This window comes from Pleurodeles waltl, chromosome 11 (assembly GCF_031143425.1).
Source record: "Pleurodeles waltl isolate 20211129_DDA chromosome 11, aPleWal1.hap1.20221129, whole genome shotgun sequence".
Classification (NCBI taxonomy): Eukaryota; Metazoa; Chordata; class Amphibia; order Caudata; family Salamandridae; genus Pleurodeles; species Pleurodeles waltl.
In genome coordinates, this window is record NC_090450.1 from 47,692,236 (window position 1) to 47,764,324 (window position 72,089).

Consider the following 72,089-nt stretch of genomic DNA (forward strand, 5'->3'; position numbering starts at 1 on the left):
CAAATTCCAAGGTGGGGAAGGGACACAAGGCTAAAGGGAAGTCAGCTCAGGGCACGGAGCCCCAGGGTGAGGGACTGGTGACACCCCTTCTGCAGGACAGAACAGCAACCTGTACTATGGTGGACACCACGCAATCACCGCCACCTGCACTGCCACCTGCACGGCTACCTGCACGTCTGCTGCCTCTGATCCAGTCCCCAGCATCATCCCCAGTGGGCAGCCGTCCGAGGGTGCAGGAGACGGCCTGGTGTCTCCCTCCACAGGTGCTGACACATGCACCACCGCCAGCATGTCCGCCGCTGACACTGGCGCAACCACCGCCACCTGCCCCGCGATATACTTAGACTGTGCCACCACAGCCGACATGGACATTATCCCCAGTGGGCAGTCATCCGAGGCTGCAGGAGACGTCTGGGACCCTGCACAGCGTACATGAGGCACCACAACCAGCACTGGCAGGACCTGCAGTTGGCAGGTTGAGTCGCCGCATGGTGGAGTGTGTCTCTGCCTCCATGGAGTATCATGCTACCTGTTCCCAGGAAATCTTGTGGCTCTGACACCCAGGTGAGGAAATGGGAACTGCCACACACCATGTGAAGCACACTGGGCACTAAGCCCCCTCCAGAACCAGTAAGAAAAGCATCCACTCACCCAGTCCTTGGCAGGATGAAGCACTCTGGGCACTAAGCCCCCTCCAGAACCAGTGGAGAAAAGCATCCACTCACCCAGTCCTTGGCAGGATGAAGCACTCTGGGCACAAAGCCCCCTCCAGAACCATTGGAGAAAAGCATCCACTCACCCAGTCCTTGGCAGGATGAAGCACTCTGGGCACAAAGCCCCCTCCAGAACCAGTGGAGAAAAGCATCCACTCACCCAGTCCTTGGCAGGATGAAGCACTCTGGGCACTAAGCCCCCTCCAGAACCAGTAGAGAAAAGGATCCACTAGAGAGACTGTGGCTTTACACTCCCCAGGACCAAGCAGTGGGCAAACCACCCTCTTGAGAGACTTGTGAGACTGTGGCTTTGCACTCCCCAGACCCAAACAATGGGCAAACCACCCACTTGAGAGACTTGTGAGACTGTGGCCTTGTACTCCCCAGGACCAAACATTGGGCAAACCACCCACTTGAGAGACTTGTGAGTCTGTGGCTTTGCACTCCCGAGGACCAAAGAGTGGGCATGGAGCCCCCTCGTGGAGGAATGGCGTCGTCCCTTCACCCGGCTGAGGTGCTCCCCCCCTTGAGGTGCCTGTTTTTTTCTAGACCTGATGCCCCAGCAGTGTTCTCTCCGTTTAGAGGCAGGTATCATGTGTGGACTTCGCCCATGCATTTTGGGACCACTGGTCGACGGACAATGAATGGAACACTATCCGGACTTGTGTAGTTGCTGTACATATTTGTATATACTGATCTGTTACAGACCTGTTTCCATATCTGAATTTTGGATGATTACACAATCATTTCCTTTTGTCCTTGCGTTCTTCCAGAGGGTTACGGGGTGTATATGTAATGTTGCGGCATGTGTTAATGTGTATGGTGTTGTGAGTGAGGGTGGGGGTGGAGGTGTTGCTTGTTGCGTGTGTGTGTCACTCTCTTTTTCCTCCCCCCTCCCCTGTGTGCTAGGTGCAGTACTCACTGTTGTTGTCGCCGCCGTCTTTGCTGCTCCTGGTAGAAGAGGAGGTACACCAACATTGGTAGCACCTGTAACTCAGGCTCCATGGCGTCCTGGTTCCTCGTTGGGTGTCGAGAGGTGAGTGGTTTCCGTTCCAAGTCCTGTTTGCGCCGTGCTTTTGATGGCGTTGGTACCATCCCTGAAAAGCTGCCGGATTGGTGCCTTGTAACACACTGGGCGGTACATTGTCTTCCGCCTGTCTGTTGGCGGTTACCGCTGCGGTGTTTGTTTCTACCGCTGTGGCGGTCGGAGTGTTAAAGTGGCTCTCTGTGTTGCCGGTTTCCGCCATGGTCGTGATTCAATTTTTTTTACCGCCGGCCTGTTGACGGTATTACCGCCGCTTTAACACCGACCGCCAGGGTTGTAATGAGGGCCTAAATGTATTAATATCCATTTAAAAGACACAAGGTACATGTATTTAACTGGCTGAGCGGTCATCTGTAAAAAGAGTTTTGTGAACCTATGTGTTTTAATTTACTTAGAAAGCCATTTCTATTAAGCAGTATAACCGTGTCAGAAATGTCTAAGTCAATTTGTGGCCAAACTCCTTTCCTTAGTGTTAACCTTGTCTTTTTAAAGATATCCTGAATTTAATAAAAGTTTAGTGGGTAAATTGCAAAGATAGCTTTTTTTTTCAAAAACTGTGTTTCTGGAGGGCATGACCATCTTAATTGTGCCTTAGTTAATTAATTATGTGTTAGTAACTGTCTTTATAAGCCAATGTTCCATGTTTCTTTTCACCTGATAGCTTAGTGTCTGTGTGCAAGCTTTAAACTAAAATACCTTCTTTTTTTGGTTTGATCTGAAAAATAAGACATTGTATCTATTTTTGCACCCTTTTGTCAACATTCCCAATTATAATGGCAGACTTATCTATGTGAACTTTGGGCCATATTTATACTTTTCGACGCACAACTGCGCCAACGCAGTTGTGCGTCAAAAAATCTAACCCCGGCTAACGCCATTCTGAAGCGCCATGCGGGCGCCGTATTTATTCAATGACGTTCGCCGGCGTTAGCCGGCGGCGCTGCCTGGTGTGCGTCAAAAAAAATTACGTACACCAGGCAGCGCCGGCGTAGGGGAATATGGAGCTTGGGCGCCAAAAAATGGGGCAAGTCAGGCTGAGGCAAAATTATCGCCTCAACCCGATTTGCGCCATTTTTTTCGACTCCCAACCCCCATTGAAATGACTCCTGTCTTAGCAAAGACAGGAGTCATGCCCCCTTGCCCAATGGCCATGCCCAGGGGACTTCTGTCCCCTGGGCATGGTCATTGGGCATAGTGGCATGTAGGGGGGCACAAATCAGGCCCCCCTATGCCACAAAAAAAAAAAAAATTAATACTTACCTGAACTTACCTTATGTTCCCTGGGATGGGTCCCTCCATCCTTAGGCGTCCTCCTGGGGTGGGCAAGGGTGACAGGGGGGGGTCCCTGGGGGCATGGGAGGGCGCCTCTGGGCTCCTTCCGAGCCCACAGGTCCCTTAACGCCTGCCCTGACCAGGCGCTAAAAAACGACACAAAAGCGGCTGGACGTCATTTTTTTTGACCCGCCCACTCCCGGGCGACATTTTTGCCCGGGAGTGTAAATACGGCGCACATACCTCGGAGTCACTTTTTTAGACGGGAACGCCTACCTTGCATATCATTAACGCAAAGTAGGTGTCCACGCTAAAAAATGACGCAAACTCCATGGACTTTGGCGCTAGACGCATCTAACGCCAAAGTATAAATATGGAGTTCGTTTTGCGTCAGAATTGCGTCAAAAAAAACGACGCAATTCCGGCGCAAACAGAGTATAAATATGCCCCTTTGTACTCAGAGATTCTTCTAAAGTCATCTGCATTTGTATTAAAACATGTATCTACACTGGATATTCCAGATTTGACAATGACAGTGCCTTCTGCATAGAGTGAAATCCATGTCTAGCTATTCCATGTCTAGCTATTTCCAATAGTGCAAGAGTTTGATGTAATTTCTCAGTCTAAAGAAAATTGATATCATGATGTAAATAAAAAAGAGTGAGTGAGGGGGAATCGTTGTGTTCATCTACTCAGGATTGCCTAATATCTTCCTATATATGATAACGTAAATGTGGGCTACACTTTGACTGACTTCAATGATCCTAAAAAGGGCTGTTGCAAAGCAAACCCGACTTTTCAGAGGTAGTGCCAACTCAAATGTATTTTCATCATCTTACACTTTCGAAGAGAGAGGAAGCAGGAGACCTCCACTCAATGCTTGGAGTGACGTAGATTGCTAAAACGCTGGTTGTGCGTGTCTACTTGTTCTACAGGACTCCAGGTTACGAGGATGAATTAAATTTCCTCACGTTGACCACAATACATCACAACAGGAGACTAGTGGATTAACGTTAGAGCAAGAGGAACATTCTGAAAATAAACCACTAAAACTCTTGCTACCTTCATTACCTGTTCAATCACCCATAAAAGAGCAACTTTCTTCTAAGGAGCTATAGGAAATAATCAGTAACTGACGATACATTCAGAATTTCAAGCTGAACATTTTCCAAACCCTCTGTTACCCAACAGTATTCTGACTAAGAGACTGAAGGTTCTGTTGGAGAATACTGTCGTAGTTGGACTCTCACTCCTAGGCAAGTCTGCTGGTTTAGGGATGACAACACTTTTGTTTGCAGGCGACTAGGCCAATCCTACAACAAGTCGCAACTATTGGCCCAACCTTCCCGGGTCACAAGCAGTATCTCACCAAAAACCCAAAAAGTAAAAGGTGATTTCTGGCAGCCTTACGCATGGACTCTAGAGTGCAACATCTCAGGGGAGTCGTGGTGGAGTAGAAGTCACCCTTTTCTCACGTTAGTAATATGTCTCAATGACACACAGGCAATGAATGAGATGCAGGAAAGTTTTCAATAGGTTAATTAAAAAGCCTGCAATCTACTGTAAAATGCATGAGCTGCAATGATTAGGACAATGAACAATGCAAGAAGCAGAATTGGAAAGGTGGGTCGTGAATTTAGAGACCCCCACCATCTTGCAATAAACAGAAAATATAAAATTTCCCTAAAACCCAAGCATGGAGGACATAATTTATAACCTAATGAGAGCTAGGTGTGTTAAACCGAATCAAGTACCATGTCCATGAGAAACGCCTCCCAACCCTTGTTACCTTGGAATGAAGTCAAGGTCAGACTTCGTGGTGATACAAAGACTGAATCTACATCAAGGCGACGTGCAGTTGATGGCATCGATAGCATCTGGTAGGAATCCCTCTGATAACATAGTCTGTATGAGATGTATTTATACAGATCTTGTAGGATCCCTGACACAGGTATGTTCCCAAAACAATAGATAAGGGTCAGACTTGTGGTGGCAATTATGTAAACAATTCCCTCTAAAAGTACATTATGTTCCTGTCACACATGATGTATGGAAAGGGGCATGATGTGAATACCTAGGTGCATCACTTGACTATGACACCGATAGTGAGGCCTTAACAGAGTGGCACTGATAATGTAAAATCAAAACATATCTCTAATTATAAACATGGCAGCCATTTTAAAATAAATAATAAAATAAATAGGCTAATACAGAGCAAGATAGGTAAGTTAAAAGTCACTAGGTGTCGGGAGCACAAGCCTGCAAGCCGGAAGGCTAAGCTAAACTCCTGAGACCCATTAAAACTAAACAGGATCCACTACAATACAATAGCAAAGAGTAAATTCTCTTAAGAAACATAGTTTACTGAATATGTTCTAAGTACACCTTTCAGAGGATTCATGAGTTTGGGGATCTTTGGAGTACTCCGTAAGTGATCCTTGCTGGGTTGAGAACAATGGTATAATTTGATCTGCTTCAATTACTTAGACAAGCAGCCTTGGAAAAAGGGCAAGTCTTTTCCAAAGGATCCATCGGTACTGTAGATCCCATCAAGTATGGCATCTTGAGGGACAGAACTGAAGACTAAGGAAAGATCCAGGAAGTTGAGCATTGCAAGAGGGTGAGGAAGGATGCTTTATGGTAAGTGCTGACTACCACAACCTTCTAAAAGATCGTTCGGAGCTTCATGATATTTATTGGTGTGGTATTTTCTAGGAAAGATCAATGAGTTTTCCTCAAGAGGTTCAAACTCCCCAGATGAGTTTTATCTACTCCTAACATACTTATTGAATCGTATATGAGAATTACATTCGCATCTATTGAAAGTAAAAGCCTAAAATAGACCTATTTTGGGATACAAAATTAAATAAACAATGCCTCACGTCTTAATCAATCTAACATGATAATTTATAAACTGAATTGGTAAATATTGTGTTTTCACTTTATAGTCACAGAACTGTTGCCTGCTTACACTGATAGCATTGATTTTGCAGATGATTCTTCTCAAAGTTATTCAACCATATACTACATGAGTGAAGGTATGATCAACTGTGATTTCAGAGCAGTAACCCTGCTGTGTACTCATACAAGCTCAAGCAACAGAAAGGCATGATCAAAACATGCAAGGCTGTTTGTGGATGGGATAGAAAGAGAGAATGGAGGACCTAGAAGCAAATGTTTGCATACACATTTTCAGATGTTTTTGAAGAAGGAATTTGTGCTACTGTCCCATAACAACACACATTTTGGTACAAGAATTTCCATAATGTATATTGGCTGTGGCAAACGGCACAACATTCAGTGACGTACAGCTGTAGGACAAAGGAGGACTCCATATGTAGACATATAAGGATCACCACTGACTAATGCAAGTCCAAAATATCTACATCTGTCCTATCACCAAGACTCTGCATTAAGGGGCATGCAGTCATGATTTAGGCAAGGCCCTTTTACAATCTGTTGTTCCCCCACCATACATTGACCTTGAGGGAATCTATGGTTCTACATTGGTTATCAAATGAATGTGGATGGGGAGCAGAACCTTGACCTCAATGGCTAGGACATGGAAAACACATGCAGTTAGTGGAACTAGGAATTTGTACCTGGAAGGAGCTACATAGGTATCTGCAAATGTATCACCTGTCAAGTGAAGCTTTGAACCTGCATCAGAACTGCACCTCAAAATACTAAAAGTATGCCCAAAATACAGATTTTGTATGAAGGAAAATGATGATGTGCTGGTATCCCAATGCTGCCACCTGCAGGGAAGGCAGATCTTTGGCTAGCCAGCAGTCAAAACAGGTCAAGCAGTCAATTGATACAGTTGTATCAATGGATACGACAATGATATCCGCAGTTATTGGTGAAGTGTGAAAAGATAACAGGACCCCAGTATGATTTAGTTCCTGAAATGTCAGGTTCATGCCAAACATCCATTGTCATTGTTTCTTCTTGTGCTATAATCTATGCCAGTCTATGACTTTAAATGTCCCAGTCTGACCCATCAAAGTGATGTACTACCCCTGTATGTCCCTTTCCATTACTTTCCAGGTTCCAAAGATACCTCAAACACATGGATGGTTGGACCATAAAATCATTTAGCTGATGCTACTATGTTTTCGTACACAAAATATGTCATTGAAATCCATTCGTGAATTTAATGGAGCAACATAAACTTGATAAATGTTGATACTGTGGTTGGAGATATTTATCCAGTGACCTATTAGGGCACCATTCTGATTTCTATATGTTGGAATAGTAGAGGATCCATTCATATTACTTGTTTCCGGGTTCTAAATTGTATACACTTGGTTTGTTTTTTTGTGTACCCTAATGAAATATGTGCAGGGAGGCAATGTGGCCTAAATGGCAGAGCTTCCTACTTTGGAATTTGGGAAGCCAGATTCGAGTCTCGGTCTTGGCTCAACATTTTGTGTTTTTGGACAAATCAGTTATCCTCTCAGTAGAAGCTGGTATCCTAAATATTTGGTGGGGCAACCAACCAAACATTTAGGGTACCAGCTGCATGTAAAAATAAAAATGTACTCACCCCTTTGGCTCACCTCCTCCGGTCCTCCTCCCTCGGCGATCAGTGCAGCAATTGAATGCTGCACACCCATCTAGATGGTGCTTGCATGCTGCTGATAATGTTAGCGCTATGAGAGCAGTGCCAGGATTTGCTCAATTGGGCTGCCTTGACGCCCCAGCAGGGGGGAGCCTGTGCCTGCTCTTCACTCAGCTGAGTGGAGAGGTTCACACTGCGAAAGTCAGGCTGGCGGTCGCAAGAGAGCCGGCCAAAATGCCATGCGCAGTGTAAACTCCGGAGTGAGCATCACTCCCTTGCTGCCAGTCAGCAGCCTCGACCCCAAACACATCTGGCCGGGGAAAGTGAAAAATAAAATGGTAATAAATGCATTTTTATTGTATTTTTCACCTTTTGGCGGCGCTTGCAGCGGGGGACAGGCGAAGCTCCTCTGCCCTAAGGTAGCGGCCACCGCTGTGTCTCGGGCCCCATCCTCCCCCTCGCCCCCCCAAAAAAAATGGGTAATGCAATCTGGTGTTCGTGTAAAGCATTCTAATTCCTCAGGGCCAAAATCACAAAGTACAAAACTGCGAATAAAGGGGAAACGTGTGCACCTCACATTTGGAATCCGGGTTTGGTCGTGTGAACTCCAACTTGCAACCAAATTTGTGCTTTGAGGACGCCTCAATGAACTTGTGCATTTAGTAGAAACCATTACATACCAGATGGTGACTTTCATGGAGCTGTTCTGCTGAATTATAAATCCAATTCTCAGAGTCTCACACAGCCTCAGTCATAATTCTTTATTACTGCATCGGTATGTTTGCTCGAATGGTAATTTATAGCGAGCTTTACTGCTAATTTTATGAAATGCCATGTGGTAGTCTCTGTACACGTATTCATTACAGTTCCAGGAATTATCGATCAAAAATCCCGCTCCGTGTTGCTTAAAAGTAACGCGACTCTGTGCTGTAGGTTAGGTTTCTTCATTCAAAAAAAGGAAACACTTGAAATTGCAAAATGGCGGTGAAAAGTGAGAGTCGCGTGGAACGTGCAGACTTACTTTTGCTATATATCACACTCTCATGTTATTTAACGTTATTTTATGGTATGACGTGCATGGAACTGAAGATTGCAAGCCACGTCCTCCATTTTCATTGCGCGCTTTCATTCATTTCGAAATTCATCCACACTGCAGTGTGGACGTAAAAAACTCACATTTCACGTTTTCTGTTTTCCTATTATCGTCAATGCTTGCAGTGGGATTTAAGGATACGGTTTTCTTCCCCAGAGAACAATGCTTGCCTGCAGCCCGAGTGGTACTTCTGCCAATTCTTTAACCTATCTAGCGACCTTCAGGAGAAATAAAACGATGGGAAGATTCTCAAAGGACAGGGCATCATTAGACACAAATTTGATAGACCTATACCTGTACCATTGGCTCCTATAAGTAAATAAGTAATTCATGAATAGCCGCTGCTCCGCTGCGGAGGCGGGAATGGATCCTGCTTGGGGCTTCGTTTGATGGTCTTTACAGTAGGCCCCTAAGAGCAGCGGCCATTGTGGGAGGTCATTGTGAAGGTTGGAGAATTGGTAGGTACTTGATTGATAAGGTCTGGCTCAAGATTGCGTGAGATCAAACTAGAACTCGAGAGGGCAGCAGTAACATGGGTACCTGCATTTCAGTTTGAACTTAATGTGAGATGTCAATAAAATGGATGTGAGTAATCCTTCTGCCTTTTGACCTCATCTGAAGCTCTTCCCTATGCTCACACCCATTCATTTTAATGTTTGAGATAGATAGATAGATAGATAGATAGATAGATAGATAGATAGATAGATAGATAGATAGATAGATAGATAGATTCACTGAAAAAAAACAGTGTGTGTGTGCATGTGTGTGTATATATATATATGTATATATATATATATATATATATAACTTTTTTCAGTGATTATATATGTGGGTATGTATATACACACACATATATAATCACTGAACAAAAACAAAGGTAACAGGGACGTTAAAGTTATGAAATAAAATAAAAAATCTTTAGAAATTCACTCAAAAAACCAAAGGTCTCAGGGTCGTTATAGTTAGGTTCTGAATTTACTCGCACAAAACCTTAGAAATTTAGCAGTCAGAGTTATTTCAAGTAACTATAATTGATGCCCTAAGATAACTATAACTTGTGCCCCCCACGCACAGTTTTTCCTTCAATAAATTGACTTCTAGTGTTTCATTGAAATTTTTATTGATGGTATTAAAGTTGTCATGAGAGCTGTAATATCTGGGGTAATTATACATACATATATACATTTATGTGTGTGTACATATATATATATAATTTTTTTTTTCCACTGAAAAAAAACATAGAAATTCTTTTACCACAGCCACTAGGTAATATATATATATATGGTTACTGAAAAAAAAACAAAGGTTACAGGGATGTTATAGATAGGTTCCTGAATTTACTCATACAAAACCATAGAAATTCAGTAGTTATAGTTAGAGTTCTTTCAAGTAAATATAACTTGCGCCCTAAGGTAACTATAACTCGAGCCCTTGCAATGCACAGTTTTCTTATCAATAATGTTATTGCAAACTTTGCAGTGATATCAAAGGTGCCGTACAAGATCACATCAATGGCATAATATATGGAGTAATTAGCTGTGCATGGTGAAGGCACGAGTCATAGTTACCTTAGGGTGCCAGTTAAAGTTACTTGACAGAACTCTAACTATGACTGCTGAACTTCTATGGTTTTGTATGAATCAATTTAGAACCTAACTATAACGTCCCTGTAACCTTTGTTTTTTTCAATGAATTTCTATGTTTTTTTTTAACGTAAAGTAATTTTAATTACGATACATTATTCAAACCCCTGCTAAGCAGGGGTTGATTGCAAGGCCTGGCCTTGCAGCCAAGCCCTTATAACCACCCAACCCAGCGCCACGCATGACATGTAAATTCATAACCTATCTATGACATCCCTGTAACCTTTGTTTTTTTCAGTGAATATCTATGTTTTTTTTAACAAAAAGTAATTTTAATTACTATGCGTTATTACAACTCTGCCGTACAAGGGTTGGTTGCAAGACCTGGTATTGTAGCCAGGACTTGCAGCCAAGTCCTTATAACCACCCAACCCTTTGGCCTTGCGCAGCACAGGTTGGCCATAAGGCAGGTGTCTGTCAGTGGATGTGTGAGTGGGTGCGGGAGTGTCTGAGTGGGTCTGACAGTGGGTGTGTGAGCCTATGAGTAGGTGTGTGAGTGGGTGCCTTAGCCTCCGAGAGCATGTATGAGTGAATGAATAAGTGTATGAAATGAAATGTTTTGCAAATATCACAGGCCGTAACTCAAAATTATATTAAACCTATAATTTGCCCTTAAAACACACCAATATCACATCCCTGGGGACAGGGTACCTTCACCCTGACCACTATCGCCTCTTTCAATTGGTATTTTCACCTGGGGGAACCGTGTCCTGTGAAATAAAATGGAAGTCCCAGCTTTCTAGTCAGGTTGCGGTCAGCCAATTGCAACGCTCCTTTTCGCATGTGTAGTTGAGAAAAGTCACAAATTTCAGGAATTATTTAAGGCCAGAGATATACAAATTTATTTGCCCTTAAATATCTCCTAAGTTACTCAACGGATTTACTCCAAATAACAAAAAGCACAGGGCCATATTTATACTTTTTGACGCAAAACTGCGCTAACGCAGTTTTGCGCCAAAAAAATTAGCTCCGGCTAACGCCATTCTGAAGCGCCATGCGGGCGCCGTATTTATTGAATGGCGTTAGCCGGCGTTAGTCGACCGGCGCTGCCTGGTGTGCGTGAAAAAAAACCACGTACACCAGGCAGCGCCGGCGTAGGGAAAAATGGCGTTTGGGCGTCCAAAAATGGGGCAAGTCAGGCTGAGGCAAAAAAATCGTCTTAACCCGATTTGCGCCATTTGTTTTTAGCGCCCAGACGCCATTAACATGACTCCTGTCTTAGCAAAGACAGGAGTCATGCCCCCTTGCCCAATGGCCATGCCCAGGGGACTTCTGTCCCCTGGGCATGGTCATTGGGCATAGTGGCATGTAGGGGGGCACAAATCAGGCCCCCCTATGCCACAATTTTTTTTTTTTTTTAAACTTACCACAACTTACCTTTTCTTCCCTGGGATGGGTCCCTCCAGCCTTGGGTGTCCTCCTGGGGTGGGCAAGGGTGGCAGGGGGTGTCCCTGGGGGCTTGGGAGGGCACCTCTGGGCTCATTCTGAGCTCACAGGTCCCTTAACGCCTGCCCTGACCCAGGCGCTAAAATCCGGCACAAATGCGGGTTTTTTAGTCCCGCCCACTCCCGGGCGTCATTTTTGCCCGGGAGTATAAATCCGACGCAATAGCATCGGAGTCATTTTTTAAGACGGGAACGCCTACCTTGCATATCATTAACGCAAGGAAGGTGTTCACGCAAAAAAATGACGCTAACTCCATGAACTTTGGCGCTAGACGCGTCTAACACCAAAGTATAAATATGGAGTTAGTTTTGCGTCGAATTTGCGTCGAAAAAAACGACGCAAATTCGGCGCAAACGGAGTATAAATATGCCCCACAATGCGTACGGGCAGCTAGCTTTCTGCCACATTTGGTTTAATTCCGTCCAGTGGTTCGGTCCCCGCCTGACAGATCACCCCAAAACTTTCAGTACGAAATAAGAATCACGGGGCCACTTTATTTGGAAAATTTGTGAAAATGTGTCAAATGGTACCAAAAATATAGGCAAGTCCAAAAACTCTTTTTCTGTGAAAGCATGGTCCTAACTATAACTATCTTCTGACAACCGCCAGAAAGTAATACGGAGATATATATATATATATATATATATATATATATATATATATATATATATATACACTTGAAAAAACAAGGGTACAGGGACTTATAGTTAGGCTCACATTTTAAACACACCATACCATAGAAATTCACCAGTTATAGTTATCTCAAGAATCTATAACTCGTGCCCTAAGGTAACTATAATTCACGCCCGACCTGCGGCTAGTACCTGCGACCAACCCCTATGACTAGCCACCCCGCACTGTGCCGACATGCTTAGATTAAAGATTAAACATGTGTGTGCTTCAGTTACGTCAGTGTCAGGTTTATGAACCAAAACCTGTGTGGCACTCAGGAATGGAATGATTGAACGCGGGAGGGAATTGAACCTACATCACAGTGACCACAGGAGTGGACATCCAGGAATGAAAATACATCTGGCAGGGAACGAGAACAGGAACTGGGAAAGAAAGATGGGTGAGACAAAACACGGCTAGACACGCATTATAGGACAATGTTTATTTTAAAAGCGTGTTTTGTGTTATGTTATCTCTATATCAAAGTAAAAAAAAAATCACAAAAGACCATAAAATTACAATAAAAAAAAGTCTTTGCCGATTTAAAATTGTGAGTGGACGAATAGAATCCGATCTGACTCCTTGCATTACTGTGGTCGGAACAAAAAATGTATTTTATTAAATCATTTCAAAACCGGAAGTAACCCATAGATTGGAGAGAAGCTCTCCAATCACGATGCAATGATTGGAATGAACTCAAAGGCTTCTTCTTCCTCCAAGTGAATTTATATGTCTGGAACATGCATCTGCTAAAATAAACTGAAGATCTGGTTCTCTTCTAGAGAACTTGTCAGTAACCTCGGATTCTGCATTTTTTCTGCAGTATTCATGAAACAGTCCAATGTGAAAGAGGTTAGAGGCATATAAAGAAATTGGGCAAAGTACAAGTATTTGGTCTTGCTTTTCACTATTCCATATTTTCAAGATAAATAGATGTAGATTCTTTTTCATGGACCTGATTCAAAATCTTAATTTGACCATTAAAATCTCACAACCGGGCGCATCATCCCACTTGCTGCCTGTACACTCCCAACTGTCTATCATTAGCTTGCTATCCACTTCTTCCATTCATCTCAGGTAGGGCAGGAACTTCATCAGATTAAAACAGGCTTACCTGATGATGTCTTTCCAACATCTATTCATAGTCCTTCGTTTTGGTATTGTTTCATAAATTCACTGGAATGGTTGCACTGGGAAGTGAGATTGCCCTTCCTTTGGTAAAAAAAGAATAAATTAACACAATAGTTAAGAAAGCCTAAGTTGTAGTCCCCTTCTTGTTTTAGGGACAAGTGCAGAAAAAGTAATGGCCAAGAACTATCAACCTACCTGGAGCATGGTCGCATTTCAGATCCCTAGCCGCTAAGTTTACATCTGAGGAGGGGAAAAGAAACTGGTCTGTCGTTGTCTGGCTTTGGACAAAATCTGGATCAGTGTGGATGATGAGAATGTGGCGGTCATAATCGCTTTAGAGTTTTAGAGTTGCGTGCTGAATTTGATACCTTTTTGTACCAATTCCTTCTCTCCAGATTAGCAAGACCAGAGGTGGTGACACCTTTGCTGCCTCATTTGTGTCCTTCCTTGAATGGTACTCACACTCTGAGCTCTTACTCCACTTTCAGTCAATAAGCTACCTCATTAGGTGAGATGTTCAGCCGGACTCCTCTATCACTGATGTTCCTTAGTATCCATATCAGACTAATGACCCAACAGTTAACATTATTTGGATGCTTGGATTCATCATATACTGGACAAATAAGGATTCCTGTTCACCCTCTTTTCTGAGCAAGTGCTCGTTGGAAGTTCAGCTGTGGAGTCCATGGTGGGAAGATGAAAATAGAAGTTTTGATGATATAAACTAAAAAGAGAGTCTAGCACACAACCAGCGGCTCTTTTCCTGGAATGGTCGTGGGTTGAATAGTATGTTGGATACAGAGGGGGTTATTACAACTTTGGAGGAGGTGTTAATCCGTCCCAAAAGTGACGGTAAAGTGACGGATATACCACCAGCCGTATTACGAGTCCATTGTATCCTATGGAACTCGTAATACGGCTGGTGGTATAACCGTCACTTTACCGTCACTTTTGGGACGGATTAACACCTCCTCCAAAGTTGTAATAACCCCCAGAATGTTTAAAGAAAGTGTTAGAGGAAAACATGATTGGTGGTTTCCAGGAGACCTGGTTGTTGGAAGAAGGACACTCATTTGATAGTTTTGTTCAAGATGTTCTCCACGCCAAATCTATTAGGACAGGACGACCCTCGGGAGGCTTAATTACTTTAAATTCCACGAAGATTGCAAACGGGACAAAACAAGTTGGAACAGAATGTGGTTGGTTGCAGGAGTGCATCATTAATTTGTGTAAGAACTCTGCTTTTCTCGATCTTGTAATTGTGATGAATAGTTATGTGCTTCTGGGCGGTAACCATTATAATAAGCTTCAAGTGCAATTACTCAATGTTGATCTAAACACTATCTGTTCCAGGTGTGTGAATACCCCAGTAATAATATAGAGGGATTTCAATCTCCATTTAAATCTGTACCATGAGGAGGTTGTGCAACTGGATGCGCTGATAGCATTTAAAAACTGATGGCTATATTTCTAAAAACTTTTAGGGCATGCGAAATGAAAAGGTGTATGATAGATCGACATTTTATTTGTCTTAATGGTCATTTTGAAACAGATTCCTCAGCCGCACAAACTATCACTCTAGAAAACCGAAAATGCCCATCAGATCACATTTCATGTAAGCTTGGTATGTAACTGGATCTGTTTAATAACCTTCAGGTAGTTAATGCAAGTGCTAGTGATCTCTTGCCCTTAAGAGTTGAACTAAATCTGAAATTAGAAAGTGAAAACAGGTACTAGCTCTGTAAATTACTTAGTCAAAGTGCCTGAATACATGTATTGATCACAAACATCTTGTATTATTATCTTGGATACAGAGAACATTGAATCTGGATACTTGGTAATAGGTATAAAAGACAATGTCAATAAGTAGACTAGTAAGAAAAAAGGTTGTTGACTGTCTGAAAGGGAACCTAACTAAAAGAAATGATAAACTGAGTTAGGAGCCAGTGATACCAATTAAGGAGCAATAAGGTTGATTATTTACAAAAAATAGGTGATAAAATTGATACAAAAAAGTAATTACAGGAATTAAATAATGCAGAAATTATTGTGAAATAAAGACCAAGTACATTGCCCAGTTCATGAAAAATAATGAGCATGAAGTAGAGGAATTCTCCTCCTATAGATATCACAGTAGGACTTTCATTAATGCATTAAACTGAAAACGACATTAAGGCTGTTTAAACGTGTGGCAACCAGATAAGAAGGACCAAAGGAGACGGGTCTCCCATAAATAGTATACATGGCTAAAATATTGAATCTAGGGTCTGACGTAGACTGGGATAAGTGTAAACCAGACTGGGATAAGACAGAAAGGCTTTGCCTTAAATGTGTTCTTGGTCTCCCCAAATGTGCTCTGGATGAAGCAATAAGGTTGGAAGCTAACCTGAAATCACGGAACTGCGTAGCAATGAATCTTACTATTGTTTTTGGAACAAACAACCTCATGCCCGTACACAAAAAGTATCGAGCTAATGTATAGATTAAATTCTCAACAGTGAGCTAAGTTGGACTAGGGTAACAGGAGATTGACTGGGTGAGATTGCTAGTTAATTGAAACTAAACAACTTCAATATTGAGAACCCTTTGCTCCCATCTAAGAGGGACTTATGTGGAAGAGGGTCAGCAGAGTCCAGGGACAGGGGTCTGTGTTATATGTTCTTGAAGAGGTTAGGCCTGGGTGGAGTTTCGCTACGTGGAGCTCTGCGAAGTGCCCAAAAAACTCTGCTGCTCTACACAGAGTTCCGCAAGAGGCAGAGTGCGTACGTTCGCGCTGATCTTTAACGCCTGTTATTTGTCCTGCCCTGAAAAAGAGGTGCAAACTGCTCCCTTTTTTGCTGCTCGGGTTGATTTTCTACTCGAGTGGCAGTTACCTCAATGCGAACGGAAGATGTCTCAGCGTGAGTGGTCGCAACCATCTGCGACCGCTCGCGTTGAGATATCTCACCGGGAGGTGGTCTTGAGTAAGATTTTCCTTGCTCATGCATGCCGATTCACCATTAACGAGCGTGAGCGAGAAAAAACTTCGCTCCACTACGTGGAGTTTTTCAGAACTCCGTGCTCTAAGCGGAGTGGGAAAAACTCTGCAAACTACGCGAGCGGAGCAGAGTTCTCCGCCCACCCCTACAAGAGATCTACTGCCCATTTGAAAAAATCTTGGGAGGAGTTAGAAGTGTATTAATATTTCTGAAATTACTTAATCCCTCTATGTGCCACGCTTTCATTAAATTTAGAATAAGATTAAACCCATTATATTCCCAGCAGATCGGATTGAACACATTCCTAGAGGTTGTTGGGAACTGCAGCTGTAGTCTCATTGTGTGTGTGCGTTGTACTAGTTTGCACCTACTGTTGAATTGTCTACATTTCTTTTTTTTTGCAAAAAGGCATTTGTCTAATAAAACCCGAATTAATTAAATATGGCATTAAGGTATTAAGAGATGCAATTAGGTTTTTATTTGCTATGCAGTTGGCAGATGTGACGTGCAGTGGGTAGATTTGTATTGGTTTTCTACTAGAGAGATTTTATACTGAATTAAAAAGGGAATGTTGCTGTTATCTGTTTTTCTAATAATATATAAGAGTTAATGTATTGCTTTTTAAAAGGCTACGATCTTACTACACATATTTTACCACTGTCAAAGAAACTCTCAACTTCACGAGATCAAATGGAATCCCGTCAAACCCAGAAATTAATACGCACACACATTACGTTTTATAACAAACTTATTTATTATTAAGCATTTTTCTACTGAAACAATATGAGAAATGATTGGCATCATAATTCTTAATAACACAGGGAACCACATGTTTAGAAGGATAAACTCTAACAGCACTGCAAACATTTCATCATACTCCCCTAACCATTTTTTCCAAACCATAACTAAGTTATGATCACTTTTTATAGCTTAGTTATCTCCCAACACTTTGTGCTGAGTTACCCTGTCTCTCTGCATTCTGCTAGCAAACAGGCGATCTTCCTTATCATGTCCTGATTACCGGTATCTTGTATGCTGTTCTCATTATGGTGGTCTAGGTAGTGAGGAGGGGTTTGCTGATGCTCAGCTCCTGTGCTTGCTACACAGGACTAGGACAATATCCACAACACTGCATGTTTACTATTATGCACTTATCCAGGATCTATTGCTGTCAAACACCAGGCGATTGCCCAAGCCCAGCTGAGTTAGTGAACTGCAAATTTTGAAAAGGATATGACCACCATGTTGTCCTTTAAGTCACTGCTAGAAAGCTTCCTCCAGTGCCCACTTTATTCATTATCTCTGCCACTTGGGACTTTCTGTGGCAAAAATTACATCACTCATCTATTTCCCTTTATGTTGTACCTGTCAACTCATCTGTCAGATTCTGTGACCTCAACCAATCTCCTTCTCAGCTTTATTCCTAATACTCTCATTACTTATTGATCTATACGAATGTATAGAAATAACCTATATATAGCTGTGTAGCACAGCAGTGCTGTAGCATATTAAAGTGTTGGGAGATGATGCAATATTCTGTACATCAAGCTGGGATTTGCATCTTCGAATTAAGCAATTAGATTACTTTTCACACTTACAGTTGCATTTCCTATATTAACTTTTATTTGAGGCACAGGTGGGTGAAGTGATTTGCCTAGAATCACGGGGACTTCAGTCAACTGCTGAGGGATTAGAACCTGGGTTGCTACATTCGAAAGCAAGCAGCATGGCAGCATAGCAGGTCCTCCTTACCTTTTCTGGTACCATCACTCAGTCACATTCTCGTCTACCCGGTCCATCCTCAGCTCTTTTTACGCCTCACCTCTTTAACCTCTGCACACATTACCTGATTTAGAATCATTGTGAGACACGGTCGTGAAATTACACCAAACGAATTAAAGTGGGCTGAGCAATAAAACTCGTGAACACTGTTTGTACGTGTGAAATAAGTTTAAAAGAAATTCAGGAGCTTTGAAAAATGTAAAAGGGAACAAAAAAATGGTCTGTTATTTTGCTTGGCCTTCATGTTGCTTTAGTGGCGGTCATAGACAGATCATTTGTGAAAAATGGTGTCGATTTTCTTTCACATCTCAGTGCTAATGAGACGAAAATTGAAACTTTATTAAGATCTTAGAGTTCCAGAAGTGAAACATGCCCCCTGTTTGGCTTGCATCAAAGTTCTTGTTGGAAGCCTGACGCCTCATTAAGAAAATTCTGTTGTATGACAGTGAAGTCTAGAAACAGAACCGAATTCCCCTTCAGTAATACATTAAGTAAACGAAAGAAATGCGGCTTCTAGTCTGAAAATAGATGCTTAAGTCCACAGAAACATCTTGAGCATTGCAGGCAGAGTATATACTTAAAAAATAACTATTATAGTACAGACATTTCAGGTCCCTTCGATGCAAAAGAGTCAATCAGGCAGATCACTTCAAAGCTACAAACATCTGTTCATTAGAATTGTCAGGTTTCTGTTCCTGTGCCAAGGAAGTGAAAACGAATCACAGCGGGGAACCTACCATTTCCAGGGCTCACTTCAGTACTCCCGGTAAGTAAAGAATCACTGTGGTAGCTCCTAGAGCAGTGGTTCCCAACCTTTTCACTTCTGTGGACCCCCATTTTATCAATACTGGAGCCCGGGGACCCCCCCATTGAATCATTATTGGAACCGGGGGACCTCCACTGAGTCAATACTGATAGATGGGACCTAATATTATTACATTTTTTAAGCAGCCGCGGACCCCCTGATGAGGCTTCGCGGACCCCCAGGGGTCCCCAGCCCACAGGTTGGGAACCACTGTCCTAGAGGGCCACACACTGCTACAGTCGCCATCCTGGTTCCTCCTGTTTTGGACAAGTTGTAACAGAATCAGCAGGCGGGACAGCAACATCATAAATGGCTGAACAACATCCAATCTGAATGGCCTAAGCACAGAGAGCCTTTTGAACGTGCCTGCTCTTTTGCCAATGCTTGTTATTGATGAGGATAGATCAACTGGGTTATGGAAATCTCAAAACCGGTTCCCAGGCCACACACAGCAAAGTACATTTTTAATTGCAACAGTAAGAAAATTGATCTACATCTGCTGCATTAATGACCTCAAAGGAATACTGCAACATCTTTCAGCAGGCTAAATGCTTGTATCATTGGGACATCGTTGAGGGGGCACTTATGAAGGGTATCCTTAGGAGACCCGGTTTGGTACGTAGGTTTATGGGAGTGTTCATCAATCAATCAATCAGTATTTGTAAAGCGCAACTATTCACCCGTAAGGGTCTCAAAGTTCTGGGGGGGCGGAAGGGGAGGGGCCTCAACCACAGAGCTACATCTTGAGGTTCTTCCAGAAGATGGTGAGCGACGGGCTTTGTCTAAGGTGCAGGGGGAGGTTGTTCCAGCTCTTCGCTGCAGTGTAGGTAAAAGATCGTCTTCCTGCGGTGGTTTTGCGGATGCGAGGGACGGTGGCCAAGGCCATCTGGGCAGAGCGGAGTGATCTGATGGGGGTGTGGAAGGAGACGCGGTGGTTGAGGTAGGCTGGTCCTGTGTTGTGTAAGGCCTTGTACGTGTGGGTGAGAAACTTGAAGGTTCATGGTGATTGGCACTTCGCCCAGAGAGATTACAATGGCTACTTTATATCTAACCAGATTGGACTCCAAATAGGTTGAGGGCACGAGTATGTTATTTCTTACTGTTATGTTTTTCCATGGTAATCTAACCATTTATGAAATGAGTAACACATTATATAGGTTTTAAGGCAATTCTTATATAGCCTCAATAGCATGCAATAACATACCAAAGCATATAGACCAAATCTTAACATATTCACACATATACCTCACACACATCACATAACGCTCAACATAACATGTCAGCATAATATAATATCACATAACAGTAAATGACATGAAATATGATAACATGACCATTGTAATAAGGTACCAAGACTCAACAAAGCTGTCTTTACAAATGAGATTCGCAAGGGCCATGTACAGCAGACTGGTCACTGTTATAAGATATGTGCAGATGTTTTACATAGCTTGGCAGATCAGAGTATATATGTAGGCTAGGATGCTCTAAAACACACAATAATATTTGGTAGTTTTATTCTCTTTACTCTAATTTTATTTGCCATTGCTATTGTTTGAAATATAATCATGATTGTTTGTCTCCATTGTTTCTACAGGTTTGAACATATCCTCTTTACCATAACATTCTATTATTTATGGGCCGATTTGGTAGGTGGGGTATTTTCTCAAACAGTGTAAGCTCCTTTAGTTCCCTGATAGCCCTCTGGCAGATCTGTTGTCCTCTAAGATACTTTCTTCAGTATGAATTGCCCAACGAATGGAGTGAGGGATACCTTCCTGTTTCTCTTTTTCCACAGAACACTGGCTGCATAAGTAATTCTGGGGACATGTTTAGGTCTCAATGTATTGTTAAATGTGAAGCATGGGTTAAAATGTTGGAATGTAGGGACATGTCTAAATAGAGGTGGTATGGAATGTTGAGGGAGATGACTGGGAGTAGATGGCTGTGTCAGACTTGAACTGCATTGCTCCAAGATTCAATAAAGAGTTGTAGTTCTGCTTGTACCAGTGACTCAGTGTATTTACTACACGAATTTTGTGACAAGCTGAATCCTGGGAGAACCCGTTGTGGTTGGCTATCTGTTGATTGTAGGAGAGGTGCCCTAGAAGGTATCTCCACAACAGCAGGCTTGAAGTTCTAATGGGACTTGGTTCAGCATTCCGTGAGTCACTATATTCAGTGGAGTGAATTTTGTCTCCCGCCACAATTTTGACTGGGGTAGGGTTGTGTGGTGACATGCAGTGTATCACGGCTGTTAAATCCAACAGTCTGGCATGGTGTGAGGTAAGTGAGCCAAGACATCAGTCAACGCCACTGTGCACTAAGCAGCAGTTCCTTATCTGGCTTGATGGAATGACCTGGCCTAGCATGAGTCAACTAAGTGAGGAGACTGGTCAGTGCCACAGTGCACTCCACAACATACACACATATCCTTATTTTATTTTGTAGAAGGCGCAAGTTAGTTGCACGAAGAACTTGTCAGCGCCACCAAGCAGCACATATGTTACAGCACTATGCAGCATCACCTCATTGGATGGCTGCGCAAGGAACTTTTCAGCAACACTGTGGCTCATATGTTTCCACCCATCTCACATCACCTCAGTAAATGCAGCACATACATTGCTGCACCACAGCATTACCTCAGTGGGCGGCCATTTTAAATGAGTACAACACTGGTATTTCCACAAGAAAAGAAAATGTGTGTGGGAATATAGGAGCTACATTCCCTAATTCTCTTAAACAGCCAAAGATGGCGGTATATAGAATGACACAGTTTTTAAGGTTGGACAAAACGCCGTTACTGGAATAGAAAAAAGGATTGCTGGTGTACCCCAATAATAATTCTGCCGACAAAGTACATGGGTTAAGTTATATGTAAAACATGGACTATTCTAAATTTGTAACAACATATTTGTCAACTTTCCATCTGCGTACAAACAACACATTTGTTAAGCAGGTATCAGTGCAGCTATATTATGTTATGTGGATTTGTATGGCACACTAATCACCCATGAGGGTATCTAGGTGCAGGAGCAAGTGTGTAGGTGTTGGTGTTTGGGTGTTGGGTGGGGTTTCAGACCCTGCAGAGTAAGATGAAAAGCTTGGTCTTCATCTTCTTGCAGAATCCAAGAAGTGAAGAGGAGTTCCTGATGTTTTGGCAGATGTTATTCCAGGGTTTTAATTGGCTGTGTTTATGGATGGGGAGCCAGTGGAGCTTTCCGAGATGTGGGCGTGCCATAGGAGGTCAAGGATGAGTCTTGCTGGGGAATTCTGAATGGTCTGGAGATGGTATAGAGTTGGTTGGAGATCCCATGGTAGAGTGCATTGCCTTAGTCCAATCCGCTTGTGATGAGGGATTGCATGATATGAGTTTGGTGTTCAGGGGTAGCCATTTGAATATCCTGTGGAGCATGCAAAGAATGTGGAAGCAAGAGGAGCTGACCACAATTACCTGCACTGTCATGTTGAGCTTGTCATCCAGGATGATTCCCAAGCTTCTGGTGTGGTCGGTGGGTGTGTGAGTGGGTCCAACCTGTGATGGCCACCAGGTGTATTCCCATGGAGAGTTCTTGTTCCCAAAGGTCAGCACTTCTGTCTTGTCACAATTGAGTTTCAGGCAGTTAGATCTCATCCTGTCTGCTACATTGATCATGAGGTTGGAGAAGTTGGTTCTGTGGTGGTGGGCTTGTTGGGCAGAGCAATGATGTGTCATTGACATACGATATGATGGTGATGCCCTGGGGTCTGATGGTGTTGGTGAGCGGATTCATGTAGATGTTGAACAGGTTTGAGCTGAGCAATGAACCCTGAGGGACTCCACAGTTCATGATTCTTGGATTCCTATCTGTAGGGTGGTAGTCTGAATCGCTGTGTTCTTCCTGTGAGGAAGGAAACTGTCCATTTGAAATCTGGTGCCTATGTTGTGTTCAGCCATGGGTGTGGTTGGGACTGTGTCAAAGAATGCAGAGAGGTTGAGTAGGATGAGGGATGAGGGTTCTCCATGGTCCAATACCTGTGTGGATGTTGTCTATGGCTGCGATGAGTGCTGTTTCTGAGCTGTGGTTGTTCCAAAATCCTGATTGGGTGTGAGTCAGTAGGTTATGGTGTTCAAGGAGAATGGTGAGTTGTCAGTTGATGACCTTCTCCATCAATTTGGCTTTGTGGGGAGCAGAGAGATGGGACGGATGTTTCTCAGGTCGCATGGGTCGGCTGAAAGTATTCTGAGGAGGGTGTTCACTGATGCATGTTTCCAGTCTTCTTAGTAGGTGGCAGATTTGATGGAGGTGTTGATGATGTGGGTGAGGGTGTTGCTGATTGTAGATATGTTGGGAGTATGGGTCAGTTGAGGCTGCAGAGAGCACCGTTTTCATGATTGCTTTTGTATCTTCTTCAGTAAGAGTTTTCCATTTAGTCAGGTGTCTGTCTCACCTTGTTGCAATCAGGTTGGCCATATGATCTTTGGCATCTGATTGCTGTTCGAAGATTTTGTAGATCTTTTTTATTTGGCTGTGTAAGAAGTTTGATAAGTTGGTGCAGAGTTCCTGTGGTGAGGTTTAAGTTGGTTATGTCATTGTCGATGGTGTTTATTGGTGTTGGGTAGGTGTATTTTGAGGGCATTGAGCTAATCTGCCTTTGTTACTCTGATCCACCTCTTGCTGGGTAGATTGATGCTTGTGGGTCCATTGACCTGAGGTTTGGTGATTTGGAAGTATCTGATGGAATGGTCGGTCAATCTGAGCAGTGAGACAGAGTTGTATGTTATCCTGTTACTGGTGGCAGAAATTGGATCCAGTGTGTGTCCTGCAATGTGTGTAGGATCTGTGACACGGAGGGTGAGTCTGATGTTCTCCATGCTTTTATGGAGGGCTGTGGAGCAAGGGTCCTTTGGGTCTTCAAGGGGGAAGTTGAGGTCAGCAAGTAGTATGAATTACTTTGAGTTGATGGTGAAGGGAACAAAGAATTCTATTATGAGGTTACTGAATGTGGTTTGTGGTCCTGGTTGTAGATATGCAACCTGTTTGTATTCTGAAATGCATGTGTTCAATGAAGGTGTGTTGATGTTTGTGGATGTGGTGCATTGATGGTATTTGTGGATGGTTGCAAGTTCTCCTCCTGGCTTGTGAAGGCAGTGCTGTGGTGCATTCTTGTAGCTGATGGGATGGCTACAACAATGCCAGGCTTCTGACTTGGGGTTGAGCCAGGTTTCTGTGAGAAGGAGAAGGTGCATCATGTTGTTGCTGAGGAGATTCCAGCTCTCGAGGTATGTTTGCTGAGCAAGCAAGTGTTGAGATGCATGCATTTAAGTGGTTTTTGAGGTGTTTGCCTGACTGGGAGGTGATATTGTTGGTGCATGGATGTTTAGGCATGGGTGTAGGTGAAATGGCAGTGTGTGCATGTGAAGTGCACTACTGTGGTATGTGGTGCGGCATGGTAGAAAGCGAGTAGCGTGGTGGCTTGGGATGTGGGAGTAGAGGGTCGCTACAGTATAGCGATAGCGGCTGATCAGATCAGGGTTCCTGGCACTGTGCACTCTCCACACATGGACGGGTGCGGAGAGGCTTGCCTATGGCATGCCTTTGTTGTGCCAGTAGTGCAGTCATGTCGCAGGCACAATTATGTAGGTCCTCAGGCGGGGGGAGGAGCAGTGAGCAGGGCTAGTAGTGTGGGAAGGGAGGTGAGGAGAAGGGGAGGCAGGAAGAGGCACCAGGGGGTGCTGGGAGTGTGAGGAATGCAGTTGGAGAGAAAAGGGTGGGGAGCATAAAACAGGGAGAGCAGCAGGAGCGGCACAAAAGGCATGTGGAAATCAGCAGAGAGAGGATGACAAGTGGCACAAAAGATGTCACAGAGAGGCTGTGAATGGTGGAGTAAGGAACTAAGAGTGAGCGAGAGCAAAGAAAGAGAGTGGCAGGAAGAAGCTAAAAATGGGAGAAAGCCACAAATAATGAGAGAGCAAATAAAGGGAGTGGCACAAATACGCTAAAAACAAGGGAGCAAAGGCACAAAGAATGAGAGAGAGTGAAGGAAGAAAGTGGCACAAGAGACTAAACATTGGGGGGGAGGGGAATTGAAGAGGCACTAAGAGGATGGAATCGGAGGCACAGAGAGGTTAAAATTGAAACAAAAAGGCACAAAAGTCAGGAAGGAAAAAAGTGAAAGGGGTACTAAGATTGTGCAAAATGGAGGAGGGAAGGCATAAGAATGAGAGAAAAGAAACGAAAAGGAGGCCAGGGAAAAAGGCGAAAGAGGAGGGGAGAGAGCAACTTCAGAGAGGCATGGAAGCCCAGGCAAAGAGCCGAGTCCGGAGGGGCCTTGACTGGTCGGAAAACTGGTCCAGTTAAGTGTGGGGCTGGGCCTGGGTACCTGTTCAATGGGGTCACACCACCGACGCCACTAATGATGTCCTTGGAGGAGGAGGATTGTGATGGGGAGCAGGGCATCAAGAGAGATTGGAAAGAAGGCAGAGAAAGGGCGGGGGAGGCAGAAAGAGGCACCGGAGAGGGCGCGACGGGAGCACAAGGCAGGGACATGGGGAGAAAAGGGACCAGCGCTGAAAATGGGTGCAGCAGCATGAGTGGAGAACAGGCAGAAGGAAAGTGGTTGAAAGAGGCTGAGAAATAAGAGAGAGAGAGCAACAAAAGGGAGTAGCACAAAGAGGCAAAAACATGGGAGCGAAGACACAAAGAATGAAAGGAAGCCAAGAAAGAAAGTAGCATTGGGAACTAAATACCTGGAGGGCGGGCACAGAGAACGCGAGAGAGAAGAATCAAAGTTACACTGAGAGGATGAAAACGGAGGCACAGAGAGGCAAAAACAAGGGAGAAAGGGCACAAATGTAGAGGGAGGAGAAGAGTGAAGTGCTACCAAGAGGATGAAAAACAGATTGGAGAAGGCGTAAGCTTGAGAGAGAAGAGATTAAGAGGAGGGCAGGGGGAACGGATAAAAAGGGGAAAGAATGCAGCAGCGGGCAGAAAGCCTCAGGTGGAGTAGCCAGGTCCAAAAAGGCCTTGATGGGTTGGAGGAGAGGTCCAGGTAAGCCTGGCGCTATATATAGCTCAAGTACTTGAGAAGGGCAGATAAGTAAATTGTAAAACAAATTTTACATTTGGGAAATGTGAAAAGCTGCAGGATTTTCACCTCTAACGATGATAGACCCTGCAGTAAAGATGACTGTCATCAGAGAATTTATCCTCATTTCCAGGAGAACAGGAAGTATCATTCTAGTCTTTCACAGGCTTCTCATGAGCTAGCTTAGCAGCGGTTATACTAGAGTGCGGGAGCACACAGTTTTTTGAATAGCTAGAGACAATCTCCACAACTGGTGAAATTCTAGGGTGAGATTATTCACACAGGGGGTCTTTCTTCCTTTTGAGCAAGAGTTACTAGTATTTGAAGCATTTGATAAAGAGATCCTTCCAATTCAATGCGTTTGCGAGACAGTCAGTGGTTTTGGCCCAGGGGGCAATGACAGGGAGGTGGGCAGATTAATTGTGGGGTGGGCATAACTCACATATCTTGCTTAAGTGGATATATGCATGATGACAGCATAATTACACAGGTTTATGCAGATTTATGTAAGGAGCGTACTCGAAAATGTAGGGCTGTTTTCCTTTGCTCAAAATACACCTTTCAATCCGAAATGGACGGAGATTGCATTTTAAGTTAAGAAAATAGCACTAAATTCAACTGAACACAAGCAGGAGCAGCCAGCAGTCATTAGTGCTAGACACGTTCATAGTTCCTGTGCTCCTGCCGTAGGATTTTGTGCACAATTATTCATAAATATGTAAATAGGTGTAATTGCATACTTTTTGTTAATTTCATGTTAAAAGAGTAATGCAAAATTACCAAAACTACTCTGATTACTCTGGCATACTTAAAATTTCACCCAGGCCTAATTGATTGTCTGATAAGGTCTAATATTTAGTATGGGAAAATTCTACAATTAATCCTAGTTACAAAGCTTTGCTCCTTTAAACTTTGAGTATATTTGCCACAAAGAGCCATGATGTCCATATTTGCCAAGGCTCGGAAGCAGGGCCAGCTCTAGGGTGGTTCGACTGGTGCAGCTGCACCTGGCACTGACCTCTAGGAGTGCTGTGTTTGAAAATACCCTTTATTTAAAACGTTTAAAAGTGACCCCTGCAGAGTTCCTTGTGTGTCTGAAGGAATAGAAACGTCAAGGTAACTTTGGTGATTAATGTTCCTGTTGGAGAGAGATCACGTGTTGTCTAGCAGCAGTTCTGACTCATCATAAAGTAGCACAAAAGATTATTATGCTCGTTGCAAAGATCATGTACCTGCAGAACACAGAACTGCATTTTATGTGGATAGCTCAGTGGGTCACTGCCATTGTAGCAGAGATTGTTTTGTTACTTGCAGTTCATAAGTTACAATCCTGATATAGCACAATGACCTATGAACTGACATCAAGAGCTGCATGCAAACTGCAAGGCATATGGTTGGAAGTGGATCCTTATGTTTTTCAGTCTTTCTTTATCCTAATTTTGCTTAAAAGGGTAAGTTTGGGAAGAAATACATCTTTATTAGTAAATCCAACCCAACCCTCCTTGGTGTGCTTTAAATCCAGAGTTTGTGCTTCTCAAGACCAAAACATCCCTAAAATATACTACTTGCAAGTATAGATGACATGTGGTTCACACACTTTGCAATCCTCATTCTTTTAAGTAACATTTCCTATAGACTGATTTACACATGTATGATTCATTGTCTCTGTAAAAGGAGTCTGTGATGTAAAATGCTCTGACACACTATACTAGTATGAATAGTGCTATAAAACAAATTAATTGCATGTAGGAGCGGGGCTATGGAAAGATGGGGGTCACTGTTGGAGGGACGAAGTGAAGGAATCCATGAAGAAGTTGGTCGGTGTGGGTGCGCCAAAAGAGATGGTCTCACGGGCACCACCAGTCCTAAAGCTGGCCCTGCTCATAGGTATGGGAGTAATTAAGTTGAGTCTGGAAGGAGCATGCATTTGAGACTCCACATTACATACTAAGGAGTTGTAAAAGGCAGCTTAGATTAGTCATAAAGTAGAGCTTAAATGATGAAGTGTTGGTTGGAACTTTCTGTCATATAGTCCTGGTGCATGAATTAGCTTCCGTTGGATGTGAGAAATGAATGAGTGATCTGGAGAAGGGGGACTAAGTGTTATTACAGAGAGATGGTGTGGAGGCACCTGCCAAATGCTGTCTTCTATTTTTGTAGTGCTAATGAATGTAATAAATACATATTTGATGAAAAAAAGGAATCATACTTCCACAACTCACTGACCCATTTTGCCTTCAGTGTGAACACTACACCAGTTTTTATATGGTCACACAAGTTTTTAACTCAAGCCACCTGTGCTACGTTAGCTAGAACTAAATCCTCCCTACACTCTTTCACTCGCTCAAGGGTAAAGCTCATTGCGATAACTCATGGACCGGGTCAAATGGAACACTCCGAAATATTGAAACAAACCACCCACCATGGGTGACCAAAGGCATGATGATTGCTCCTGCACCTCCAACCTGAGATATCCCTTCATTTACATATCTAGGGGGGTTCTGCAACCAAAAAAACACACCAACTAGTAGATTCTCACCTACTAGTAGCAGTAAACGATGAGCTTAACACAACATCAAGAAATACCTTTATGAATAAATCATACAGATATATCATGTGATGGCCTCTCACACCAACACAGACGTGTTCTCCAGCCATGGCTGCTAGCAACCCTGCATGCACACGCTGGCTCAAGCATGGCCAACCATGTCCAACCTCTCACTTCAGTCTCTCCCTCTCTGTCACTCATTCACCTCCCACTGCTTGTACACACTCAGCAGACACTCTCCTGTAACAGAAGTGTCCAGCAGGAGAAGAGTGGATGGGTGAACAAGGAAAAGGGAACTCAGTTGAAGTTGTCTGCGTTCACCTGGTGCATGGGTGATAATCCTCCCCTCTCTTTATCTTTACTCTCTTTCTGTATTTATCTCTCCACTTCTCGTTGCACCTCTCTGTCTTCCTACCTATTTATTTTGCTCTCCTCTTCTGTCTGTTCATGTTTGATAGATCTTGATCGCTCTAACTCGCTCTTCTTCTCTCTCCATACCCTTCTCTCCCCACCACCTTTTCCCCCTTTTTAGATCTGTTCTTGTCTTCTTTCTCTCGCCCCCTTCCCTTCTACTAATTCTACAGAGAACAATGTCTTTCTAACAGGAGAGGTGTACAGCTGGCAGAAGGGGGAAGGAAAACCACCCGTACCATGTTTTCCCTTAAACAGGGAATAAGGTATTTAGACAACATGAAACTTTTCAAGCTTGAAACACCAACATGAAAGGCTTTGCCAATGTGTTTTCTCTTTGCTAGTTTTATGTCAAGACTGAAGTCCTTAGTTTGAGGCGGAGCTTTCTGGTGCTTGGCAACACCAACACTTGTGAGAGTCTGCCACAAAGTGGCGCTGTTCGTCAAATTCAGAGATGAGTAGAACAACACTTTAATAATTCATTATACATTAAAATGACAATAACCTGCTCTCAAGCTATCCTTGTACTGCTGGATGTCCTGGAATATTCTGAAATATTGCACTTGTACTAGTTTAATCATTAGTAGTTGTTGGTACTGTCATGGGCAGCGCTAACAGGGGCAATGGGTGGTACAAGCTGCAGTGGACGTGTGAAAAGTGCTCTGGCACTTATTATTTCACACAATAAGCAATGACCAAGAGCTAACTGGCTAAAAATAGATTGTTAACATGCAAAACACTGAAATAAATAAATGTATGAAATTAGTCATTTTCTCTATTTTTTCCCAACGAACCACCTACTGCCCCCTAGAAAGGTTCTTATTGAGAGGAGACAGGAGCACCTAAAACAAATGAACTGGAGCCAATGTTTACCATCAACCATCTCCTCCTGGATGCTCCACACCTGTTGCCAGATGAGATCTGGAACTATTAAAGCCAAGAGAGGCCAAAATATATTACCAAGTACTTTACAGCCCAGAACCGTACAGACCGCCTGATGCAGAAGGCACAATGGTACCATGGACATGGTAGAATGAGCTATATAATTGCTTATAGTCGAACACAGCAAGACATGACATAACCTATGCAATACAACATAGCATATGTAAAACATATATCACAAAACATGATATAAATTGGAATCACATAATCTAGCACAGCATACCGGAACATAATACACCATACCATAGCATGCCAACTTGTAACATATTATTATATAAAATAGCTCACATAACATAGTCCAACATAACACGTAATACATAAGGCATGAAATAGCATAGATAACGAAACATCACATAACACACCATAGCTTAAAATAACTTAATATCTCATAACGCCATATGGCAAAACAAACAATGAAATGTAACATTACATCAAACTAAACATTCAACAGAAGTCTGCACAGATACATTAATGATATTAGTTTTCTCTTTTCTAACTTTATTTTGTATTTAGAAGCTCTATTTGCAGGGGCGGTCCTCCCGCTATGGCATAGGAGCGTCGCCCCACTGCTATAAAGCTGCAGAAAAATAAAATTATATCAATTAATATAATTTTATTTTTCCACTGACTGAGTCTAGGGGGGGCGGGGCCAGCATCCTCATCAGGGAGGAGAAGTAGTGGTGCACTCTAAGTGCGCATGTCAGTTTGGCCGGCTGCCTAAGGTCGGCCAAACTGACATGCACACTTAAAACTCTCCACCCAAGCTATATTTCACAGCCGGGTGTAGGCCAAGAGCAGGCTCCCACTTCCTCCCTGAGCATCATTTCAGACCGCTAAGGTCTTATGTTGTGTAACATCGTGAGAGAAGCATCTGGATTGGATGGGTAGGTGAGCAAGGCAAGCACCGAGGTGGTGGGAGAGGTGGCGATGAGGCAGCAGGTAATGTATTTTTTTTTTTTTTTTTTCACGTGTTCACATTTTTCAAGCCCTTAAATAGACTAAAGTTCTGTTTGGTTCTTTAATGTTATCACTGCCAGCTTTTGAGATACTAAACGAAGAAGGGGGCGTTTTTAAACAGTGGCCTAGTGAAATCCCTACTTATGCAGCTTAAGCGGGGACTGGTGGGCTGGTAAACTTGGCCCCAGTAAAATGTTAATTCGTCATTTGTGGCCTTTTCCGTCTGCAGACAAAGGCCCTCATTTTGACAATGGCGGGTAAAAGCGCCTACCGCCACAGTGACGGCCGGCAAAATACCACCACTGCGGCTACCCTCCATCCACTAGATTATGACCACCGCCGGACTTCTGCCACAATAAGGGGGCGGAAATCCATCAGTGGCATACTGGTAGATGGTGGTAAGGTGGTGCTGCTACCACCAGCACTGCCACGCCAATTGAACGCCGCCAGCCATATCATGACCTGTGATACGGCCTGGCGGTGTGGCGTTGCTGGCGGTAGCAGCGCCCCTTCCCATTCCCTGCTGGAAGACCACCTCGGACAAGGTAAGTCGGGCTTCCGACAGGGGAAGGGGATGGAGGGTGTTGTGTGTGTGTGTCTGAGTGTGTGCATGAATGTCTGAGTGTGTGTGTGAATGCGTGAATGCCAGTGTGGGAGAGTGGGTGTATGCGTGGTGCATGTCTGCGGGTGTGTGCGCGTATGAGGGTGGGTGGGAATGTGAGGATCAGAGGGGGTGGGGGCTGAGTTTGGATGTGGGGGGGTTAGTGTGTGCATGGAGGGGTGGGTGGGGGCTGAGTTTGAATGTCGGCGGTGGGGGGTTTCAGGTGAGTGTTGGGGGGTGGTGGAGTTGGAATTCCCTGTCACCGATAGGGCCTCCCACCATGATTTACGTGGCGTTGCTAAAGCCACAGAAAATATGGCAGTAGGCTAGCTCCAAATGCCAGGGGCTGTTCTTTGTCAGCCGCCGGGCTGGCGATTCACATCCCGGCCGGGCGGCTCATACCACCAGGGCGGTATGAATGGTAAATTGGCGGGTTGGCCACAGCCAACCCGCCAATGTAATAATGTAGCGATATGTACTGCCAGCCTGTTGGCGGTACTACCACCACCTTAACACCTACCACCGGGGTCATAATGACCCCCAAAATGTTAATAAACCATGGATATGCCAAATACCATGACAGAGGATTTTGGCCCGAGTAAGAAAAATCACGGAATGATGGAAAAAGGTAACAACACAGAGAGAAGGAGAAACAGAAAAAGTGTGCATGAGAGAAAGATCAGAAAGAAAAAAGGATAAGACAAATATGGATAGAAAGTAAAGAGCAAACAGGAGGAAAAAAGGAAAGGTGAAAGGGAGCGCATTGAAAGGAAATAAAATAAGGGGGAAAATTAGGATAGACACACGGGTTAAAGAAGAATGAAAGGGTGAAAGAATGAAGTGGAAAAGGTGAAACAATGAAGAGGTGGTTGGGAAAAAACGGATGGATGAAAGAGTGAAAGTATTTAGACATAAAAGGATGAATGGAGAATGGACAGATGGTAGCTGAAGAAGATTATATGAACCGGTGAAAGAATGGTTGGATGGATGGAAAGGTGAAAGAATTGACAGATGAATGGATGGTTAGGAGGGGAAGGATTGATGAATAGATGGATGGAAGGAGGATGAAAGGGTAAAGTGAACCGTCCTATGTGAGGTCAGGTTTGCTCACTCTGCGTGCTCTTTATAGAGGTATGGTTATGTTTATATGTGCACTCTGTAGTTGTTTTATGACATTCTATTAATATAGGCCTGTTTAGTTTATCGAATCATTTTGAACTCTCTCTATTGCATGAAAATCTGAAATTGACTCTGAAATGCAGTGTTTGCTCCATATGGAAAAGGGAAAGAATAGAAATTAGCAATTAAACATGGACATGAACACATTTAATTAGGTTCTTGAAGCAATAATTCTGTGTCTCCATCAGAATGTAATGCTTTTGCTTTCCAAATATATGGCAGTCTGTTTTGTGACTCATAGGGAGGACTAACCCGAGCTGTCATCACACCATTTACCCTGTGTGCCCAAGATCACTACTTAAGCAAGTAAGGTTATGTTAACCTTCTTATGCACAAAAGCAAGACTGCGTGACCTGGCGTTGTCTGCATATATTTAGAGATTCAATAGAAAAAACAAGGGTTAAAGTGACATTATAGTTATTTGAAAATGTCAGCCGCAACATGACTTTTAAACTCAAAGAACCACTGAAATCCACCAGCTATAATTAATCTTTAGTATCTATATATAAATATATATATATAATATATATATATATATATATATATTTTTTTTTTTTCTAAACAAAGGAATTGGCAGTGACAGTGTGCTCCAAACTGTCACCGGTGCTTGCTACGGCACAACGGCCAACACAGCTAAAACCCAAACAAAGTTATTCTCTTGATAAAGGTCCGGAGAGGAACAAAACGCATTGGCTGGAATCACCAAGAATATAATAACTTAAGCCCACAGGTTGGGAGTGCTGCTGGTTTCTTTATCAAGATGAGTGCTTTTTTTTGAATATATATATGACCAATGGGTGTTTCCCACTAGGTAGTTATAGTTAGGTCCTAGTTTCTATAAAAAAAATGTTTTTTTACTTGCACCTCCCTAGTGCTCTAATCAAATTGCTGGGGGGTCATCATGCTCCCCTGAAGCCCCCCGGGACCACCACCTCCTCGGGGCACTCATTATAAATCAAATATGGGGGCACCCAGCTCCCCCACAGCCCTGTAAACCGCCACCTCCCCTGGGAACGCATTCAAATCAAATGCAGCTGAGTGCCCCGGGAACTGCCACCTACCCGGAGCACACATTCTATTTCATTGTGGGGTGGCATGTGCCCCCCCCACAGTCCCAGGGACCTCCACCTGCCCGGACAAATATTGAAAAAAAAAACAAAAGGGACTGTTTCGGACCCCCACTGCCCCTGGCACCACCACCTCCGAGGGGCTAAATGCAGAGTTGGAGGAGGGTCATACAGCCCCTGCCCCATCAAGGAGCCACAGATTCTCCTGACCACCACCCCCTAGTGCCGGCTCCTGCTATGTCCCAGGGTGCCCACACCCAGGACATAGCTGTTTGCTTCAGGGCTCCCACCAAGCAAAAGCAAACACAGTCCGCTTTCTGCAAGAGAGCTGTCAAACAGCTCCCTCTTGCAGAAAGCAGAGTTTTCATCTGTCTTCCCTGCAGACAGATGAAAACCTTGCTCACACTAGCAGGGAGCTGCTAGTAAGAGCAACTCCCTGCTGGGGAGCACTGCCGGCTCACGCAGGACATGAGGAGCTGTCTAGGACCATGGGGACTTTGAGGCTTCCCTCGTGGTCCTGTCACTCCCTCTATTTTCCATCCTGCAATGGGATGGAAGAGATAGAGAGATAGTCATTGCAATGCACTAATACTTGTGCCCTAAGGTAACTACAGCTCACGCCGTCACCAGGCACTGTTAATTACTCCACAAATTACAGCAATCATGTAATCTTTGATAGAATTATTCATAATGTCACTATAAACTCTGCAGTCAAATTATTGATCAGATAACTGTGCATGGAGGAGCACAAGTTATAGTTAGTTACCTTAGGGCAAGAGTTATAGATACTTGAGATAACTCTAACTATAACAGATGAATTTCTATGGTTTAGTACATTTAAAATGTGAGCCTAAATATAACATTTTAATTTAAAGAAATCCTAGTAATGGTGGTCACACGTATCTGGACAAGTAGTATACTGGTGCACGATTTCTGTAACAATGAATCTTCTGACCTTCTGGACAGCTGTAATATTCTACCATTTTCCCTTTTTCTCCCCAAAGGTTCCTCTGTACATTTGCTTTTGGGCAATGGTATGGGGTTCCCCCTAATCATGAGGGATGCCTCAAACTGAATATGTTGCTTCTCAGGTACATCATTTGCAATCAAGAAACCACCCAGAACTCTCCATTCAAGCACTTATTTATTCAACAGTTTTATACAGTGTTTGTGTGCCAAAGGGCATTAGCGCCTTGAAAGATAACCAGGGAAGGCCCCTCTGGCTGCAGATGAAAAATAAAACAAAAGCTTACTATTGTTTTATTTTTCATCATTTTTCATCTGCTAGCTCAGCAAGCAGAGTCTACAGGGCTGGGCTGTGCCACGGGAGGTGGGAAGGGGGAGTAGGGGAGAGTGCAGTAAGTGTGCAAGTGCGTTTGTTAGACCGTCTCAGGCCGGCCAAACACACATGCGCACTTAGGTTTCTCCGACCTAGCTGTATACGCATCAGGGCTGGAGAAACAGCACAGATCCGAGGGTTGTGTCCAAGCAGCAGACCGAGCCACTCAAACCAATTCTGATGCTGCTTATATGCTATGTTTAGAATGTAAGCAGCGTCAGGATTGCTGGGGAGCCTGTGCTGGAGTCTGGACACCACAAGAGGAGCGAGGTGCGGGCGAGGGAAACGGTAAGTGTTTTCTTTCTTTTTCTTTTTTTTATGGTGTTTCTCCCATTGTCCTTCCCCCGCCCCGCCTTGACATATGTGGCGACGACCGTTGAACATAACAGTTGGTCACATTAAATATGAACTAATAGAACATTTTGATGCATTGACTGTGCAACAGAGGAGTTATGAATATTTAATGGAACCAAAAAAGAACAACATTTTGTTAAATCAGTAGTACGTTTTAGTAAGACATAGGGTAATAAAAGACACAAAAGGTGTGGTTTTACATGTTATCTGATGAAGCGTTTTTTGATTATGAGAATTGTGGGTTTTGCACATATGTAAAGAGGCAGATAGTTTCTGAAGTATTGGGGATGAGGTGGAGTCCCTTTCTTTCTCCTCTGCAGAGGTCCCAGTTAGTGACAGTTTAAAGGTTTTAGGGTGCAGGGCGTGTGACCACGACGGTGGCCAAGATGGGCGCTATCTTGTGACGCTCCAGCAGCAGCAGCCTTACAATCTGCTGAATCGCTGCTGAATTGCCGCCATCATCACCTCTTGCTCAGGGTGGATGCCTCGCTATCGTCCCTGAGGCATTTGATGAGCTGGAGGGCCAGCTTTTGATTAGAGCACCGCCCGGTGATTGCCACTACGGTGCTGTGCAGCCCGCGCAACCCAGCACAGCCTTGGAGAAGCCCCTGGTGTTTGGGATTCTGTCCCCCACTCTTGCTACTGCAATTGTCCTCCTCCTCATGTCCCACCCGGATGCCTTCGCTCAGCAGACAGCATGTCATGCAGCAATTTTTCCCTACAGCACACATACTTTCCGCCAAAGTTGCTACATATCGCCTCATCATCATGGGCTGAATGGATCCTAAACAACACAGGCTCAGATTTGACAGGACTAAGGCTGATGGGAGTCACGGCCATCCTTCAGACATTATGAAGCTGCAGATTGTGAACCAGACACCTCTAATGAAGTGTCGGCCATTATGGCCCAGCTCAAGATTGGGTATTACTCGATGGACGCGTGTTTCAATACCCTTGCTGGCCATATAGACAAAATAGGGAGTGCTTGCATCGCCACTGGGAAAGGATTGACGGCAGGGAGGACAAGATATCAGGCCTAGAGTATGGCGTTGTCGCCATGCAGAAATGTATGGATAAAATGGAACATATCCTGAAACAAGCTGCAATTAGGTGTGAGGACCTTGAGGCTTGGTCCCGGAGAAATAATATTCATATTGCTGGCATTGCAGAGATCACCAATATGGGACAACCTGATGCTTTTGTGGAGAAGCTCCTTATTGACCTTTGCCGTGGAGCGTGCCCATCACTCGCTGGGTCTGTGGCCTACCAAGGTTACTCCACCCCCGCTATCTCACAGCACAACTCCTTAACTATAAAGTCATGTACAGTGACCCCTGGCCCAGGAAAGGGGACCACTTCAATACCAAGGCGCCACCATTTCACTTTATCCAGATTTTACCACTAGGGAACAAGAGGCCAACTGGAAATTCAATGATGTCAAGAACACCCTTAGGAGGCTGGTTCTCAGCTACGCCATGCTCTATCCTGCCCACTTGTGGGTGGAACATAACAGGAAATTCACCTCCTTTGATACAACTGCAGATGTTTTTCTTTTGTACAAAACTGCCTTCTAAACCTCAGTCTTCTCGACTGGTGATGCTGGAGCACACCTGCCAGCGGTTGACCTCGCCTGACCCCCCTCCACAATACTGCAGTGGATGTTCTGTACTTGCATGATTGCTATATATCTGATATTAATGTCATGCTCTTAAGTCCTGGAACCCTCTATATTCTATAACACCCTTTGTGTATGTTACTGTTCTACAATTGCAGTTGACTCGCATCTACTTTACATTACCTTTTTTCTAACTAGGTCGCTGCCGCCGAGCAGTTGAAACATCCCCATTGTGAACACCAAAGTTATTCAAGTGGGGTTACTTTATCCTCTGTTTTCTTTTTCTGGGAATCACTGGATGTCTTTTTATCTGGCGTGGGTGGGGGGAGGAGGATTTCATGTTTTGCTTTTGCTGTGGTTAGACTGTTATCTCATGTTTGCCTGCTGTGACACATCACTCAGCTTACACATCATCACCTATGACACACCCTTAGTAAAACTCTTCTTTTCCCTGAAATTGCATCCCCAAACTTGGGTAGGGCACTCGATCTTTCATTTATTTCCTGCAACATGTGTGGAATTAACTACCCACGAAAAGGGAAACAGGTATTATCCTACCTGAATAGACACAGCGTGGAGTGGCCTTTCTCCAGGAGACACCTGTCCCCCAGCACTGACCCCCCCCCCCGCCCAGCACTGGCACACCCTGGGGAAATCATTGTTATGTCTCTTGTTATAGCTCATATTCCCATGGTACTTGTATACATATACACAAGGGCATCTACTTCACGCTCCATACTTGTCCCTCAGACCCGGATGGCCAGTATTTTCTAATACAGGGCATTTTTGCAGACAAACGCATTCTGCTACTGAACATCTATGCCCCCAATGTTGATGATCTTAATTTCTTTCAGGACCTCTTTGCCCATTTGGGATGGGTGGATGTTGATCATGTGATACTGGGGGGGCGATCTCAATATGCCACAATGCTTTCATACTGATTCCACTAGCTCACAACCCAGTGATAAACCTGGTGCCCGGGCTACCTTCCGCCACATTATAGACACCTACAACCTGCAAGATTCTTGGCACACCCACTATCCATCTATTCCAGGGTTCACGTTCTATTTAGCTCCACATTCTGTCTGGATGAGGTTGGACTATTGGTTCCTCTCGGTTACTGCATACCTGTGGGTCTCAAAAGGTTGCTGTCCTCCTGCAGACATTGTTCTTGTTCTATTCTTGTTGAGCTATGAATCCCTTACCAATGCAGCCTGGAGCGCACTTGGAGGTTCCACAGTGTCGCCCTTCACAACCCAGTATTCCGCGGTGAGGTCCTCGAATCAGTAGCAGAATTTTTTGCATTGAATACCGGCACAGTTTCGACACAAGCCACCCTATTGGAGGCCTTTAGAGACTTGATACGCAGAGTATGCATTTACAAGCAAACGGGTATCCTCAGCGACATTCGCACTCAACTGCAACATGTCGAGGCACACCTGCGGGGTATTGACTGTGCTGCCATGGGGATCCCCTGTTACACCAACCCTCTGTATTGTTAACAGAGTTCTGCAACCTCGCAGAGAGGGAATTTGCATACTTGGGGAAGAATGCTAGTGGCCATCGATACAGGGAGGGGGAGAATCCAGGCTGTATCCTTGCACGATTGTTGCGCTCAAATTGATTCCATAACTAGGTCACTGAATTGCAGGCACACAATGGAGAATGAATAGTGGGCATTGAGGGTGTCCTGGCTGCGTTTCAGCAATACTATAAGCACCTTTACTCTTCTTGCATGCCTGACGTTCCATCCGAGATCTCTTCTTATCTTGATGAGGTCACGTTGGTCTGGCTCGCTGTGGCAATTTCTAGCGAGACACTCACTCTTGAAGAAGTGGTTCAGACTATAGACTCTCTTGACGGTTCCAAAGCACCTGGACTAGATGGCCTAACTGGGGCCTTCTATAAAGCTTTTAACTAACAGTTGGCTCCCCATCTTTTAGCACTATACAACTAATCTCCAGCCACTGGTACATTACCACATGCTCTGTAAGCCTGTCCCTATTTTATTGTTGAAACCGGATGAAAGGATCCCCCCCCTCTGTGCTTCATATTGACACCTTTCCCTTTTGAACCTTAACAAAATACTTGTCAAAGCCCTTGCCACCAGACTGTCTCTCTTGATGGAACAGATTATCTCTTCCGGACAATCCGGAATTGTCTCTCATCGATCAACCTCCCTCAACCTACGCACTGTCTTTGCAGTCCTTAACAGGATGTCCCCGCCCACACCTGCAGTCATAGCTTTGTTGGATGCGGAAAAGGCATTTGACTCTCCTGAGTGGTCCTTCTTGAAAGCTGTCCTGGGTAGGCTTGGTATCCCCTCTTCTTCCATGTCCTTAATCATGCTCTTATATACTAGCCCACTGGCCCGCACTCGGGTCAATGGCTCAGTTACTGAAGAGTTCCCTATTATGTGAGGCAGCAGATAGGGATGCCCCCTACCTCCCCTCTTTTTTATTATTGCAATGGACCCTATAGTCCATCACCTACAAGACCAACGCGCTCATAGGAAACTTCAGATTACTCATGGCCCCCTACTACTTCCCCTTATTGCTGCTGACAAATTCAGTGCATTTCGATTAACTGTAGGCATAAATTATTGTATTTTAAATTTCTCCACCATAGTAGCCTCTCTCCGTCGGACATTATCACATTTCACCCCAATAAGACTGACCACTTCCTTAAGTGTTGTTCACCAGGTATGGATTTTGCACACCTGACCTGGACCTTCCCAGAAATCTCTAGGCACTGATCCTCCGTCTTTATGCAGATCTCTGCCATGATAGATATCAAGCTTGCACCTAACCCTCTTCTTGCTCTCTTGGGCTACACTAGGGACATTCCACGTTCATCGCGCCATCTACTACAATGGCCCTCTTGTTGGCCAAATAAGAGATCGCATTACATCGGGCGGTGGCAGGGTTCCCATCTCTGTCAAAAAACTGTGAGGGACTGGGAGAATTCTGGTCCAGTGTACAGTCTCCCAGAGCCTACGTATATAAATGAAAATATCACAAAACAGAGTGATAATGTAAACAATTGGTATATGTAAAATAAACATTGCACAAACATTAATGGAGAAAACTCCAAATTGCATTTCAAAACCAGTTTTAATAAGGAAAAATATTAGTATATAGCTAGCGGTAAGTACAAAAACAAAAGTCATGTCCCTAGGTGAAGGGCGAACTGGTTTAGAAATGCAATTTGCAGAATCTCTGGCTGAGTTTTCTCCATTAATGTTTATTTTACATATACCAATTGTTTACATTATCACTCTGTTTTGTCATATCCAGTATTTTCCCTTTGACTTGAGGTTCGCGCATGCCTATGATGCTGTTTCTCTATTATGGGAAGGTAAGCCTCATGTGTCATATTTTTGATATCACGATCTAATTTGGGGCAATCACATTTCTTTCACGTTGCTTCTATTTGCTAGACACAAATGTATGTCTATTTCTTTAATAATTTTTTATCTTGCATGCAGGGAGACCTACTGACTATGTGACGGTGACAAAATTGTCTTCATTCTGTAACTGACTATTTAGCACTTATTTAATTTGTTTCATATAATTAGGAGAAGTAGTTATTTTGGTCCTGATGAAGCGCCATAGGATCATTTTTGTGACCAAAGTGGCGTGAAACATGACCACTTTTTGATAGGACTAGATACACTTCCTTTTTCCTTTCTCTGGAGTGCTGTGGGACATTACTCCCCGTTCCCACTCCCATTGTTTCTTTTTAATCTTGGCCTGATCCTTATCCTGATTCATTAAATTATGATGCTTGTGGGTCAGAGTCAATTTTAACTTTCTTCCCTTTTTTTCTCTCCTTTTCTCAGTATCTCTCGCAGACCTTATTCCCTCTGCTACACTACTTTCGGTTGAGTGCCACCACCAAGTGTGGTAGGTCCGCCAGACATTGCAGTGCCGGTCTGACGAAGGAGATAGCCCAATGAGGATGCTCAGCATCCTAGTGGATGCGTGAGGGCTCTCCTGCCAATACTGACCCCTTCTCTCTCCTTGCATACACACTTATTGGAACAGTGTACTATATTCATTTATATACGAGGGTTCCCATCTCCTCAGAGTGGCTCAAAAGCATGACATGCTGAGATAGTGTATGCACTTCCCTACCCCTGCTCGTCCCAACCCAGAGACATTTGTCAACCCTTCTGGGGCTACCTTTGCACCCTCAAACGTGACTCCTCAGATCAGACTCACACTCCCTTTCCTAATACCTGCTGATTCAATGCCACCCATATTCCACTCACTCACAGCGTGGTTTTATATATAACTGCTGATAAATATATAGCTAATTGTGATGATATCCCATGCTGCTCATGTGTTCTTTTGATAGGTTCTAGCGATCTGTTCTTCGACAGCTATCTATTGTTGATTATTTGTTACTCTTTAAAACTAATAAAGACAATTTAAAAAATAAAGGTTTTAGGGTGCAGTATCTGAACCATGGCCTCATTCTAAATTATGTTCAGTGGCATGAGGCCGATAAGATCCTCTTTGTGTTTATTTTTTCTGTGTGGATGGAAATGATTGTGAACATTAATGCCCTGATTTATACTTTTGGACGCAAACCTGCGCTAGCGCAGGTTTGCGTCAAAGAGTTTACTGCCCGCTAGCACCATTCCTGGATGCCAGCAGGGTGTCATATTTAAGGAATGAGGCTAGCAGGCGGTAAGGCCCAATTAGCGTCAAAATAAATGACGTTAACCGGGTGGGGGAGGCGTAGGGGAAATAGGAGGTTGTGCGTCAAAGAATGGCGCTAGTCAGGTTAGAGTCAGAAAAATTACTCTAACCAGGCTTAGCACCATTATTTAAGACCCTCCTTCTCCTGTGCGTGATTTTTGCATGGGAGGATAAATAAGGCGCAAAGGCCTTAGAGTCATTTTTTGCCCGGGAACGCCTACCTTGCATCTGATTGATGCAAGGTAGTTTTCCGCTGGCAAAAAATGACGGTAACTCCAATATTTTGATGCTAGACGGGTCTAGCGTCAAAATATAAATATGGAATTAAGACTGTGCTGGATTTGCGTAAAAAACATGACGCAAATCCAGCACAAACAAAGTAGAAATATGCCCCTAAGTTCACTGGTTTTGCCAAAAATAGTCAACAATTCTTCCCTTCCTGCTGCTTTGACTCCAGGACCTATCTGAGGGGTATAACCAATGTTCACCACCTCTGCAGACTCCTGAAAGTACATGGACATGTGCTTGTGGGCAAAGACCACTACTGTGTACACTGGTAAAACTAAATAGGTGTCCTTCCCAGCAGCCCTTCGGATGAGGAAACTTCAGCTCGAACTGGGTTGGTTGAGTTTTTTCAGTGATAGGATGCAATGAATGCTATTAACTGTAGAACTATTCCTCATCTTCCTAGACTTCTACGAATATATTTGAGCACCCCTCCATCTTTACAATGGTTAAATGGCCATCTTTCAGTAGCTTATTACTGTATGTAATTGTTAACTAGTACTAAGGAGGTAAAATATTTGTACAAACAGTGTTATTATGTGTAAAAATCAGAATGTAATGAAGTAATACTATCACAAAATGGTATGCCATATAATGTACCTTTTGTTGGCACAATATTTAGTTAACCCTTCTACAGAATTTCACTGCCACATAATTCCACTGTCCTTCTAAATAGCCAGGCAACTATACACAAGTTATCCATCTCCAGATTGGTACTGTCAAAGGATTTCTTATCCTATGTGGGCAATACTGCAGAGGTTCTGGTGTTTATGTATGCTGCACCATTGTGAATGAGGGACTAACTTGGGTTGTTTACATAATGAGGAATGGTGAAACCTGGTTGGAGGGTGACTTACATACTGTGGCAATGTGGATAATGTTCTAGCTAGTCCTGCGACGCAACAGCTAGGCCACAATCCACAATGTACCAAGATATGTCAAAGAGCGGCCATTTTCACAGTATGGCAATTACTGTAGTGAGACCATTTCACATTTACTCCATGTAACACACCACGAGGAAGAAAAGATTAAGATATGATAATATATTGATCAATATACAATGTGTTTTCTTAAAGCCTGAACTGAAGCACTCTTTGTTGCTGACATAGGGTGTGGGGGTGTGGTGGGCATGACTCGTTAAGGCCTTCTTTATAGGTGTTAGGTCTGAAAAAAGTGCCCTTGTTGATGCCAGGAAGCCCATTGTACATCTGTCAAACTCTTTCCCGGAGGGCTTTAAAACTTGTTTTGGGTGGCAAATACCCAACATTGCGACGTTTTAACAAGGCTATGGCCGGGTGTAGTACATTATCTTGTCACTTTACAAACCAGTGTCACAGGGCCATGACACTGTGGTCTTGTGACGGCACTCTTTAAGTTATTTGTCGCTTTTATGAAGGTTAAAGGAAACATTTCCTGAAACCGATCTTTATTGTGCACAACATTAGGGATTACAATGTTGCTCTACGTTTAGGTGTTTTGAAGGCCTATACTATATGTTTAGGGTTTCTTTTGCTATTTGGGCAGCGGCCTGAATTAGGAAAAGGATCTTTATTTAATTGTAATACTTGTCTCTGCATTTTTTTTAATACTACATAATTGTTCAGATGTTTTTATCTTTTTTCATCCATTTTTGTTCTATTATGGCCTAATGTGATAATGTTGAATAAAGATTCTCGAATCGATTGTGATGGTATTGGTCTTATGAAATGCAAACTTAATATTTAGACATCGAAAAACATAAAAAGAAATGAGCATTGGTAAAATGTTGATCAATGATGCAGATTAAGGGTAACTATGCATTGACAAATTCAATTCTATATTCACTGCAATTCTTTTTAGTTCATTTAATCTAACAGAATATGAAAATTCATTGAATTTAAATTTTCATTATGCTTTTATTAAACTATCTCTGCAGCTACTGCACCTCACACTACTTCACATTTGACCTATTTAATTTATTACAAAAACTAATTTGTCCTCCTTGTTACCAACTTTGCTTTCCTTCTCAGAATACAAACCCAGAAGTGAAAGAGTGAATAAGTGGCTTATTACTATCACTATTTGCATTATTAGGTGCACAAAAAGTATCTACTGGGCGCACAAATCACAAAAACTGACAGATTCAGAAATTGCTAGATTGGAATGGTCCAAATACCACACAGAACTGTGGAAAATATGCAGATGAAAATAAGGGCCATATGTACAAACATTTTTTCCCATAGACACAGAATGGGTAAAAACCTTTGCACCATCTGGCCCTAAAGTCCTTCTGTTGATTTGCGGCGAGGGGTGAGAATGTGGATGTTTTACACGAGAAGTCTCAGGTCAATACTCATTTCACATTATCAGATAGTTGACAAAAAGTGAGCTGTGTAGGCGTCACTATTAAAGAATTGAGTGAATCTGACCCCACTAGTCTTTGACGATGAACAGTTGCAGATTTACCACATTCTGAAAATTGCAAAAGTTTCCTCCTTCATGTATTTTAGGGAGGCTGAACTTTCTGTGACCTGTTGAGCATGGAGGCAGATTTGTATATCAAGCAAAAGGACCCGACATGGGGCCCTTTGTTTTAGGGACTTATGAATAGGCACTATGTTTAACTAACTACCGTGGACAATTATAGAGATAAATGGTGTTACTTTTTGCTGGAAAAAGAAAGTGAATTACTTGTACTTACATGTATCAATGTTGTCTGGATAGGACTTTGGTATTCACTGCAGTTTTTAAGGGATGTGTGGGAAGCAAGGGGGAAAGATTCACAACCATGAGGAATCTTGATTTGGGATGTTTGGAAGACAGGCTTAAACAACTGCTTTTCACAAAGGCTATGTGATGGGTGACCCATGGTATAGAGTTTTTTAAATATGATACCTCATTGCGTGTGGTGCTTGTCCTCTCCCACTTTTTGTTTTCCGTATGGAATTCAAGGAAATCTCTTCAAAAGTGATTTACGTTGCCTCTTATTGAGGAATTCTTCTCTAGGAGTTTGTTGGGCACTGCTTCTTCACAGGCTTTTATCTATGATTTTATATGATGGGCACTAGTGAAGTTCATCGTGATCATTGTTGAGAATTGTTTATTGTATGTTATTTTTTTTTAACTGTTTATTTTTATTTTCTAACCCCGCATCGTATTTTATTGCTTCAAGTTTTTAATGGGCTCTATCCCGAAATAGACTTACACAAAAGTGGCCCAACTATTTATGGTGACAGCCGGAAGGCTGAATCACTAAAGCTTAACTGATGGGTCAGTTCCTTCTTTCAAGCCTCAATGATGTGTATCTTGATCACCAGCGCGTGTGCACTGAATGTGTGGGAGATGGATTGCAAAAAGTAAATCTTGGTTAGACGATGTATAATTCCTAAGGGTGCCAGCTGTACCTCAAAGTGAACCACAGCTAGTAAATGGAAGCAAGCAAGAGCAAAGGCTGTGTCTTGGACTTAGCAAACAGGAGTGATGTTTGAACAGACGGAAAGAAATGGGTGCATGGATGGAATTATAGATGACAGAGGGTGGATAGTTAAATAGATGTGTGGGTGGAGCGAGCGGTGACTTATGTGGATGAATGAATGGAAGACAGTCAAATGGGAATCTATTTGAACGCCTAAATGGATGGAGGTGCAGTGCTTTGGATTCCATGGTTCCAGTGATTGCCCTTTCCTAAATGACAGAAGCAGGAGGAATGAAGAGATAAGCTCAGAAGTTAAAAACTTTATTTAGAAGAAATGGAAGGACCCTGATAAACTCATAGAGACAAAAAAAACAGTATTGGAAAAGAGGTAGAAAGAGTGGGAGAGAGACAGAATAAAAAAGAAAGAAGGAAATAGAAGTATAGAGATTGACAGCAAGCAAGAGTCTTTCAGATACAGGGAGAGAAATGAGCAACACAGACACGCAACCGATAAATATGGGGAATGAGAGTGGGAGAGAGAGAGACCGACAGAGATTTAGGTATTAAGTACTGTACACTCGTTCTGTAGGTGTTTAGGAAGAAGAACCACATAAGCAACAACATAAGAAAAGAATTCCACCTTGGCTTCATCATATTTGCTGAAAAGTATGGCTGAAGTATCTCAGTCTATATACCAGTGGAAACAAAATCTAAAGTTGACTTCCTAGTCTCCTGTTGCACTAATACATGGATGCTGCAGGAATGGTTGTGGCATTGAAAGATATCTCATTAACAAATGGCAGACTTTTTCAGCCCATCTTCATCACCCTCTAAAAAAATGATAGAGAAAGAATCAGCCTTCTCCAAACTACCTAAGGGAATGTTCATCTTTCGGACAACCTACACTCAGAAAAGGTACCTTCAGGGGCTTGGGCACATAGTACCTGCATATCACACTGCTGGACAATCCAATGGACGAAGCCTTCTGATACTGACCTGACGAATCACCGTGTTGACTGTGGAGTTTTAAAAAGAGATGTAATGAATCTAGCTGTGTCCAAGGAAACCTAAACACATCAGTGTATCGTATGTATACCCCACTGAGGAAGAACTTGTTAGATCAAACTATCAAATATGCTCATATCATTGACCGAAAATAAGTGCATTTTAATCCTAAGAGGACTCTCCAGTTGATTCAAGAAAACGTGAGATCTTTGTGAAAGAAATGGCCACAATAAAGAGACAAAGGATGCTCCTACACAATGATCTTAGCTGATCGTCCTCTCCTCCGGCTCTATTTGTGACTCTCCCATTGTTTCCCTTCTCCCTCATCTCCAACGATTTACCCTCCCTGGCTTGTGACTTTTTAGCTCTGTGATGAACAATGTGATACTTTTTACATGTCCTTACTTGAAGAAGTACAAACCCTAGGTTAAGATGACAGCTTTCCGGAACTATGCAATGCAATCTCATGCTTAAATTGGATATGCACATGTTGGTCCTAGGGACACTATGAATGCTTGATTGAGAAGATTGTGTGTTCTCTATGTTTGTGTAAGTGTTCAAAGAAATCAAATTTAAAGTGGATTACCACATGAGGCGATATGCTGAACTTAGGTAGCTCCTACAAAGGACTTTAGAAGCTTCAATAATAGCAAAAATCTGATGTTGCAAGCGTCAAATAACTATTTATGAAAATGATTTGATTCTTGGAGAGGACGGGTAGCTATGGATTTGTTTATATTTAAACCATGGACATTGGCTACTGAGTTAGGGTCAGTAGCAGTGCTTAATTTGTGCTATGGGCTGCACACACTTTTGGGGCCCTGTTCTTATTTTTCATCATCATACTTGGACTCAGAGCAAGAGAGATACATGTGGATAAGTAAGATAGGAGGGAGAGAAAGACAGGAAAACAGTGACCACGGCTGAAAGGAAAGATGAAAAAGAACCTTCAAGATTGAAATATGGAGAGAAAATGTAGGGAAGTGGAATAAAGAGGCACGAGGTGCATCAAGACGAGGAAACCCCGATATTCTGCAAAACCTGGACTCAGAAGGACTAACATCGGGCTCCTATTGAAAGCTTTGTGCTTCTGAACCTAGTAAGTTGCAAATGAATCACTGGTCACTACTCACAACAGGGCCTTTATTAGCAAACATTAGCCCTAGGCCTGACACCGAGGGAGAGACAGGATGAATCCAAAAACTTCTCACTCCAAATTTAACACCACCTCATTCACTCTACTTTTTAGACCGAATATTTCAACTCACTGTTTGCCCCAGTGATGCTTTAGCAGAAAGGAATTGTGGAGAGGTGCAATGGTCACGTGGTTTGGCCATCCACGAGTCCATAATGACCCTCCCTGGAACCTCTGTTTGTGCAGTGAACCTCCAGTGAACCTCCAGTGTTGCAAGAGTCCGCAGCGACCCAGCCACAATTCTTGTGTGAGGGTAAAAGTTCAGCCTGGGATCAGCCAGCCAGCAACTGCACATTCCACTAATTCCTGGAAACTGAAAAAGTAAAACCTTGACAGTCGACATTTTTTACTATTTGCCATTCAGCTGGCTCTCTCCATCAGGACCTTCCGTGTATTTTGGGCACCTCTCGAAGATCCCACAAATCAAAATGCGGAAACATTTGAAAACATAGGTTACTTCATTGACAGACATGCTGGCTTCGCTGAGTATGATCACCTTGATCAGCGTGTTCGTCATCCCGGGTGGTGACAACTAACGCTAAGCCATGAGGCCGGTGATGCCAATCACCCAACAAGGCAGTATCGACCACATGCAGGCCAGTATAACACTAGAACCTGTGCTGCCTCCCAATGTCACCACTGTGGAGGCAGGTAGTGGTTCTGGTGGCCACTCTATCATGTGTTGCACAGGATGAAGGGTGTGCTGGTCTCTATTTTAGACAGCCTGTATGAGGCACAACGGGCAAGTAGAAGGGTAGGAGAGATGATCTATTGTACTCTATGATGAGAGCTACAATAGCACGTTAGTACATGCTGTAAGTGTGTGATGGGGTTTGCTGATGTTTACGGTGTCAAGGAATTACTCTAGTGTGTGTAAAATGTCATGTGATTGAAAAAATGGTGGGTTTTGGATCTGTCAAAAGCAATTTGCATTGACTGAGTGACAGTAGCATGTGGCCTTCAGTGTCAGCCTTGGGCAGCAGTTTTCTGGACCGTGTAAGGCACGCTGTATCATATAAATGATCATACATATAGCATTGCTCTCTGTTGTGGGATGGGGGAATTCCTGGGTGTGTGGGGGAGTGCACTCACTAATATGAGTAATGTGTGTCACTACAGTGAGACTGACTTGTCCTGCCTCTGCACCAAGTGCACAATTAGTGATGAAAGTGGTGGGGTTTATTGCTTTCAGCAAAGGGAAGGGACAAGTCTTCTGGTAGCATAAAGAACACAGTTTGCAATGAAAAATTGCACATTCTGCCTTATGAACCAAGAGAGGATGTGGTCACTGGTGTCTGCCTGGGTAAGGAAATGGTTTACCTCTAAATAGGGTAGGCCATGTCATGAAGTGCAGGGCACTGTTTGTCACCAAAGTGTGGTGAGGTACTTCTGGTTCATATGGAGCATAGGCTGGTGGTGCACAATCACTATAGTGGGAGGGCTGTGCTCAGATCTCTATGAAGTACACTTTGTGGCAGGCAAATGTTGGTTAGAAGGAATCTGTTGGAGAGAGGGGAAGCCCCTGTGAAGTAGAAAGCATATTTTGTACTATACCCAGGCTAGGAAGCATGGACTTGCTCACCACTGTACCAAGCACATTAGTTAGGAAGTGAATATTCCCTGATGGTGTGGGAATACAATGGAAGCATGGGTGAGAATCTATTAGTGGGGTCTAATTATCCTTACAGTGGTGGGCACCATTAGTCTCTCTATGAGGCACAACAACGGTGTAACAGCACAACCATCCAGTTGCTGGACTCCCTCATCCTGGTTCCCACTTCAGGTCTCTAATGTTCTGATTCCTTCCTCTGTCTCCCTCTCTTTGTAACTCTAGCACCTGTACCCTCTTATATCACAGCTCCAAACGATGTTTGAAGTTGAAGAAATTACTTTATTTCAGACATGGATGACTGCAGTTGGTGTTCCCTCTCCAGCCTGCACACTGCCAACAGAGAGACCCAATGCAGTCCCTTAACCTTCTAACCTAAAGGTACACATCTTTTAACCTCACAAAAGTTCATATACGCAAATATAACACATCTCCCTCTCGCTTTACAGAAAAGAAATACAGTGTTTTTTTTCTCTTTTTACAAATCAATCACATAATATACATAACCATACAATGTGACTATGTTATGCAAATATAATTGTGTAAGTATTAAGGTGGTACTCTGTGCCTTGGCACCCTGTGTTCTCTACGACTTTGCACACCTCTCCTTCTCCACTTTCCACCCTTTCCCTTAAACCATTAATTTTTCTCCCTAAAACCTTGCCTTCTTCCATCATCATAAAACAACTACAACTCTCCTCAGTATCTCTTGGTCACCACCATTTCCTTTCTCATATAGCGCTACTCTCCACAAATTCCATCGGTCTCCATTTTCCAAAATAACAAACAAATCATGGACATCTCTTGCTCTAAATGGACCACAAAACCTTGATAGGCCTTCTTCAACATGTCCCAGTTTCACTTTCAGCAAATCACCAACTTTGATCTTCCCATGACACTTCTCTTTAGATGTGTTTTCAACTCCATCACCCCTTTGGCTTTAAGTAACATTCTCATCCATACCTGTGACATTTTAGTGTTTGCTTTGCGTCATCTCATCACCCTGAACAGAATTTCTTTTGTGACTCCATTCTCTGTGGTGAGATAGGCCCAAACCAAATCACCTACCATACTCCTTACAGCATTTCTCTTTTCCACTGCCATCTGTATCACACCCTTTATCATGCAATTGACTCCCTTGACCACTCCAATGGCCTGGGGTTATAAAATGCTTTTCTAGAGTGTAGAATACCACAGAAATGTAAATACTTTGTAATTTTCTCTGACATCAATTGGGTTCCATTATCCGTGATTAATTTCAGAGTATAACCTTCCTCCCTCAATACTTCATCCAACACTTTGATAGCATTCCTTGCTGTGATCTCCTGGATACATTTTACCATAAACCTTTTGGAATATACATCCACCATGAGAATTGCAAATCTCATTTCAGCAGTCACACCACCCATTGGCCCAATTAAATCTAAACACTGTATGCCACGGCACCCCTGGATCTCTTACCTCTCCCATGACAGATTGTGCACCCATTCTCTGTTTTGTCTCCCCATCTTTACAATCCACACACTGCACCACCCATTCAGTAACATTCTGACCCATGCCTGGCCACCAAAATGTCCTTGTAATCTCTTATTTGTAAGTGTTTGCCCCAAATGTCCTTTGTGCACCATTTTGAAAAGTTCATATCATAAAATCTCTGGGGGTACAAACCTATCTCCTCTTAAAATAAGTTTACCATTGTGCACTGAGACCTCATCTATTATTTTAACATATGGCCTTACTGCTGGTGATACTGTGCTCTCACACCTACTCCTTCCAAAACTATGCCACCATTTGTTATAACACTTCATCTTTGGCCATGCTTTCAAACCATCCTTCCTTCCCTATGGATCCTTGGCTCCATTACACCACACCATGGACGCTTGTCACTCCCCCTTGTTTGTCAAATGTTTCAATTTGCCGACCTCTTGCCAAGGCAATGGAAATCTAGATAATCCATCAGCTAGGGCAATCTTCCATTTGGTAAATGTTTCATTTAGTACTGATAATCTCGTAATCATGCTGCTAACTGGGCTAGACTTTCAGACCCCTTACTAACTCCAACTGGTGATATAATCTTTAATAATTGCTTATGGTTCATATGTAAGATCATAGGAAATCCCCACAAATAGGCTCTGAAGAATTCCACTGTCCATACAGCAGCTAATGTCTCTCTCTCTAGGACCGAATAGTTCCTTTCTGCATCAGTTAAAGAGCGGGAAGCAAAAGCTACTGTTTTTCCACATCTCTGTGTAGTATGACAATACAGCACCTATACCTACAGCACTGGCATCAACATAATTTAGACGTAAACTGCGTATCAAAGGGGGTCAATACTTTGGCAGAGCAGATGTCATGTTTATGTTATCAAAAGATTTTTGTTGATCTTCTGCCAAACAACTATACAACCTTTTTTTAACAATTTTTGATATGCTACGTTTTCTCTGCAAAATGTCTTACAAAATTTTGCATAGTATTCAATGAGCCCAAAGAAGGATCTCAATTGGTCCTTGTCTGTAGGAACAGGTGCTTTTCTTATAGCCTCCATCAACAGTCTCTTAGGTCTGACACCTGCAGCTGACCATGTGTACCCCAAGTATTGAACCTCCTCTATGCAGAATTTACAGTTTTCATTTTTAAGTGTTAATCCCTCTTCTGCAATCTTATCTACTATTCACTTAAGTACCATGTTGTGACGCTCAATCGTTTCTTCAAAAAAAATATGTCATCTTGAAGATAGACAACACCAACAATTCCCTTTAATATCTGTCCCATTATACTATAAAAGACACTTGCTGATGATGAGAGACCGAACGGCATTCTATTGAACTGAAACACCCCTTCCATCACGATAAATGCTGTGAGATGATTGGAATTACGATTAAGCTTAATCTGCTGGGAGGCATTTCTGAGGTAAAGTTTGATGAAAAAATTATCCCCATTTAATAAGAGCACTAATTCATTGATGTTGGCAAGGAGATAATTATCCACTACAATGTTCTGATTAAATGTGCGTAAGTCCACACGGAACCTAAAGCTGCCATCAGATTTGCTTGTGTTAACAACTGGTGATATCCAATTAGCTATTTCTGTTGGTTCAATGATTCTCTGCTCCACCACCTCCTCCAACATTTGCTTGACTTCCTGTACTGCAATAATAGGTAATTTACACAATTTATGTTGAACTGGTACAGTCTCTAATTTGACAACTTTTTTATGGGCATAATTCTTTAGTTCACCTATTTCATTTGAAAATACTTTGTTCGACTCCTCCATAATCTCTTCCACTGTTACCTCGTCACCCACCATATTTTCATTAGGTGCTCTGGAACTTATAATTAAATGGAGATCATACTGGTGCTCCCATCCTAATATTGGTGGTCCATTTTCAGCCACATGAGCTTTCCTTCTCACACATCTCTCATGAAATTCAATGTTGGTCAGCATACATCCTATAATGTCTATCTGTTCTCCTTTGATGTCTTTAGGTATCAACCTCAATTTTGGCCTATGTTGCATGAACATTTCTTTTCGAATGATTGTATAGAGAGATCCAGAGTCTACCATCAGCTGGACCCTTTCACCCTTAATTGTGAATGTCACCTTAGGCCTAGTCCTCCTTCCTGCGTTCACTAGACTTTCAGATACACATAAGTTCCTGTTTTCTTCTGTGTCAACATCTTTCCTGTTCCCTTGTACTGCTTCCATCTTATATTTATTATTCATCCTCCACAAACGAGTAAACTGTCCCATTCTGACACACTGCCTACATTCTTTTCCAATGGCAAAACAGTTCTTGAAATCAGCATCATGTAAACTACTTCCGCTCCTTGTACACATTTTCCCAGGCTGGTTATAAGCTTCAACTTGTTAAAAGTACCTATGCCCTTGCTCCTGTGTTTCTTACCAAACACTCCTTTCTTAGTCAGTTTAGAATACCTTTTTCCAGCATTAAGTACTCCTACATCCTCCTGTTCAATATATGATACATTTGTCTCATTCATACACTGATCCGACAGCTCTACGACCTTTGTTATTTCAATGGCACCCAGTAATGATGGATTTGTTACTGCCCACAACCTCTCCTGCATCTTCTTATTCTTACACTGTACAATCAACTAGTCACGTAACATTTCATCCCTTGTAGCTCTGAACTGGCATTTTACTGATAACTCTCACAATTTTTCTACAAATTGATCTATTGTTTCATCAACTTTTTGTGGCTGGGTATAAAACATATGCCTGCACATGACTATATTTGTTCCTTTAGCAAAACGCTTCTCTAATCTCATGTTTGCTTCTTGACATACATTACCAATCGGTTGTCCATTGTTTCCTACAGCTACTGGAAAGTACTTGAAAATGTGCTGACCTTCTTTGCCCAATGTACTTAACAGTAAGGCTTTTTTCCTTGACACTCTAAAAACTCTCCCATCTAGTGCCTTAACATAATTCTCAAACATTTCCATTCACTCAATTGGTGGAGCTCCAGGTTCTGAAAGGAATAATGGTGGAGGTATGATTGCCGCTTCCATTGTGATTTGAATTTCACCTGACCCCCCAGATTTTGTCTGGTAAGCACTATAAAGTGTCTTTTCGTGTGTCAATCACTGCTCATAAACACACATGGTACCAGCACCAAATTTCAGTCTGGTTGTGCCTATTACCTTACAGGAAACAATAAATATAGGTATGCCTATCATGGCTGTCAATAAGCACCAATGGTACTAGCACAGAGTCTGAAAGTACACACTGTACCAGTGAAAAATCTTAGTTTAGGTGTGCTTCTCACCATGCTGGAAATGTCTGTCAAACAACAGACATAGGTGTGCCTATCACCACTGTAAATACGCATAGACAGTACATGCGCTGATTTTCAGGGTGCTCCTATTACAGTTTCAGTGAGGTGCAGTAACACATACAGACACACTTACTGCAGGGTTCTCAATACGATGCTATACAGTGTGCCCATCACCATATTAGGCATTCTCCCCCATGGTGTGCCCACCACTTCATAGCTTAGCATATTGTTTGTTTGCTTCAAATATTAACATTGCTGTACACCGCAGCCATTATGTTTGTTGCTTTGTGAATTTCCCCCCACCCCCTTAGTATGCTCTGTATCTAATAATACATTATGAAGGACTGTCTAAAGTTTTGTGATGGTCGCCAAAATGTTGATAATGTAGTTTTCTACATAGAGGTGGCCTTGTTTGATGAATGCGGCATGTGTGGGTTGGCCTTTTTTTCTTAAGGCAATGTGCATGCACCTTTTTCATTCGAACGCGGGGAGTTCCTCAAGCCGGTCACACTCCTTCAGGTCCTCCAGGTCCTCCGCATCGCCCGCACCGTGCCCCCCCCACGCGTGCGGTATGGGGAGGTTTGTGTGTGTCTGTGTGTCTGTGTAGACATATATATATATATATATACACACATATATATATATATACATATATGTATATATATATATATATATATATATATATATATATATATACACGTATATATATTGTGGATACACCTGTTTGCCTCTCTTATGTGATGAGCAGCCAAGGACTGTTAAAGCCCGCCCTATCCCATGAATAAATGGCTGCAAGACACAAGACGTCTGTTAGTCTTTGCATTATAAACACTGTAACTAGAACTATGCCATTCTGCAGCTCCTACGCTTCCTGCACAGTTATGGATTTACTACACTCCACTCACCATCAGCTTCATATTTTTCACATTTCAACATAAAAAAAATGATACGTGAAACTGATCAAAAGTTACTTACAAAAATGACCACGAGGTAGAGCTGTGGCACACACTTTCCAAAGGTATTAATGAGGTGAGGTCTTTGCACATACATTACACACATAATCTTGCATTATTTGGTGCATACTTTAGTGTACCCTACTGCATAATTTAGTCCCCCCCCCCCCCCCCCCCCACGACTGCATGATTCTGCTGGCGCTGGGTTTCGGGTTTGACATAGGTTTTAGTGCAGTTAATAGTGTCTATTTGGGGTCCCCTAGCCTCCTGCAGACCCTTCTTCTATAATGTCCTGCTTTGCCTCTTTTGTGAACCATGCTTACAGGATGAGTGACAGCTGGGCCCAGGCACCAACATCAACATGGATTTGAAGGGTCAGGCATTTTACATTTCAGAATTTGTTTATGGCCCTGTCTCCATAAATCTTGCAAGCCTCCGGCCCCAGACTTGTTGCCTCTGAGGCTGGTGACAGCTTTCTGACTGGGGCCACCATGTGCTGGCTGCCTGCGTCTGGTGGCAGTCAAGGCTGGTATGCGCCCCCGCTGCTCGGGTTACTAATGCCATGCGCCCCGGCTTGTAGGCATTTCAAAGAACCGGAGCGATTTTCAGCACATTTACACTGCTGGACTTGTTGGACATATCAGAAACATTCCGCGGTGCTCCCGGGGCCTAGAACAGTCACTCCATTAGTGAAGCAGACGCATTGAGTAAGTGGCCCCTCTGTCAGCAACCCCACACAGTCAGGCAAGCCCCTCCCCGCCCAGTGGTATTCATTTCTGCCTCACTTCTTAAATTGTAAAAATTAAAAAAAAAATCATAAGTATTGGGGCTCAAAGTTTTGCTCGGAACTCTGCGGCCGAAGTGCCGTATACCATGGGATTCCACTTCATACCTCATTCATCCACCACCAGATACGCTCTGGGCCAGATGCAGTAAGCCGTTTGCATGGTGCAAACTGCGAAAATCGCAGTTTGCGCCATGCAAACAGCCTTCTGCAAATTGTGAATGCGACTCGCAAATAGGAAGGGGTGTTCCCTTCCTATTTGCGACTCGCATCGCAATGCAGAATTGCTTTGTGACCGCGAATGCGGTTGCAAAGCAATTAGCAGTTACCACCAGAGTCACACTGGTGGTAACTCATTCGCAAAAGGGAAGGGGTCCCAGGGGGACCCCTTCCCCTTTGTGAATGTTGCCCAAAAGGTTTTTTCAGAGCAGGCAGTGGTGCTATGGACCACTGCCTACTCTGAAAAAAACGAAACCAAATGGTTTTGTTATTTTTTTTATTTTGCAACTCGTTTTCCTTTAAGGAAAAAGGGCTGCAAAAAGAAAAAAAATAACTGCTTTATTTAAAAAGCAGTCACAGACAGGGAGGTCTGCTGACTTCAGCAGGCCACCATCCCTGTGAGTGCAGGGACTCGCTATGGGATCGCAAAATGCGACCCACCTCTTTAATATTTATGAGGTGGGTCTTTGCGACCCCATAGCGAGTCGCAGACGGTGTCTAAGACACAGTTCTGCATCCGCATTTGCGATCTGGAAATTGCGAGTCGCACCGACTCGCAATTTCCGAATCGCAAATGCGGAAGTTGCTACATCTGGCCCTCTTTCCCTTTAACTCATTCTTGTAGGTATTTTTTCATCCCTGCTTTCTCCGTCTGTCACTGATATTCCGTCTTCTTCCCCCCGTGCGCTTTTACCTCTCTCTTGCTCACGATCCGGCTCAAATTAAGCACTTAGGCATGTTATACCGTGCTCATTCTACCATCCAATATTCACGCTGCAGAAAAATTAAGGAGTGAATTCTAAATTATCTGGAAAAGTTTGGTTCGCATTCCTTACTATAAGAAAGGTGACACTAGGGTCCTACCTGGTGGTATGTGTTTTTTTTTTTTTTCGGAGTTTCCGATTTTGACCTTTGCGCGAATGCATTTTACAGTTTTACCATCATCATCTGAGCGAAGTATTTTTGCATTTCAAGTTGATTTTCACTGCAGAGTGAGATTTTTTTTACTCTCATCAGACCCAATCAAGCAGGAAAATATATACATTTTTGTTTATCTTTGGACGTCTACCCTTTGTAAACCTTTTCTATGTTCAATGGCGGTGTGCTTGAAAAATAAAACAATGTCCGCAACACAAGGTGGCCCTATTTAGCAGATTCGAATTTTACTTCGTGGTAAATCTGATCCCACACCATATGTTTTTAAGCAAAAGCAACATTATTGCAGTGCCCAATTCATGAACTGGGGGTGTGGCAGACGTAGATATTTTGCACCTGAATACTTCCTTCTTTCATTTTTTCCTTACACTTTTCCCTTTGCACATTTCACCGGGTTTTACTGTCAAAACCTGTCTTGAAAATCTCGTGTGTGCGGTGGTTCCGGACTCAAAATCGCGGTGTTTACAAGGAATTCGTAATGAAGGTCTGAGATTTTTCTGCGAGATTCATCGTATATGTTTGTAACCACTTGTAATTGCTAATCATGAGTATTTGTGACACTAACCAGTTACAAAAGTCACATGTGGAAAAGTGATAAACTCCATCTCCTTCGCAAAGTTCCAAAGATGTTCATTCATTTTTGTTTAAATAAATCAAAACGTCGCAAACCTCAACTCCTGTCTGACTTCCACAATTTTCAGTGGTCGGGACATGCCTTCACTATTTCAGATGTAAGAGCGGGGCGCATATTCTGAAAATAGAGTTTGATCCCAAATGAAGCATTAGGCTGCCCAGGTCATGATAAACTTCAGTGTTTGATCCTCCTGAGCATCTTTTTCCACAGCACTTCATCATCACGGGTGTAGCTTAGTAAGATCTGGGGGTTGGGGGTGTGGGGTGTGGAGGGGCGTGCGCTTCAGATTTCCACCCTATCACGCTGGCATATAACGTTAAAATACATTAGATGACAAGATGAGCGCATAAGAGGGGTTTTTAAAGCTTCAATTGACCAACATGCCAGGGGTAGAGGAAGGAACGTCATACGCCATTTAACCTTTATTTTCACTGACACACGCATGCGTACATGCACTTTTACACATTCACACACTCGCGCTCACATAAACACACTTTCACCCTAGGCACGCACACAACATACATTTAAAAGCATTCCTTACTTACCTTAGCTGCCAGGGACGGTCATATTTCATCTAATTGTACTCTATTCTTTATTACACTAATAGTGAATAATAAAATACTATTAACTTTTAGTGTGATAAAAAAAATGACAAAAAACAAGGAGATTGACCTGCCCCTGTATTCCTGGCATGGATTTTGCCACCTCTAAGGCCATGAGTTGCAATGGCAGTGCCAGGGGTCACAAGGGGCAAGCCAGGGGTCACAGTTGGAACCCCTGTCGACCCCTAAATGTGTTTATGCTTAAAAGGCAGTGGAAAGAGAGAGGGATGTGGATTGGTAGGAGTACTAAGTGAGAGATACACAATATTTTGTAAAATAATCACAATTTTTAGAGATTTCAAAACAGAAATGACAGAGAATATGTGTGTTTTTGCCTGTGTGTGCATACAAAAATCGCAGGTGAAACCGGAAGGACACCTCACCATACCCTACGGAAAGCCACTGTACCCAACTATTCACCAGAAAATACATCTATTAATCAGGTGTAACACCCCAATTCCCCCCCCCCCCCCAGGAGCTACAACCCCTGTTCATGATATTGTGTCTTATTTGTTTGTTCTTACATTCTCTTTCTAGGGAAGAGTTAGCGTTACAGGAAAGGGGAGCCTAAGGCATTTGGGGCCAAAGTGCCCTTACGATACAATCACATAGGTTATAGCATCTTACTTCGAGCTTGACCTTACTAGGAACTATTTTTCTCTGTCTTTGAGTACACTGGTTGGTTACGTTAAGGTTAAAATAAGAAGTTTCATGGGTTGAAATGCAAGGCCCCAGGGCTGTGATGTAGGCCATCGTGCCTCCCCCACATATGAAAAGTATTTTTGCCTTGGGGGTGTGGTGGTTCCCGGATCCCCAGGGCGCAGGGGGGGCCCACTCACATTTTATCACTCACCCCAGGGAGGTGGGTGTCCCCGGGTCTGCAGGAGGACCAGGAGGCCCCATCCGATTAAAGAGTAAACAGTGCCACCAGGACCTGCCCACCCAGGGGCTTTTAAAAAAATAACCGTGGGAGCCCGTGCTTTTAAAAAAAAAAAATCACTGTGGATTTGTGACCAAGTCGCGATTCTGCTGTAATTATTTTTTTTTAAATGCTTTTTAGCCTGGGGTGGGGGGTCCTTTGGGACCTCAGCACCAGAGCTAAGGGGTCAGGGTGTTTGTACCCTGGCCCCTTTTCTTTTTTTTAGTTTTTTTTTGTGGGCCTCAGCTGAAGCAGAGTCCCAAGATGGCTGCCAACACTTCCTTGTTGAAGTATTGGCAGCCAATCCGATCGGGAGAGGTCGCAAATCCGTTGTGTCCCTATATATATAAATTTGAAATTCCTTACATTTCTTTAAAACTACTGAATGGATTTACACTAAAGAACAGAGAGGGCTCTTTCCGGATTAAGAGCTACCTTTCTGCCAAATTTGGTGTAATTCTGTCCAGTGGTTTTTGCGCTATCGCTGTTCAATTTTTCCTATGGGAACTAATATTGGAAATGCTCTAAATTTGACCACCCTTTATCTCTGCCCCACTTCACGGATCATCCTGAAAATTTCCAGACAGCAGCTCACATAACTTTAGAATTGTTTGGGAAAATGTTGTGAAGGCAAGCAAAAAACAGCTTTTGCTATATAAACTAGGCCCTAACTATAACTACCTAGTGGGGACCACCACTAGATAATATTTATATATAGGGTCTGAAGGTTTTTCTTTATATCATATTACTATTTTTTCTATTTTGTGAATCATTTCCTATTATTAATATTTAATCATAAGTATTTCTCCTATGTGATTAATTTCCATTGCAGATTCCCTATCCATTCTGATATTGATGGGTTAACAGAAATCGTATTGCCTGTAAAATGTATTAATCGAAAACATACCTTTAGTGCTGGGTTTGTGCTACATTAGGGCCACCATCAGAAACTGCAAAACAATGTCTCTACAAAAAGTTGTAAGAGGGTGCAACACTGAAACAAGTGGTCTTGTAGCAAGGAGAGACAGAGGGAGCACCTGAGTGGCAAAATATAATTTGCATAAGGTGCTGATAATCCATGCATCCGAGCTGCTTTGCTGCGCATTGTAAATTGCATCTATACAGAGAAACTTAACATTGCTTAGTGTGATGGTCTCACCTGATTGTGAGTTTGTGTAAAGAGTGCATACAATTTACAAACAGAGTTCTACACTGACCTTTCGTCAATAGGATGCAAAGATGTTTCTGGTTGCCAGAACTCAACAACTTCACAGTTGTGCCCCAAGTCTTGACATCTGTTCACTATCTTTCAGAGATGTAACCACAAAAGTGGTATTGGCGAATGAGTCTTTAAACCCAGAGCAGCAGAAGAACCCCCAACCCAGAAGAAGATGCAGGACCTATAATGTCAGTGTTGTGTTTTCTCACAGGACTTTTGTACAGACTTCAATTTCAGCATTCAGTGTGCTCACCCTTGCCTGTTTAGTCTTCAAAAATCAGAAAAAAGACGGATGAACATGAGTCACTGTCTCCCATTTCACTTCTGGGGACTGTGTCACGTAAAATAAAATGGTGGCTTCAACATTCTAGTCAGGTTGCGGTCAGCCAATTACAGCACTTTTTTTTCACACGAGCATTTGTGAAAATTTGCGAATGTCCGCAAAATATTCGCGAAATAATAGCAAGTCGCCATGGCCAGAGATATACAAATTTGGATGTCCCTAAAAACTACAGAACGGAATTTACACCAAATAAGCGAAAGCACTGTGTACTGACAGCTAGCTTTCTGCAAAACTTGGTGTGATTCCGTCCAGTGGTTTGGACTGTAGACGTGTCTAAAGGATCTATGGGAATTAACATGGGAAACACAACTTTTTTCACCCCTCTCCCCCCTTCTTTTTCTCGGACTCCACTTGACAGATCACTATCCAATGCTTAAATTCACAATTGTTTTATTTACCATTTCAATATCCAACTCTGCTATTGTTGGTTCATATTTGAGCTCCTTTTGATGATTCCTGTATTTACTCTTTTTCCACCTTTTACGGGCCCTTTGTTTGAGTTTCCTTCTCCTCTGCTTGCTCCTGCTTTGCCTCTTCCTCTTCCCCTTCATCTGTTGACTGATTAGCATGTAAGACTATACCGGTTTCGAGGCAAAATATTGTAATAATGAATGTTCAAATGACTTGATAATAATATGATTATATGCCTTTTTTTATATATATCATTTTCTATTGATAGATAAACATTAGGCCGAAAACCTATACAAAGATGTTTGCCACCAAAAATGGGACCAGTTAGTCCTATGTTTATATCTTTATGTGATATCACGAGGGTTTAAATGGGTTTGCCAATGTGGTGTTGTTATGTGAACAAGCCCGACTGTTGGGCGAAACGTGTCATGTAAGCAGTAAAAAACGTTGTGTTTTCACCTACCTGAGAGAGCATTGTAGATTGTTTTTTTTTGCGTTGATTGATTGATAGGTTGCTCCGCTGGCAGAGACCCTCGACCCCCCCCATGGGTACAGACTCCAGGAGAAACATTTGTGTGTTTGTATATATATATATATATATATATATATATGTATATATACAAAGTTATTAGATTTGGAGTTAATAGCAAACCTATACTTACCTTCTCTATATTTTTGTCCTCAAAATATTTGCACATTCTTCTGGCCACTATATTTTTATTTTCAATATTCTATCAGACAATCATGGGACAGGAGGCAAGGCAGGAAAAAAATAGGGAGTTCAGTGAAAGACAAGTGGCTGGAGAAAGATTGCCATTTACTAGAAGTGTGGAGGGCAGACAGATTTCTGCAAGGAAGGCGATTACACACTCCCAGGCACTCATTCCTGCTAAGGTCAATCTGTTGTGCAAACTGAACACCAGGCAAATACTTTGCAACCTCCTGCAAATGGCTAAGATGCATTGATAGTGATCTGCAAGGGACTACCATCTCCTTTTTTAGGATTTGTTCGCACAGCACTTGCGCTGTGCTTGTGAAACCTTTTGCAAAGAAAAAAATCTTAATCCCAGTACTTACCTTCACTTGACACTAGTTGGCTCCCACACATCTCTTGATTCATTGCATATTATTAGTTAGTGCCTCTTCTCACCATTTTCGTCCTCCTTGGCTTCAGTCCCCATCCCTACCATGGAGCACGGACCAAGTACAGATTCCTGTGCAAGGTGTCCTTACACTGGATTCAGGATTCTGCAGGTAGTCTTTTTCACTTTTCAGCATGCACTCTTGAAGGGTGCATGCCTCTTCAGTCTCTTTCCTTCACCTCTGCCCTCCTTCCTCTCTCTTTGATGTTAATGTTCCCTCCACCCTTCTGCCGCAAACTGTTGAGTCAAACCGCCCACTCTCTGTGGTGTTAATCCCCCCTCACCCTCCTCCCACCATCTGATCTTATTTAACCCGCCCTCCTCCAACTATCCATTCTATTTGAAGCATCCCCCCATAGTTGTTCTGTTTAACCCACCCCACTACCTCCAGATAGACAATCTTTGAACCCCACCGTCTTTCATCTTGATGTGTTTTCCACCCTCAATCTCCCTGCACTGTTTTAAGGCAAATTGCACAGCAGTGTGGGTTGCAGTGCATCATGGCTTAAAATAAATAACACAAAGCACAATGGCGTGGTCAATGCCGGCCGTGCAAGATCGCTTTATTTTTATCTGCTTTAGGCCATGTTTCACAGCAGTCTGCGCTGCTGAGCAACAGCTTTAAAAAAAATTAACACCACCAAATAACTTGGGCAGATATTTGGCGGTGTTCATATAATGTAAAGATGCTGCACAGCAGCGCGGACTGCTGTACAAAATGGCTTAAAGTAAATATAAAATAGTGCTATGACACAGACAGTGCTGGACTTGCCATAGCGCTTTGTTATTTACTTTGAGCCATGTTGCACTGTTGTGCAACATCATTAAAAAACATTGATAATGCCAATAGGACTTGCATAGGCAAAATCTATTCTCTTTGCCAGTGCTTGTTTGATTTTCCCATAATTTTTTGATAGCCGGAAGGGGCTGGCCCTGCTTAAAGGCCCTGAGGAAGCAAGCAGTGGTCTATGTGTTTTCTAAATCTTCCTGAGGTCACCCGATGCGCTTCCCAAATGGAGGAAACTTCACCTTTGGAAATCATTGACCACTGAAGTGTAGTGTTGATAACTCATTAATGGTTTGCAACTGCAGTTGTGGTCACAAACAATTCATATATTTCACCGTTAATCCCAGAGAGGAGCAGGACGTCACCTTGCCCCCTACTTTTCATGATTCAGAATGAAAATGCATCAAAAGCATGGTACCTCAAATCCTTTACACAGAACAGATTTACCTAGTTTCAGTAGTATTTCGGGAGGCAAATTCAAGGCAGGCAGCTTTGAATATATTGACAGTGAGAGTTCACGGACAAGTGTTCTACAAATATGAGCCCCTTACATTTGACACAATGGCCATTAAAGAGAAAACCCCAACTTGGGACAGCTTTTCAGTTCTAAAGATATCCTAGTGATTAATTAAATTATATTAAATATTTTACTTCGATCAGGGGAAGTGGCCAAAAATCACATTTTTTTGCAAAATGAGATAATGTAATTTTCATTTTTTCCAGTTTCATCTTTGCCAACTGTTTTGCAGAATGACAAATTTGTTTTATTCACTACTGTAATAAGTGAATGATGCGCTTATTTTGTATAAGAAATTTCACTAAAAAGTACATTAAGGTATTTCCTTACTGCAGACTTACATTTTCCCAAATAAGGTTTGAGAAATCCCCCTCTATTCAAGAAAATGAAATAACATTTATCAAGGTTTTCCTAAACTTTCAGGAAATGTTCAGAAGTAAAGTAATCTCACACACTGTAAAATTCTCCTTTAACTTATTAGCATCTAATGCAGAGTTTTCGGTGCTATCTAAGCATGACCCAGAGGCTCAGTAGACGAGAAAGCACATTCTGAATCCTCTGAAGGTTTTTCAACGGGTATTGTGATTATTCAGTCCATTGGCATAATTGGTACTTTATAGGCCCAGGCATACCTGCTAGAGGTGAACAATACTAAGGATTCAGGGCAAAGTGGAGAAAAAAAATCAAGAGAATGCTGTGCATCCGTAAAAACACCAAGGTTTTCATACCTGGGCCCTTGAGGCCGGCACAAAGCAAGTTTAGCTGTGTTCCTCCTATCTACTAAATCAAAGGCAGGTAGGATCCAATACTCACACAAAATACCATCTCATGTCACTGTAATTTTAACTCCTATTGTAAAGTTTTGCTTCCTTACTCAATGCAATATTATACCAACCACGACAGCCTCGACTTTGTACGTGGCTAGGCCAGGCATTGCTTCTGAGGGACAGCAATGGTGTTTACTCTGCAGCTATCATTGCTATACACAGGCCCTGTCCCCAGTCTGGTGGTGTCGAGTTTTCCTTGGCATTGTGAGTCCCAGCATCAGTGGGTCAGACAGTGTGGCATTGCCAGTGACTGTACACAGGGCATGTGGCCAGAGAACGTTCACTGATCTGGTTACATCAGCTATATTCGTATGAAACAGACTGAGGTTGACAATTCCTCCCCGTATCTTCAAAGTCAGTGGTGGGTTCTTAATGTTCCTTTTGGTAGAATAAATATATGTTTATGAAGCAGGAGTGTTTCCTTTTCTTGGTGGTGGCAGTCAACATACCTTGAACCAAACAGAGGGCATTTCTTTCCTTCTTGGAGCACGGTTATATGAAGCTGGTGTAGGTGTGTTGATACCGGGAGGCTGGCCCTAACATTTACAGCCACTGTCCAATAGACGTCAGTTCACCAAAATACCAGGGAAGGCAGAATTGACTTTAAACACACATTCACTCATACACACACACACTCTCACCCACAGGAATGCACCCAACATACGTTTAAAAGTGTTTTTACTTACCTCAGCTACCAAGGAGGGTCATATTCCATCTAACTATATTCCATTTTTTATTATACTAATAATGAATAATATATTATTCACCTTTACTGTAATTAAAAAAAACTGATTGAAAACAAGGAAGTGGAGCCCCAAGCAACGTTCATAAGGCACTGCTTTTGCCATCTTTGGGTCAGGGATCGCAAGGGCGTCCATGCACTATCCCCGCTCATGAATCTGTCTATTATGGGTTATTCCACGCAGAATGAGTTAACATGCAGACCTGGTTTTACCGGGTCAGAGAACTCTTGCAGATTCCTCTTTTCATTGTCTTATAGGCTTCTTTTGGGGGAATATTGCCCGCTGGCCCTGCCATTCCCTATCCCCGCGAAGAGCAGGAAAAGGTGTTATTTTAGGTCTAGGGGTGCCTGTCACTTTACCGTAAGCTAGGTGTACCATGTGTTTTTCTCTATGGCACTGCCAGTCAGCCAGTTTTAAGCTAGACATAGGGTGATTATTATCGGCTGGCACTGCCAGTCATCCTGGCTTGAGGCGACATAAGGTGCTTATTTTCGCCCAGCCAATGCCAAACACCCTATCTTGAGACAGTTGCGTATTGATCACTCTCTGGTGGTGCCAATCAGCATGTCTGGAGCTAGACTGCTATATCTTGATTATTTCCCTCCAGGAAAGCAGCTGTCTTAAGCCAAGCAGAAGGTTTTGATTCTGTTCAAGGTGTTGCCATATGCAGGGTAATCATTTCATTCCTAGCACTGCCCTGCCTTCAACCAGACATAAGATGATTATCGTCTTTCTTGAAGAGCCAAACACCCAGAGCTTAATTTGTGAATAAAAACGTGCCGGTGCCCAAAGCTCTCCTCCTAAACACACAGCTGCTGCAATTAAATGTGGTAACATGGAATACTGAGGCAGCGAAATCTCGGGCCTCTTCAATCCATTTACAGCCACTCCTTACCCTTCAGGTCACTCTTTCAGCTTTCTACTTTCTCCCTTTGTGACGCTTTTTTGTTTTTCTCTTCCTCCGTCTTTCCCATACATGTCTTTTGCTCGTAGCAAATGCTTGAGGCAGAACACTAAGCGCCGGCCCTCAAAAATAAGTGCCTGTGCTTAGCACCGGAAACAACAAGCACAAATTAAGCACTGCAAACACCTCATCTTGACTCAGTTGTGCTGATTTTCATCCTGCCAGAGGCTGTATTTTAGACCAGGATAAGGGGTTCTATTTGGCTTCTCATAATTGAGGTTCCGTTTAGGCCCATGCAATATTTTTCATTGGGGGGCACTTTTATTTTAGAGGTGGCAGTGCTTAATTTGTGTTTGATGTTTCCGGTGCTGAGCACCCGCACTTATTTTTGAGGGCCAGGGCTTATTCACCTGCCCCAGCACTTGCTGCGAGCAAAAGGCACATATGAGAAAGACGGAGAAAGAGAAAAACAAAAAAGCCTCACAATGGGAGAAAGAAGACAGCTGCAAGAGTGAGCTGGAGGGGCAGGGAGTGAGTGTAAATGGATGGAAGAGGCCCGGGATGGCTTCAGGATTACTCTGCCTTAGTATTCCGTGCTCCCACATTTAATTGCAGCAGCCACGTGTTTAAGAGGAGGGCTTTGAGCACCGGCACGTTTTTATTTACAAATTAAGCACTGAGAGGTGGACTTGTGTTTTGGTGCCTGGGACTATTCTCTGTCCCTGTGCGCCCTTGAATGGTCTGAGCACGATCTCCAAGTATAGCAAGGGCTAACAATGGAGGTTCACCACCGCCAGGAGTCCTTCTGACACTGATGTTCACAGCTTCCCAGGGAAGGTTAGCGTACACGTGATGCAGGCCTTGTACAGATGTTGCCCATCACTACATCCAGCAAGTCTCCCAGCGGAGAACCTGTTCCTATTGCTGTAATCTAGACATTATCCTCTACAAGGAAAACGATCACTTCCATATTTCTTGCACAGAAAAGTAATTTAGAAAATCCCTGCCAAAGTTGCGCCGTAAGCCGCTGCCCCCTCAGTCTGGCACCAGAAGAAAGATCTGACATGTGTCCGGCTGGCTCGCGCAGCCTCGACTAACACCGCACCAGAAGATGGGCTGCCTCGCGCTTTATTAAACATGAAGCACGCGCTGGTGACGCAGCCGACGCCAATGGTGGAACTCCAGGCCGGAAATGCTCATGACGGCACCGCCCTCTGACCTTTGCCATTCCCAAATGTGAACGAGATGTGGTGCGATGGACGAACCCAAAGAAATACTGGCCTAGACCTATAATACTGCACTGTGGGAACTAAAAAATGGTCTCAAAACCATTTGTGATATAGTAGGAAAATACGCATATAAACGCAGCTGTGTTATAATTCTCATGTAACAAAGGAAATGCAATACAATATGATGATGTATTGTGTTAATAAAGAGCATTCATCCCAATGCACCCCAGTTAAAAAAATAAAATAAAAAAAAAAAACATTATTACTGCTGCTGATACTCACTGTCAGCCTTTCCTTCATAGAGATGCACACACATCTCAAACGTAATTGTTCCACCTATTTAGGTGGTTGGCCACTGATTTCCATGCAACTCTACAACTTCAGGTCACACTCTTAAGCATCATTAAAAGGCATGCTGCCTACCATGGATAAAACGTCATATGTGTCTTCCAGATAAGCTATTGCACAGAGCGGTCTTATAATCATGTGTGGTCTAACCTGATGCTGCCCTGATCACACTGTCTGACTTCCCCAATTCAAGAAAGTCTCAGCTGCCACCCTGCCCCTGGAGCCAGTGGCCTCGATGGTGGGTTGGCCGCTTCAGCTTTACAACCCTGTTGAGTGCTTCCAGTCTGACAAACTCACCCTATTTACATTTTTACCACGTGGAGCTCATATCTCACACCTGGTTATGAACCCCTGGCTCATTCTGTATGCTTTGTCGCCAACTTTTATCATTTTTGGGATGTCATGGTTCAAGTCTGTATTGCAATCAACAGAAAGCAGTGTCCTTCATGTAGCTGACACCAAAACCAGCTGGGTTGGAGAGTGTAAGTAGCATAATGCACACAGCTATTCAGACAGAGCATTCTGTTGGAGAATAGACAGATGTGTTAACAGAAGTCTGTCCATCTTTTAGAGGCATGTAGTGGATAGGAGAACCCTTAATGTAGAGAAAACAGTCAGTCATGAGGTTAAACCTATCCATGCCACAAAAAAATACACCTTTAATTCATGAAGTTTATTCTCACATGATGCTATCTTCTTGGTCAGAAGCTACATGGTCATTGTAAAAAAAAAAAGACTTATCAGTAGAGGGAGTGAAACTCTACTCAAGCAGCAACCACAATCCTTGCCAGGGTGTAGTCACAGGCAAACCCCAAATTAACCTATGCTCAACCCTCTCAGAGCTTGGCACAAAGAAATTCAGGCTTAGCTTAGAGGCAATGTGTAAAGTATTTATGTAGCATTTTAAATGACAATAACGTGAAAACACAACACAAGAAAAGTCCCACACCAATTTTGACTGACTACATTTTAATAAATACATCAAAACCAAATTGACAAAAATCCAATCCATAGACCCTGAGCTATGCAATTTCAAAGATTTCAGTTAAAATAGCACCAAAAAGAACAAAGCACCAACTGTGGTTATCTGGTTACACTGGACAGGGACAAAGTCACAAGTTCAGGCCGACTGCCATGGAGTTTGGGCTGGCTACAGGGACCCAGTTAGGCCCACTGAACAAGAGTACCTTAAATCCCAGTTCCAGAGCATTACGGCGTCTCATGGTGAGGATTCATTAGACAGTGACGATTCCTAAGAGCTCCAAATCTGTAATGAGAGGTCCTGCATCATCATCAAGGATACTGTCAATGAGGGGCTTGTGATCCAAAATATTATATCGAGATTCTTTGCACACGACTGGACCTGAAGAAGCCACGCGGCTTGCGATGTGGGGGCCTCGTCATTGACGTGGATGCCATTGTCAAGGTGCTTGCGAGGCAAAGTCCTGTGCCGCTGATACGTTGCACAGTGGTGGTTCCTGGAAGCACCAAATGGTGATGTGAAGTTCTACGCTGGTGACAAACCTTGCAGAAGTCCGGATATGGCATCTGGAGAGGTAATGCCTTGTGCAGTGGCTCCGATGCAGAGTTTCTGGTCAGCAATTAATCTCACTGCGGCTCCGATGCAAAAGCCCACAGTTGGGGCTGTTCAAGACTGGAGTGACATCAATTGGGAGGGCAGGACTAACAGAGGTCAGAGTCCAGGTGCTGAGCTCAAGTGGCTGGAGCCTTCTGTCCCTGAGGCTCTAGTCAGAAGGCAAACCAAGAAGCCCTTGGAGCCACTCTGGGGTCCTGGGTTTAGAGATGCAGGTCCAGTCCTTCAAATTCACATAAGAGGGTATCAAGCAGCAGGTCAGCACAGTACACAACAGTCATTCAGGGCAATAGTCCAGCAGAATGGAAGCCCATTCAGCAGCAAAACAGTTCTTCCTCTTGGCAGAGTCTTCCACTGGTTCAGAAGTGTACGGAAGAGTTGGGTCTAATATTTATACATGGTGCCCACTTCGAAGATAAGAAAGCTTCTAGGGGTATCCACCACCATGAGGTGTCAGACATCCCCTTCCTCCCTGTCCTGGCCCTGGATTGTCTGGGTTTACAAAAGACTAGTGTCAAACCCATTGTGGGAATGCTCAGGCCGAGCCTTTGTGATGTGCAAATGTGGCAGGAGCTGTGGCAGGTGACAGCTCCTCCCCTCATCAACACAGAGTGGCCCACCCTGTCAACACCTAGTTTGTCTTTGTCTCACTGTCTGGGAGTAATACACAGACCAATTGCTAGCTACACCTAGTCATGTGACCCAGAATCAGGCTGGAAGAACATAATGGTTAGGAAAAGAAAATGCCAGCTTTTCAAAAGTGCCATTTTCAAAATTGTGATAAAAAATCTGTCTTTGCCATTAAAGTGGGTTTTAATTACAATTCCGGAGGCACCACACTCGACATTCCTACCTGCTCCCAATTGAAAGTTATCACTTATTAAATGTAATAAGGAAACCCAGTGTTTTCCTATGGTAGAGGAATGCCTTGCAGAGGTGAAAAAAAAACGATTCACTACCAGGACAAAACTTAAAAGTACATGTCCAGCTCTTCAAATAAATTGCACCCTGCCTTCTGGGATGTTCAGGGCTACTCTAGGGTGGCGTATATGTGTTAAAATGTAAGGTTTGAGCCTGGGAAAAGGTGCATTCTGCCAGGTTGAAAAGCATTTTAAACACTGTACACACAGGCTACAATGGCAGGCCTGATACACGCTAAAAGGGCTTCTTAAGTAGGTGGCTCAATCAGTGCTGCAGGCCCAAAAGTACCACTTAATTTACAGACCACAGGGACAGCAGTGCCACTCTACTGGGGACTTAATTAAATATCCCAACTGGGTTTAAGCCAGTTGTGCCATGTTTTAAGGAGAAAGCACAAGTACTTTAGCACTGGTTAGCAGTGGTAAAGCATGCAAAGTCCCAAAGCCAGCAAAAATGATTCAGCAAGAACTGGAGGGTTGAAGGCAAACTGTTAGGAAAGAACCATGCCAGGGATTCTAGGTCTAACAATCATTTTCTCTTATGGGTGCCATACAATGTAATATGATTTCAGGTGATGTAATTATTGAGCTCAACTTCGTGTGGTGTCATTTCCAATCATATAATCATTATCCTTGTTAGTGGTTCTAAAGCTTAAAAAATCAACCTCTTTTTTGGGCGCAGGATGTTGGCAATTGAGAATGTTAATGCAAATTTTATCTTTTCTTCCACTCTTTTTCATATTATACCTGATATAAGGATCATTCCTATCTGGAGAAACTTGTACCATAAGGAGGCACGATTCATCCTGTGGGTTGACAACCTGTTACCACTAAGATAGGTGGATGGCTAGACTAGGGCAAGTAAGAGTAGGGCCAGAGTAAAAACAATTAACAGGAATAATTAAGTAATTACCTTTTCTTCTATTTTCCATCTCCCATTTTGTATTATTTGAGGCAGTACTCAAGATTTTAAAGAGTACTGATCTGATAAAATAAAAATATTGACAAAGTCAAAAGGTTTGGCTTAAATCACAAATGCTGTAAAAATGTAGTACATGGACAAATACTACCTATCACTTTAAAAGCTGTAATTTTGGCTTTGCTAGTGCTGTGAATAAATTAGCAAAAACAAAATATTGGAATTTAGTGTGGAATGCACATAGGTGTGAGAAATATTGTGATGAGTGAGTATACTTTTCAAATATAAAATATCACTTATGCATTCAAGTGGAAACACTTTCTCAGAGGCAGAATGATACACTAAATAACCCATAGCATGATATAGTACGGTAGTACTCATCTGGCTTCAGTGAATGCCTGCTTTATTTGCATATAAGTAAAATTGTAACGAGATGTCTTGCAGAGAGCTGTGTTGTTAAGACAGAAATAAAGGCACAGAGTGGTATACATCTGCTATACATAGAGGAAGCATTTATGTAGGCTGCAAGAACCCAACATTCAAAGAAGTACAGAACAGGGAACCCCTGGCCATAATGAACTAACCCCCCCACCATAAAACATAATGAAAAAGTAATGTATGCAGACAGGCCCAAGTCGAAGCTCTAAAGGACATCATTAATTAGCATTCCTCTCATCTCAGCCCACAAGGCCGACATATCTTCCGAAGGGGACATTGAAAGTGATCCAGAGAGATAGACTTATAACTGATCCACATTCTGAAAGTGATCGAACGCTGTTTAGCCACATTGAAGTATTTGCAAGCGCCTCCTTGCGCTGCCCTAGCATCATATTTTTTACACTAAGGCAGCGCCAAGGACTTTTTCACTGCATCAGATTTACAAAGAAGCTCAATGCAAGCTTTGCGTCACTTTGTAACCCCTTGC